Source organism: Elaeis guineensis, chromosome 2, assembly GCF_000442705.2.
Source record: "Elaeis guineensis isolate ETL-2024a chromosome 2, EG11, whole genome shotgun sequence".
NCBI classification, from domain to species: Eukaryota; Viridiplantae; Streptophyta; class Magnoliopsida; order Arecales; family Arecaceae; genus Elaeis; species Elaeis guineensis.
Genome location: NC_025994.2, coordinates 121,636,358 through 121,708,080, shown reverse-complemented (window position 1 = coordinate 121,708,080; position 71,723 = coordinate 121,636,358). Strand labels below are relative to the sequence as shown.

The window sequence follows — 71,723 nt, the reverse complement described above, 5'->3', positions numbered from 1 at the left end:
CATATGGATCACTATTGTTATATATGATAGTTATCTCTATTCCATTACTCCTATATTTTGAGTAGTTATACCACTCTTTCCATATTCTTGATACTGGTAAGACAGATATAACTACTGTACTCCTCCTATGCATGGGTAGCAGTGATTATTAGCCAATTATCATCTTTCAACTTCACTCAATCTAGATCTTGTCTTAGACCAGTAACTCTTACTCTTTTGAGTGTAAATCCAAGTTACTCAATTTGCACATTTTATATATTAGTTTGCACTTTTCTTGATGTATCAGTCTTTAGATCACAATTGTCGTTCTAGATACAATGTAAACAACTTCAAAAGCCTAAAATATATTAATTTCATATGTTTTATATACTTATTGTATGCATGCATAGATGGGTGTTTGTGTTATATGCATGCATGCATGTACATTCATACATACAAACATACGTACGTACCTTTGTATGTGCATAGGGTATGCGTATTTGCATTGGTTATATATATCTTTTAAGTATATATCTGCAGAATTGACCTTCAAATTACTCGTCCATCTTATTATTTCGCATCTTAGTTCTACTATTATTGATTTAATACATAAAAACCATGATCTTTGGTTAGTTTTAGTCTCTTAACATATCAATTGGACTATGTTAGTAAAATCTTTCAAGTTTGAATTTAAATGAGGAATAAAAGACACCAATTCAATCAAAGTTTCAGTTGGTTTCAAGACAGAGGCAAAACAAGCTGCTCACCCAATTTGAGCTTAACCGAAGTTAACATCAAATAGAAAATATAAAAATTTCGCACTATCCCTATGCATGATAATCAATGTCTACAGCAAATATAAAAACTCCCAAATAAAGAAAACTAAACATATGTCTATAACTAATGGTAAAAAAGGAATTTTTAAGATTGTATTTGGTGAAATGAATATATAATCAGCAATTTTCCTCATAACATAATCAGCTAATCTAACACAGCATTGCACATTTTGGTGTTATGATTCCCGACACCAATGTGACAGCAAAATATTCAAGAACACTAGTATATTTCCCACAATGAAGAATCTAGCCAACACGATTCAAAGTTGATTCACCAGGTCACCATGGTAAGAAAGTAGGGCGCAAGTTTCCATTTAAAACTCCTAAATAGAAAGTGGACAGATATCACTACATTTTTTGCGTGCTTCATACCTGTTGGCGTATCACAATGACCAAACGTAAGAATACATAGAGAGGAAGGATATAATCGAACACATCTCACATGATGACATATTGGCAATCCGCGTGAGACTCCCTGGGGAGAGAGAGTTCTTTACAATTTATTCGTCCCATTTGCTCCAATAGCACTATTGGAATCCAGCAAATCGACGCGATGCACGCATCATGACAGGCCCGGGACCATCCCATCTCTCTTCTTTTGTGCCATGCTTGGGTGGGCAAGAGCATAACTGCCAACCAGCCGCCTAAAAGGCGGCACTCTCCCATCTCTGATCCGTGGGCCAAGCCTGTACCAGTGGGCCTTTGGGTCTCGGCTCTGGTGTCCGTACTTCCTGCCCTCGCTGTACTGGCTTTCGTGTCACGGAACCTAAAACTAACCGAATTCTCCCGAGTCCGAACCAGGTAGCAGCCGCGAGACTTTTACAAGGCTAACATGGGGACCAAAAAAAGGCTCTCTTCCATTATTACTGTGATCGTGCAGGTGGACCTATTAGTGTTGAAATTATTCTTCTGCTGTTTGTTTGGTGGGCTCTGACTAGCCTCCGGTGGGTTTGTACGGTTTAGGCCCATTAGTGGAGACTTTATTATTTTTTTAGGCCCACTAGTGGAGACTTTTTTTTTTGATAAAATAGATGATTCATGCATATTAGTACATTCAATAAAATTAAAAAATAAAATAAATCTAAACTGAAAAAAAATAATAATAAAATTTATTTATAAAATATTATTAGACTAATTCGTAACATACGATACCATCCAATCTACCGCTCTATATACCCCATTATAAATATCGGATGCTTGAAATAAAGTGCACCTCCCAATCAACGTCCAAGTATCCAAGATGAGTAGATGTTTGCTAATCTGATGCAGAATATTTTAAAATCCATCCAACCACTGTAGAATCACCTTAAAAAAAAAAAAGAGATACGGTTAGCTCTTACAATGAGAATAATATATCTGATCCTCTCCCCCAAGCCGTCCTCAACTCTGGCTCTAGAATAAAAATATCCAAAAAGCTGTCTTTAGCCTGCCGTAACAAATGATGCTTATTTGCATCATTCACCAACTTTAAATCTCAAGTTCCAAGGAAGCGCTACAACGTGTACCTCAATGCAAACCTAGTTTAGTGCCAAGCAAGTTTGATGCCCCATACACGGATCGGAATTGGGGCTGTATGTTTTGTGCGATAAAATGATTGTTCTCCTTTCATGATATCAACCGTGGATTGTATTTTATACAACTCTCAAAGCAGATGCACAGCTTTCAAATAAAGATAATATCTTTCTTTTCTAGATTCCTCCATCTGCATCGATCTCAAAAAAGCTATTGCACCATCCAATAGTTCACGTCGCGAACGTGAATCATCCTTTCGTGCGAAAGATATAATCTGAAACCCACGGATGGGTGGTTGAAACAGGGCTTTAATGTCCATCTCACGCCTGGTGGTTCATCAAACACCCGGCTGGTATGCGCGGGGTACACTGAGCATTAGTTATTGTAAGGCGTGCCAGGGTGGATGGTGGACTGAAGCTGCGATCGCTGTTGCCTAGTGGAGATAACTCATGGCCGAGTGGTTCATTTCGCAAGTTGACAAGTGGAGGCCTCGATGACAGTGAGGGCCTGGTCCAGTTGAGTTGGCCCGACTTTAATGGATTGTTTTGGGTTTGGATTATAAATGGAAATTGGACTGCAATAGGGTAGAGGTTTTTTTTATTGGTATTTGTTCTAGTAATTGGAAGCAATACCGAACATGGAATCTGAGGTTGAGATCCAATGTCAGTCGCAGTGCTAGATGTCGGATATTACCCAGCACAGACAGCATTTGTTATCGAATAATATAGATTGCTACATTTGCAGGTATTGCCAAAAAATATTATTCGTGGACCAATACATTTGTTGGCATTTGTTATGAACTTGTTATGAAATTGCCGACATTAGCTGATTTATATTGGGTTGAACTAACTTCATCTTTTGAGCAATACCCAAGTGCTTATGCCTTGTGTAACCTCTATTGATTATTCAGATTGTAACTTGTAAGTCATGATGTTGCATGCTGACCAATTCTATCTACAAAGATGTTTCACAAATTTCGTTTACCACGTATGCACACGCATACATAGACTATTGCGTGCATGTGTGTTTATGTAGGTATATCACTTAGCTTAGTGGAAAATCGGGCAAATCATTTCATTTGTATGGTAATGTAATTGCTTGTTTCCTATAAGCAATCATGTAAGTCCATAAATAGTTTTCTCATTAAAAATAAATAAATAAATAAATAAAATTCTTCGGAGAAACTTCTCACCCAAAACATATCACAACCGGTTATTCAAAAATATAAATAAAAGATACGAGGACTAAAAAAATATACTCCTTTTATGGTGTAATTCTTTGGAGACTCCTGCCAGTTAAATTACTAAAATACCACTTTTTTTTTTGCACTCTGCAACAATGACAACCATAAGACCATCAATCATCTCATAGAAACAGTACTCTTGCCTGTCATGCCTTTTCCAGGTTCCATTTTTATAAACTAATAATTAATAAACCCTGCTCCTTTCCTGTCCAGAAAAAAAAACCTGTCCATTCTCAAGAACAGAGCAGCCATTTAACCTGAACAAACTTTGTTTATCACCCTTTTAGAATCCAGTTTATACCGCGTGGAATCTGTTGACACGGTTTGAACTGCTTTTGTTGGCCACGTCACGAGGCACCGGTTCAGCCGGTGGCAAGGCACGGCGGCAGATCTGGCCGGAAAAACTCTCCTCCACCCTTCCTGCCTCAAGCCACCACTGCCTCCATACAACCATAACCCAAAAATGGCAGGAAAAAAAAAAAGAATAGGAGGAGGAGGACCACATCCATAGGTCCAAGTCCCCTTGAATTCAAAGATGGGATAGGCGGCGAAGGAATAGGATGGAACGCTAGGCGATCGGGATTCTCTCTAGCAGCATTAAGTTTTCGAGCATCATTGGAACCAATCTGGTCATGAGCACGTAATTTCGCGCTCGCCGGCTCGCTGCTTCAGAGCTCTAATTGGACAGATCGGCGCAACATAAGTTTGACTTCTGAAAACATTATTTGGCGGCTATAATTAATAACCCAGCAGCATACAAACAATCTTTTTGTCCACTCTAAACTCGAAATAAAAGACCATTTTCTTCCAAATAACATCGATGACAACAGATAATTCCACTTAATTACAATTAAAGCTAAACAAGATTGATTTCAATGACAGCTAATCAAATGTTAGATCTCACCAATCATCACCTATATTACAAGGCGTCTCTAGATACCCTAATACCAACAAAATAAATAAAAGAAGGAGAGAGGAGAGAAAGCGTGCACTATTAGTTCTCTTATCCTCATCGGTGAGCCGTCACGAGGGTCTCAATAAACCGCAATCCATCGAATCTCGGAGCAAATCTATCCGCCGCCGGAGACGACCGCCGCTGTTCCTCCGGCTCGCTGGGCTGGAAGAATAAATACCAAATCAGACGACGCTTTCTTTGATCTTAACCAGAGAGAGGGAGAGGAAACTATAAAAACAAAAGCTTTGGAAATCAGATTAATCCAGTGAGAATTAGCAAATAATTACCTGGCTAGGACACTGGGACTTGGGATCGGCGAAGGAATCGGAGAGCGCGGCGGAGTAGGAGGCGGCGACGATGAGGGCGGCGGCGGAGGATGCGACGGCAACCGTCGCCCCAGATTTCTTCATGATCTAAGGGGCGGGATGTTTGATTTAATTTAGAAAACAGGGAGGGAGAATATATAGCGGAGGGAGAGAAGGGACCCGGCGGTAAAATCGTAGTCACGCGGGCAACAAGGTGGAGTGCCCTTCGAGAAGTGGCAGCGGGATTTTTTTTAGTTTCTTCAATTGCCCCCATCCTGTGCGAGGAGCGTCGGCAGTTAAAGGGGCAAAAGAGGGAAATTGGGGGCAAAGGAAACAGGAGATGAGGAGGTTTCTTGATCGTTCCGTGCCACTACGGGTTTGAGAGGCTGGCATCGTGACTCGTGTATGGATGTTTTAAAGGCGCGCTGGCCTCCAGATTATCTCACGCGAGGTTGTTTTAGTTGTGGCTGCACGCGAGGGTAAAATTTGTGGCTGGAGTTGAAAATTCGAGGGAGAAAGGTATCGACGTTTCTTGCACAAATCTGCCCTTTTCCTTCTCTTAATTTACTATTGGGCCATTCATTCATTTATTTAGTCATCTGGGAATGGGGCTGGACCGGGAACCCGGGGCTGGACGGTGGGGAGCGAATGCGAGCGTAAAAAATAATTTAATAAGTCGATACACGTGATCTTTCGCGCGGTCATGATGTACGACTTTTTAAGGACGAAATGGTGTCGTGAAGCTGCTGTGGGACTAGGAATTGGTTCGTCACGACCGACGTATAGCCGTATATGATGAGATGAAGCAGTATTTATCCGCCATGTACTCGTCGGGGACGCCTGAAGACACTACGACGGCACGTACTTCGTCAAATAATACATTGGGTCCAATAACGTGAACTAAAGAGGTGAGCCAAACCAACCTAAACGCTGCTACGTCTTTTTGTGCTGTCGCATGGCTCATTGGTTTTGGGTTCGCTTATGTTCCAGTTTGGCTGGATTCATTGCGTTAACTTCACATCCAATAGAACCAATAGAATCAAATCAAAAGAGCACGAGTAGCAAAATATTGTTAACAGTCGAACAGTAGAAAACAATTGAAAGCCGCTTTTTGGTTTCTGCTGTTTGGTGAATACAAGGACACCGGCATCTTGTTATCTCTACCAAGTAGCGTGTAGAAGAACCTCTACAACCTTGTTATAAAAGAAATTCCATATTCGCTGTATGTAGGAAATTGTCATTAGCTGATGGTTGATGGTTGAATCCAAACAGAATATCACCAACGTTTCTTTGACCTATCAACACCTCTCATGTGAACAATTCGCAGATAATTTTGGCACATCAAATCTGCCATATGGACAATTTGCAACAACAAGTTGGCTTTGTAGAAAACTCGCCTGCAAGTTGCCACTAAGAGTATGACGACCCGAGAGATAGGTTTAATTTTCGCTGTCATTATATCATCAGATCTCATAATCCCAATCTGGGCCCCACTATTACTGCTCATCATGACTGATAGCTACCCAGTTCACATCATTCTTTCTTCTCTATACTGTAAAAAAATTAACAAGAAACCAAGCTTACTGATTACTGTTTCTTTAGATTCCTTTGGGAGTGCCTGGCAATTAGTCCTATAGACTAAATAGGCTCCGCTCGAAGCTGCAGCTGAAAGATCCTTTACAGAAGGTTCCTATCAATTCAACCCAAAATTTCTGCAGAATTTGCGGGAAGTTGCCTCTTGCTACAGAGGCACTCGTGTGGCTTTTACTTGATCTTTATCACAGATACATGCTTCAAGTCCGAGTACAAGTACTCAGGCTGGCTCAGCCTTGCCCACTCTAGCGAGCACCTTTAACTTCCATCTTGTAAACTACCATAAAAGGAAATAAACCTTGTACATTAGACCGTAAGCTACAAAACAAGTTCACTCAAGAAGGCTTTAAATAAATTTCATTGTTGGAAGAGCTGGATTCCATATGCTTTTGAGGTTTTTGGAGGTCAATGATTTAGCATTTTAAACCAGCTCCAAAACGACGCACCACCAGTCTTTTAAGTCAGTTTTCTTACAAGGTATGCGATCCCATGTACCTCAGTAATAATCTCAAGTTTCATCAAGTCCATCTAAGGGTTGCCAAACAGAAAATTAGATTCAAACATGAAGTTACCGGTTTAACGGTAGAAATACTGGAGGAAACACCTTGAGAAAAGACTACCTAAATGAAGAACAGCGACAGAAAAAAACCAACCTTTGTGATGAACGGAACATCTCAAAAGAAAAAAACATTCTTTCTGTCTCTTTTCACCCATCAACTTTCTTCTTTCATTGACACTAGCTATTTCTCTCTAAATTGTCTTCAGAAGTAGGGTATAACATAAATAACCCTGTGTCACGGTCAATCCCTATTGCGCCTAGTTCTGACAAAGAGCAACATGTAAAAAAAGTCTACAAATCGGAATTGTATCCGACGAAAATCCTCCAATGCTTAAGTTAGTAGGAAGTAATAAACAGCAGATAGAATATTCAAAGTGGCAGAGTCTCAGTCCAGAAGCGTCTTACCAATACTGTTCATTTACCCCCTTTTTATAAACGAGTTGTTGGTAACAATTTGTAACGGTTAGGCATGTGAATCCCGCTTATTTCGGAATTATGTGATCGTGGGATGGATAGTTGTGCCCACTGATAATCGTGTATATAGCCGTTATGCGTTCCATGCTCGTAGTTTTCAATATGCCGATTATATGTCGGTACATATGGTATATCGGCTGATCGTCAGTTGGTTATTCTGGCATATCGACTAGTCAGCAGTCATCATAGTTGACTTGATTCTGGATGAAAGTTAATCGAAAATCTCCGACTGTGTCAGTATAACTGATTGATAGTCGGACGTTCTACTTGTTACACTGATTGAAAATCGGGTGATATGTTAAAATCGATCCAGAACTCATTCTGCGGTGTGGCTTTGATGGTCTATTACCAGTCGCCGACATATGGTTGGTTGGCCGATTGTGAATTGAATTTGCCGACTATGAATCGGAGGGAGTAGATTCAATTACCCCAACAGATGCCCCTACTCCCATCCAAGGTGGCCTGACACGTCGATTGACACATGGCTTGACATATTGGACGAAGGAAGTTGTCACATATTATCTCGAGCTCCGATTCAGCTGCAGGTATTAATGATTTCTTTGAAAATCGAAAGGTTTACAGCCATTTTGTCGTTTCGATGGTCGTGCGACCATCATTGGAATGTCGATTCGAGAAGATGGTTAGACGATCGAACAATATGATCGATTTGATTCTGACTAGTCGATTGCTTCCACATATCCAGTCGTTATTGGCTCTTAACTGCTTATGCGGATGAGATAACGTGGCACGATCAGACGGTAGGTGCGTTGAACCGTCCGACCAATGGTCGATTTTGATGTAGCAACGTGTCAAAATATGAGAAAATCTTGATTTGAATAAATCCATCCCGACCGTTGACGGGTTCTATATATATAATGTCACTTTTATTTAGATTTTCTATTTCTTTGCTTGTCATTTTTCTGCAATCGAGGGCTTTTCTTTAGGTGTCAAGAGCTTCAAGGGTCTAGGAGTCTTCTTCCCTATGTCTTCGTGGTCTCCAGGGCATCCATTAGCTTCAGATTAGGTTTTTCTTTTTCCTTTTCCTTTTCTAGTCCTCTTTAATCTCTTTTTCTACCATTTTCGATGGCCAATAGTAGTAGGAAGGATAAAGAAAAGGTTAGAGTAGATGAGCCCCCTCGGGATAGTCGATCAGATGATCCAATTGACAATTCTCCTTCAGATCCGGATGTGAAAGTTTCTTCCTTATCTGGATCCAATGTTGATCGGCTCCAAAAACAATATCATATCCCAAAGCAATTTCAGCTCTTTGCATCTGGTCCAGACGGTCGGATGAGTTCTCCTCCTCCGAGCCAAGTGGTAGTTTATGTAAAAGATCTTCGGATTGGTCTTCATTTTTTGATTTCGAAGTTGGTCTGGAATCTCCTTGATTATTACGGTCCTTGTCCGGGAACTTCATTTGGTTAATTATCAATTTTGCTTTATTATACCATATGATCCCGATCAATCCTCGGCCTTCTCTTTTTTGTGCTATTTTCATTCTTCGTCCTCATCCAAAAGTCAAGGATTGGTGGTTCATCAATCTAAGGAAAGGTTTATCCTTCATTTCTGGCCTTCTTTCATCTATCCATGGGTGGAAGAACCAATTTTTTTATTTCTTCTTCTCTACCTTGGGGCTTTCCTTCCTCCCAGAAAAATCCAAGAACAAGCCCTAATGAGCATAGTCGGATCGAAGTCATCGATCAGAAAGATTTTCTCCGACTGAAAGATATAGAAGTCCCTGCACAACGGGAGCTATTGACAGAGCAAGCTCTCTATGACATCGGACTTAATTCGGTGACTTTCCTAGGTATAACTTAGTCGGTCTTTCATTTTTATTTTTCATCTGACTTCGAACTTTGTAAATGAGCCATTTTGTCTTTTGATTGCAACTATGCGACCAGCGGCACGAGTCTCAGTAGCTAATGTTCGACAATTTGCCGCCAAAAAGAGAGCTACAGCTGGTGCAGGGCCATCCTGAGTATCGAAGAAGAGTCAGATCGACACACAGTCGGCGATGACGAGGGAGACCGACACTCTGTCGGTAGTCATTTCGAAAATCGAACCCATCATTGTGCGGTCGGCTCTGATAGTACTTTCATCAATCGAAGTGCCTCTACCTGTCGTGGTTATTGAACTACCACTAGCCAGAACAATGCTGGCCAGTGTAGAGCTGATGGAGTCTCAAAAAATTTCTGCACCTAAACCAGGACCGGCCACCATGGTGCCGATGGTAACTCGGGCACCCTCAACAGGGCCGACACTATCTCGGGCACCCTCAACGTCTGAATGGATGGTGGCTTCAAGCGAGCAGTCATCCACTGAAGAGCAGGGAAAGACACCAGCTTTGTCGGCTAATGATAGATCGTCGATGGGCTTCACAGTGCTCTTCGACGTCCGGATTGCTGTGGATGAGTCGGCTTTGCCGAATCCAAAATTAGCCAAGTGACTCATTGAAACTGTACTTCTTCTGACTGACAGAGAGAGCGGGAAGGATTGGACGATATCCGAGATATTTTTATCTTTTTATCCAATGATGCTCAGCGTAAGTCAATATATTGTTTTTGATTGTTTTTCTTTCGTTTGCTTTATCTGACTTGTCTTCTTTTCTTTTCAGCTAGCGCATGATATGCATGCAAGCATTGAAGAGTGGATATTAAAAAATTATCGACTTTCACCGAATATGGATGGACAAAGTTACGGCCACCAATGTTGAGAAAGCTGCAGCTACTGAATGGCTCCAGACGGTGAATGAGCGAGAGAAGAAGTATCAAAAGGAAAACTCTCACATGAAGGTGGAACTGGAGTTGGTAAGAGCCAAGCTAGAGTCGGCAAGGGGCGAGTGACAGTTAGCCCGCATCGAGTTGGAATTGACACAGTAGACCGTCAAGTCCCAGGAGTCCCGGACTAAAAAGAAGAAACATGAAATTAATCGGCTCCGTAAAGAACATGATAGCTGCACCAAAGAATTATAGGAAGAATGGAAGAAGAATCGGACCACTGAAGCAAGGTTGGCACTGGCTGATGCAGAGTTGGCCTCTGCTAAGGAAAAAGCTCAATCGGCTAAAGAAGCTCTCAGTCGGATGTGGGAGCAGGCCATCGAGGATTATATGGAGTCCAAAGACTTCAAAAATAAAATCCTCAAGAGTGGCAGCACATCTTATTGGGTCGGTTATGAAGAAGGAAGAGATGCGGTTGGGAAGCTTTATCCTGATCTAGATCTGAGTAACATAACCATTCCAACTGGTGTGCTAGGAGAGGAGCCAACCGATGATATAACGGCTCCAATTGAAGAAGTTGCACCGATTGTTATAGAGTCGACCTCAACTGTAACCGTACTAGAGTCGGTCAGAGTAGAATCGGCTACTATCGCAGGTCACGAAATTGGAGTTGCGGCGGCTACCAACACAGCTGAGGAAGGAACCGACTGGTGACCGATGTAGATATTTTTTTTTCTTGTAATCAGACGATAGTCCAACTCATCTTTTGTAATCGGACTTGGGGTCCAATTTTGTAATCCTTTTCTCATGAATCAAAAGAAAAAATTTTTAAATGTTGAAAATTTTCTAAGTATCGAACTTCTTGTATGTCACCTTTTTGAATGTGATGTTCATTATTGTTGATATAGTCGAATATCAGTCGGATAACCGAATACCAATCAAACAGCCGAATATCAATCGGAGTGCTGAATGATGATTGATAATTGAAGTCGTAAAATTTGCCTGTTAGTCAGATACTAATTAACTGAACTTTAGGTGTAAATTTTTTTAAGTATAGTCGAGTATCAATCAACTAAATTTTAGAAATAGATTTTGTCTAAATATTTGATAGATGGGAGTTATTCAAATATCCTTTGACCGAAGTTGAGTCGATTTATTATTCTATTCAACCATGGTCGAATCAGCATATTATTCCGCTTAGCCGTAGCTTAGTCGGTATGTGTAGTCATTTGATTTGAGTCAGCATTTACAGTCGTCTGATTGAAATTGAGTCGGTATGCATTAGCCGATTATTCATCGGTTTGATATCATTTTTGTAGATAGTCGAATATTGAAGAAAAGTCAAAATCCGATCATTCCATTTCAAGGTGTTGTATATGTGAACAACTTTACTGATAATATATTTTTAGATTATTGACATTTCAATTTTGAGGAACAGTTGTTCCGTTAAGAGTCTCTAGCCGGTATGCATCCAGACGAAGTATCTCGATCATCTTGTAGGGTCTTTCTCAGTTTGAAGATATTTTTTTTTGGTTTAAAGATTTTGAAACTTCTGCCTTCCTCATGACCAAGTCTCCTGGATAGATGATCTTCGATTTGACCTTTGCGTTATAATATCGGACTACTCTTTGTCGGTATGTGGCCATCCGAATTTGAGCTTGCTATCGAACCTTTGGGAGCAAGTCTAAATCAACTCTTCGATATTCAGAGTTACTTAGCTTTACATACTATTTGACTCTCATTGATGACAATCCGATCTCTACTGGGATCACTGCTTCCATTCCATAGGCCAAGTTGAATGACGATTCTCCTGTCGGAATGCGAGGAGTTATCTGATATGCCTATAAGATCGGATATAATTTTTCCATCCAGAGATCTTTGACTTCATTCAGTCTGATCTTGAGATCATATAGAATTATCTGATTTGTCACCTCCACCTCACTGTTAGACTGTAGATAGCCGACTGAAGTGAGTTTGTGCATAATATATAGCTTTACACAAAACTCTTTAAAATTCTGATCATCAAATTATCGACCATTATCGATGATGATGGTATGTGGCAATCCGAATCTACATATGGTTGACTTCTAAATGAAGTTTTTCATCTTATTTTCAGTGATCTACGCCAGAAGTTTGGCTTCCACTCATTTGATGAAATAATTTATGGCGACCATCAAAAATTTTTTTTGATCAGACACCGGAGGAAAAAGATCGAGTATGTCGATTCTTCATTGTGCAAATGGCCATGGTACAATGATCGATGTCTACTGGCTAGACAGTTGATGCTGTATGTTGGCATATTTCTAATATGGTTTGCACCTCTGATCAAGCTCAATTGTGTCTTTCTTCATGGTGGACCAGTAATATTTCTGTCATAGAACTTTATAAGCCAATGATTTGCCCTCTAAGTGATTTTCGTAAATCTTTTCATGGACTTCTTGGAGAGCATAGTCGGTATCTGTAGGCCTCAAACATTTTAGCAGTAGAAGAGAGAACGATCTTTTGTAGAATTGTCTATTTATCAAGACATATTGTGAGACCGTCCACCTTAGTCGTTTGGCTTTCGAAGGATCTTCGGATAAAGTTCCGTCAGTCAAATATTGAATTATCGGATCTATCCAACTTGGTTCATCATTTATTTGTAGCATTTCGTTGATCTTTTCGATACTCGACTGTTTGAGATATACGATGAACGTTCAACCGAGTAAGTTGGATGAAATAGTTGCGAGTCGAGAAAGTGCATCGATCCAGGCATTCTCCATTCTCAGAATGTGAGAGTTCTCAAAATATTTGAAGGCTGGTGTAAGATTTTTACCTTCTGAAGGTACTTTATCATAGTCGGATCTCGGGCTTCAAATTCATCCTTGACTTATCTGGTGATTAGTTATGAATCGATGAAGATCTTCAAGTTGTCTATGTCGAGCTCTTTGATAATTTTTAAGCTAGCTAAGAGGGCTTCACATTCGACTTGATTATTTGATGCTTTGAAATTAAATCGAAGGACATATTCAGTCACGGTCTTTTTAAAATTAATGAAGATGAGGCCGACTTCACTTTCTTGAGCGTTGGAAGCTCCATCAACATGTAGCACCTATACCAATGCAAATTTGGCTTAAGAACTCTCAACTTGTCTCGACTTGTCGTCAGATTTGTACTTAAGTTTATCATCGGGCATGTGTACTCGACGATAAAGTCGATTAAAACTTGTATCTTTATTGATGATCGTGGGTGATATTGAATATCGAACTTGCTGAGTTTAATTACTCACTTCACCATCCGATCGAAGATATCAGGTCGGTATAGAAGCACCTTCAAGGGCTGGTCTGTCAAAATGACTATTGAATGTGCCTAGAAGTATGGTCGAAGTCATTGCATCGATATGATCAAAGCGTAGATCATTTTCTTCGCTCTTGAATATCGTATTTTGATATTGTGAAGTACTTTGCTGGTGTAGTAAATTGGCCACTGAATCTAGTTTTCATCCTCTCGAACAAGCATCGAACTGATTGCCTCTGCAGAAGTCATCAAGTAGAGATACAGTGTTTCTCCCATCTTCGATTTTGTGAGTAGTGAGAAAGATGTCGGGTATTTTTTTAGATCTTCGAAGGATTGTCAGCATTCATCCGACCATGAGAAGTCCTTCATTTGCTGCAAGGTCTTGAAGAAAGATAGACATCTTTCTGCCGACTTTAAGATGAATCGGCTAAGTACGACAATCCTTCCATTGAGTCATTGTATCTCTTTCTTGGAGCTGGGATGCTTCATATTGATGATGGCCTTTATCTTTTTCAGATTAGTCTCGATTTTTTATTACGACACAAGAAATTCAAAAAAAAATTCGACAATCACTTCAAATGCACACTTGATCGGATTTAGCTTCATTCGATGTCGTCGAAGTGTGTCGAAGGCTTCTTCTAAATCTCAAACATGATAAAAAATTTTGACACTTTTTACCAACATATCATCAACATAGACTTTTATGTTACGTCCAATTTATGTCTTGAACACCTTATTGACCAACCGTTGGTAAATCACTCTAGCATTCTTTAAACCAACGGTATCACTTTGTAGCAGTAGATGCCTTTATCGGTTGTGAAGACAATATGCTCCTAGTCTTCAGATACCATCTGAATTTGATTGTAGCCCATGAAGGTATCCATGAAACTCAGAAGTCGATGTCCCGATGTCGCATCGACTAATTGGTCTATTTTTGACAAAGAAAAACTATCTTTTGGACAAGCCTCGTTCATATTAGTATAGTATTCATCATTTTTTATTGACTTTTCTCACCATCACGATATTGACGAACCAATCGGGATAGTTGGCCTCTCTTATGAAGTCAGCTACGAGGAGCTTATTAACTTCTTCATCAATGATCTTCTGCCTTTCAGAGGCAAAAGTTCTATTCTTTTCACTCATCGATTTAACTTTGGGGTTGTTGTTTAACTGATGAGTTATCACTTTCGGAGGAATCTTTGGCATATTGATCGCCGACTAAGAAAAAATATCGGCGTTTGCTCTTGGTAAGTCCACGAGCTATTTTTGCTCTGAATCAGATAATTGCGATCTAATTTAAACTATTTTTGTAGGGTCATCTTCTCTTAACGGGATCGAAATCAGTTACTCAGCTGGCTCACCCCTTTCTTCATTTTCTCTCTGATTCAGTTTGTCAATCGATAGAGGATCTTCAAGCTTACTGCTTTTGATAGAAACCATAAAGCAGCATCGGACTAGTTGTTGATCCCCACGTATTTTTTCGACTTCACTTTTTGTCGAAAATCAGACCAGTAGATGATATGTTAACATCACCGCTCTCATGCATTAAGTCTCGATCATCCGAGTATGACATTATAAGCCGAAGAAACTTAGACAACTATGAATGTCAAGAAGATGGTACTTTGTTGTGGATCTGTTCCAGCAGTTAGTGGGAGAGTAATTTTTTCTTCCACACTAACTGTATCTCCAGTAAAACCGACTTACTACATCGAGACTATTCGGAGTTGGTAATTGTATTCGAGAGAAAATCGAGTCAAACAAAATATCATTTGAACTTCTATTATCTACCAAGATTTTTTTTACATCATAGTTTGCTATCATTGCCGAGACGACGACAGCATCATCATGAAAAATCTGTATTCTCCGAACATCATCCTCTGAAAAAGAAATTACATTATTATCAAGTTATTGCTTCTTTGCAGACTCTTCTTCGGAAGTTGCCCCTCAGTTTTTTGATCACTCAAAAATCATGTTGATAACTTCCGATGTTAGTCGATTGTCGATCGTTTCCTCAGGTTATGATTGAGGTTGTCGGTCGGTAGAAAATTGAGTCGGACAATCTCGTCGAAACTTTTCTAGATAGCCTCATCGAATTAGGACTCTATCTTATCCCTGAGTTGAATGCATTGTTCGGTATTGTAACCATGATCATAGTGAAATCGACAGTACTTTTTCTTATTGCGACTCCTCGATGGTGCCTTCATTGATGGGGGGTGACGGAGGTACTCCTCTCTCTCAATCTCAATCAGAATCTACGCATTGAGAGTAAAAAGAGGAGTATAAGAGTCATACCTGCTGCCATAATTATTTGGCCTTAGACTTTGTCGGTAGGATGAAGCTCTTTTGTTGGTTATTGGCTGACTTGGTTCGACGAAGCTCCACTATTTTTTTTGTTTTTTTTTTCTGATATTTTTCTTCTGTTTGACGTTGGTCAGTAGCATCTTCATCCATGCGAATGTATTTGTACACGTGCTCTAGAAGTTCAGTATAAATCCGAGGGAGAGTTTTATCCAGGGAGTAAGTGAACCTGGATCCCCTCAAACCTCTCTTCAGGGTCGAGATGGTCATATCTTCGTTCAGATCCTAGACCTCAGGTGTGGCGGTATTAAATCGCACCATGAAGTCTCTCAGTGTCTCTCCTTCGTCTTGCTTGATGGTGAAGAGACTATCAGATATTCGCGGTACCTTACGGCTGGTGCTGAAGTAGGCCACAAACAATTGCTCCAACCGCTGAAAAGAATGGATGCTTTCCGATTGGAGTCCAAAATATCAGGCTCGAGCAACTTTCCGAATGATAGCCGAGAAGTCAATGCATAAGAGAGTGTCGGTTGCCCCCTGGATCATCATGAGAGGCTTATAGCTCTCCAGATGATCAATTGGATCGGTGGAGCCATCATATGGCTCTATCTGCAGCATCTTGAACCTTGATGGAATCGGCTCATTCAAAATGCATTGGGAGAAAGGCGAAACGGTGTGGATGCCAAGGTCATTGAAGACCCTCAGCCATCCACTTGAAGTCGGACGAGTTGGTGGTCAATTTCTTTAAATTTGCAGTCATAGTCATTGAGCCGCCGTTGCTGTGAGAATCCAGAGAGAGTCCTCTGAAAAACTCGAAGATCGATAAGTCGAAGGCGAGCGTGGTCTCTTCCCCTTCTTGATGCTATGTCGGCACGAAGGAGAAGAAGACCGCCACGAGTGGCGGGCAGCACAATGAGAGTGCCGGATAGGTGGTGGCTCGATGCGGTGAGAATGTCGAGATAGTCATCGTTCCGGAGATGGAGAAAGAGATTGTCGTGGAGCACGGCGGCAGTGCCTGGATGGCACTGTATGCACCGTCGGCTTCTCTGCCATCGGTTGCTGCTGCTGCTGTATCTGTTGCTGTTGGAAGCTGTGCACTATCTCTTTCAGCATTTTTATTTACTGTATTAAAGCAGCGAGTTGGATGTCTGTAGTGATAATAGGATGCGAAGAACTGGACTCTGCCATTGGAGGTGGAGGAGGGAGATCTTTCCGATGGAAAGATTGCCTAGTGGAGTCGATAGAGTTGTTTTGAGCTCTTATTTTCATCATTATTAGATTCGTTTTCTCTCCTACCTGACATGCCAATCTGTTGCAGTCAATTTTCTATTGCACCTAATTCCGATGAAGAGCAATTTACAAAAGAAGTCCACAGACCGAAATTATGTCCAGCAGGAACCCTCCGATACTTAAGTCAGTGGGGAGTAGTGAATAGCAGATAGAATATTCAAAATGATAGAATCTCAATCCAGAAGCATCTTACTAATACTGTTCATTTATTTCTCTTTTATAGACGAATTGTTGGTAACCGTTTGTAAAGATTAGGCACGTGGATCCCGCTTATTCTGAAATTATGTGATCTTAGGATGGATAATTAGTGGCCATTGATAATCGTGTATATAGCCGTTATGCATTTTTCGTGCTGGTAGTTTCCAATATGCCGATTATATGTTGGTATGTATGATATATTGGTTGATCGTCGGTTGGTTATTCTGACATACCGACTAGTCAGCTGTCATCGTAGTTGACTTGATCTTGGGTGGAAGTGGATCGAAAATCTCCGACTATATGTCGATGTAACCGATTGATAGTCGGACATTCCACTTGTTACACTGACTGAGAGTTGGGTGACATATTGTAATCGATCCGAAACTCATTCCGCAATGCAGCTTTGATGGTCCATTGCCAGTCACCGATGTATGATTGATTGGCCGACTGTGAATCAGATTTGCTGACTATAAATCTGAGAGAGAGTAGATTCAAAAGGCTACTTTATATCATTCCCAGTTGCATCAAGATCATAAACAGACAAGAAAGAGTTCTCAAACAACCAAGATGCTTGCACGAATCCCTTGGTTCATAAAAAACCAAAACCATTTTAGACTTGAGTGCACACGTGCAAGCTCACAAAACCCTAATCCTATGCCTAAGCAACTTAAAGCTGGTTGGTGTACTGTATGTGAAACATTAGCACACACGGACACCAAAGCATGCTGCACTGTAAAACATAATTTATTATGCTTTCATCTACACAAACACCTTGTTACTATGACCGATTTTCCTTGTAGAAATGCTATTTACAATCAGTATGAAGTCCAAAGAATTTCACAAAGAAGAAGAAGAAGTGCCCTCTTTTTCCCTAGCATGATCAAAATTTCCTTTGAATTTTATGGTTCCCAGCTCTTGCTATCAGTCTAATGAAAGACACCATGGTAAGCATGCAATACCTGCTCACTACAAAAGTTACAAGCTGCCTGCAGTAGGCTCACCTATTATTACAATAGCTACAGCTTAGCAGTATGAAGTCTTAAAAAGTTAGGGTTCTGTTTATGCGGAAAGTTTGCATATCAGTAAGTTCTTAATTGAAGAAAATGCTTAAAAAACAACGGAACCAAAGCTCTTTTGACAGCTAAAAAGTGAAGGAAAAATGATCTTGTGAAAATGGCTTTCCAGACAAAAACATCTGATATAAATTAATATGCAAGTGGCTCAAGGACCTTGAATGTTCTGACCCATTAAAAAGACATCCAAATGGATTAATTGTAAATAATCCTCCTACTTCAAACAAACCAAGAGCAAATATAGGGGAATTAAAGAGTCAACTCCCTCTTTATTATCCAACATGTCTTCCCCGTTGCAGGTAGAGCCACAGTCCCAAATTATCGCTGCTCAGATGGTGTCAAGGAAATTGTCAAACAATCCAAATCAGTCACTTAACAGAGTCAAACATCCATCATAATATCAAAGTTTGTTGGAACGTACAACCGCTGGATGGAGCATGCACTCCAGCACTTAGGCATGCAATGCTAGTGATTGCATAACAAACAGGTAAACATGTACATCATCATCTCAAACATACAAATAAGCCATAATCAAACTCAGCTAATAAGAACAAAGGTTTTCATGATTTAATAGTCTTACAAGCTCGGACTATGTCAACTCCCTCTTTATTATCCAACATGTCTTCCCCGTTGCAGGTAGAGCCACAGTCCCAATTTATGGCTGCTCAGATGGTGTCAAGGAAATTGTCAAACAATCCAAATCAGTCACTTAACAGAGTCAAACATCCATCATAATATAAAAGTTTGTTGGAACGTACAACCGCTGGATAGAGCATGCACTCCAGCACTTAGGCATGCAATGCTAGTGATTGCATAACAAACAGGTAAACATGTACATCATCATCTCAAACATACAAATAAGCCATAATCAAACTCAGCTAATAAGAACAAAGGTTTTCATGATTTAATAGTCTTACAAGCTCGGACTATATCAAAGAACAAACCAACATATCAAATATATAATAAATTATCATAAATGTTATAATCCTCCAATGCACACCATACTGGTGCCAACTGGTACACCCCATACCCAGTGTCCATATGGTACATACGTTGGAATGGACTCTTGATATTGGGAGTGCACAGAGTCTTGATACCTTACCAGTATGGTAGGTACGCCCAATAGCAGGTGATACGAACCAAGATTGCAAATCTTGTAATCCTTTGAACAATCAATAACTCCCTCACTTATCTGATAACAGTAACAATAATAGAATCCCTATGTCCTTGAGAATTAGATGGTGCTAAACCTCAAAGGGGGAATCCAGGGGAAGACAGAATGGAAAAATACATTCCTGATTTTCATCACTTTATCACATCAAGAAACACATCAAGCCCCCTTTTTTCCAAGACATGCAGCAGGCCCCATACAGCCATACGTATTATTTATACATAGGCATGTACGTATATATATATGCATGCATAAACCTAGATTCAAGATAACCTGGATCAATTGGATCTTTCACCAAACAGCAATTCAAAGCATGCAAGAGAAAAAATGTATACTATACAGATGATAAAGCTTCTTCCTTTTACCAACCCCTGTGCAAAAAGATGGCCAAGGTATGAGAAAGCACTAGAGGAAGCCAACTACCCATTATCAAGCCTAGAAATACAGGAAATTTTAGATTTGGAAAAAACGTAGAAGTAAGAGCACATGATTTGATGGGTAAGAGGTAAAGGAGAGAAAAAAGGAGAGAATGAAAGATAACAATTGAAGCATAATCAAGTAACATCATGCGACAATTTCCAGTTGGATTGTAGATAATTCAGTTGTTGCCTAACCCTAAACTATGCAATGTAAGAAACAAATGGGCATGACAAAGTGGTTTTTGTGACTAGACCTGATCATGGGCCGGACTTGGGCCAGAAAATATCAAACTTTACATAGGCCCGGCCTGAAGCCCAATTTTAAAATGAATAAAGTTTAGGCCCGAGGCCCGGCCCATGATCAGCTCTATTTGTGACCAACAAGGCAACAACCATCCTTCTGAATCTTTCGTATTAAAGGTTTTTAAGAAACATAAAAAATGAGATGACTTTCCCACCTTCTCCACTAAAAAGCGCACAAGTTGTTCGCATTCATTTTGCTTCCAAGAGTGTTATTATTGTATTTATCCTAAGACGACAGCTCATTAAAAAAAAAAGCACAATTAAAAAAAGTAATTTTCTCTATATCTTATGGAAAAATGAACCATGATGTCTGAATCTGCATTGCTCCAACTTCATTTCTTGCACAAGGCTCAATTCTATTTTTAATAACTGTAACACATTCTAAAGACCAGACAATCTTTAATCAAAGTTCAAGGCTTTTCTAATGAAATGATATTCAACAAAACATACATCTTGCATATAATTTCAGAAGTCCTAAGAAAATAAAGATAAAAGATATAGATTCTGAATTATTATAAAACATAATATCAGAAACCATATTAGCATTCAATAGTGAAAGAAGATTGATATTCAATTCTTAGTTTTAGAATAGCTTTTTAAAAAAAAAAAAAAAAAAAAGAAAGTAGAGAAGTTGCAAAAAACTGACAAATATAAAATTGGATGTGAACTGAAAATTAATACCAAAAAGCTGAATATAAGAATCAAACAGTCTACAGAAGTATTAAACATGAAATTTCATTCTAAACACATAAAGTGAGAGAAAGCTATGGAGATGATCCAACCCAAAAGCCAAGAAGAGGACTGCTACATTCAGCACTTAAATATCAAGATAAACTATGATCCACTTTGTAGATCATGGACTAAAAATTATACCCATAAATTTGAGGGTTTGCTACATGGATCTTGCCATCAGTTCCTGTTGACCCTTTTTATTTCTAAATAAAAGATATTCAAGATCATCTCATTAGATTAGCTCAAACTTGTGAAATCAAATGAAGTGAAACTCTCAGAGCCAGATTTTTATGTGCGCAGAAAACTAACAGAACGCGTGTAAAAGAAAATGTTCTGTCCTTCTTAAACAGAAGATGGTATCACACGAAACTGTGGAATACAGCCCTGTGTACCTAAATGCTTATAAAAAGAATACTGAACCCATATACTCATCTCCAAATGATAATTACCCAAAAAAAACACCCATGATTCCTCCTTTAATCAGCCAATAGAATCAAAAGCTGAATTCCAATTCCATTGCACAATGCGAGATGTTTATTCAAAATGCAAACTCTCGAAACCCAATGAATAAAAACACAACAAAGTTTTTAAATTAAACACACACATAACAAAGTTTCAATTTTTATGCATATATCAGCATCAGAACTTCATTTCACTGTCGATTATAATGATACTAAGAATTTCACCAAAAAAAACCCGAAGCATTTGAATCAAATAAGGAGAAGAAAAGGAACGACGATAGAAGAAAAGGAACGATGAGACAGCAGAATCTACAAAAACCTCCTTTGAATTTTTTTCGGCTTCACGAAGAACTAACAGAGGTTCCAGATGCAAGCCCACTCCACAGCAACATCTCAATATCCTTCCCGAGTAAATCAACCTCCAGGTTCACCTCATCCCCCACCTTGAAGAGGTATCATAATCTTCTGCCGGGTATAGCCCGCCAGCATAAAATCAGAGCATTTCTCCTCAGCGTAAACATCGACGACCGTTAGGCTGGTCCCGTCCACCTCGATAAAACCTTGGGCACCACGAGCTAAAGCAGCTCCGGCGGCGCCCTTACCTTCACCCAGAACGAGTCCCCCTCGGACTCCAGCGACAAGATCTGGCCGGTCTCCTCGACGTGGACCTCGACGAAGTGCCCGCCCATCCTTGAGGTCGGATGGAAGGACCGCTCCAGATTGACCGGCGAGCCGGGGATGAGATCATCGAGATTGGTCCAACGGAGGGTCTCCGGCGAGACGCGACGGTTAAGTTGGAGGCAGCCAGATCGAAGTCGGAGACTGTGAGGTAGGTTCCATTGACGGCGATGGTGTCGCCGAGATGGACGCCGCGGAGGACGGTTTTTGCGGCGATTCTCTCAAAGCCACCGTCATGGAAGGGCCCTAGGTGCTCAAACTGACCCGTCTCTTCGACGATGCCGGTGAAGAGGGACTTGATGGCTCCGCCGGCGGCGGCGGATTTTGGGGGTCTGGAGGTCCTGACGAAGGGGCAGAGATAGGATTTGCGAGGGAAAGGATCGAATACAAGTTGGGTTTAAGGGAGACTTAGAGGAAGTGGGAGACGGAGGTGGGGTCGGAGAAAGTCTTGGAGATGCTGGGAGGAGAGACTATGAGGATTTTGTGGAGAGAAAGGAGATGGTGGTGCAAACCGTTGCCATTCTTCAGCGTGTTGGACGACGGCGTGTTCCCAGTTCCCATCCCTCTCAGGAATTTTAACGAACGGATGGCAGACGACTGAGACCGCCGTCACGAGGACTTCGCTGATGACTCGTATGTCTCGGAGAAGTCTGCATGTTGCCTAGCTTTTGTAACCAATTTTAAAAATTGAGGGTTGTGCTTTCTAGACGGCAAATACGAATGAAGAAGCCATTATTGTTATCATTTATGTCTCAATTTATTTACAATCCATTCACACTGCGCATTGTGTTTTTTTTTGTGAAGCCATGTGTCCATATCGTCAGCATTAAGAATTCGACCCAAATGTGGTGGGATGGGAGCCTGGGAGTCGAGATGAAGGTGCACCCATGCGGGCCAAATCCGCAGCTTGATTGGTTTGCCAAAAGAAATGCATGGCTTGAAAAAGGCGAGTTTGTTTCCATTGAATTATCACTCTACATTATATTTGTTTTCATATTATTCACTTACATCTCCGTATTTTGTTCCTCTCTTTTATTTGCCCCTTCAAGTTTTTTGGTATTGTTAGTGTATAGTTTATACATATAAAATATTTGGTTGAAAGGAGTTGGGATCTGAAATCAGAATGGGAATGAATCACTCTTGTTGTAGTCATGGGTGAAGGGGTCAAATGGCTGAGATGGTTGATTTATACCTCCACCTCTGCATATGTGAGGTATTGCCCGCTTTAACTCATGATCATCTTTAGGCTTCAGTGAACCTTTAGGCTTCTATGGGTCTTGATCATGTAGAGCATCACGGTTTTGCCTGCTTTAACTCATGATCATCTTTAAGCTTCAGTGAGCCTTTAAGCTTCAATGGACCTTGATCATTTAGAGCATCACTATTTTGTCCTTTAAAAGGGGCCTCACATTGGGAGAGAATGTTCCAATTTATATAAGCCATATTCCCTCTTGACTCATAACTGATGAGGGTCGAATGGCTCAGATGGTTGGCTTATGACGGAGCCATATTCCCTCTTGACTCATAACTGATGAGGGTCGAATGGCTCAGATGGTTGGCTTATGTCTCCGTCTTCGCATACGTGAGGTATTGTCCGCTTTGACTCATGACCATCTTTAGGCTTCAGTGGACCGTGATCATTTAGAGCCTCACAGTTTTATCCTTTAAAAGGCGCTCTTCTCTGCACCACAACACAGCCCACCAGTCAAGAGGGAGTATATGGTCATGGGTCAAGGGGTCGAATGGCTCAGATGGTTGGCTTATATCTCCGCCTCCGCATACATGAGGTATTGTCCGCTTTGACTCATGACCATCTTTAGGCTTCAGTAAATCTTTAGGCTTCAATGGATCTTGATCATTTAGAGCCTCACAGTTTTGTCCTTTAAAAGACGCCTCACATTGGGAGAAAATATTCCAATCTATATAAGCCACATTTTCTTTTGACTCATAATCGATGTGGGACTAAAAAAGCTCTCTCTATATCACAACAACTCTCATTCTAATTATTTGATTCGAAAGAATTCTGTTTCGATTCTAATTTTGGGATAGAATAGGAGTGGCTAATCTATCTAAAACTTAATCTCTAGTCTCCGATAAAGATTCAAATTTTCATTCTAATTTTAATTCTGATCACGAACCAAATACTGAAGGATTTGACAATTCTGATTTTGATTGTAATCTATTTTGATTCCTATTCAGATTGTAAACCAAGCATGCCCTTGCATCTAAAGAGATATGTATAGCTCCCAGTCTACTTAACTTTTTTTTTAGTGATGTCAGTTAAAATTATTTTACTAAGTGCTAAAAGTGATATAAGTAATACATGCTACTCAAAATTGTACATTATAGTTTGTATATGTCATCTTCTATGGAGGTGAAAAAATATTTCGACAAATTTAATTCTACAATCCTAGTCCTATTGGTTGTTAACAAGGTTTGTTGTATTTTTATTTACTTAAGCATTCATGATGAATGCTTCCATTTTGACCATTTGAGAGGCCAACTAAAGAGCATAGCTTGTTAACCATTGGGAAAATAATGAAATATCTAAAACCTAATATTCAAGAAGAATGATTCATTGTGACAAGTTGATGAACATCCGAGATAAATATTAACAAAAAAAAAAAAGTTATCAAAGATTCCACATGCCGAAATTTACAACTAACGCCTTCCGATTGCAAACCAACTTTAGATTCTAATATTTATTTATTAATTATCTAAAATAAGGAATTTAAATTCCAAAATTTTTTAGATCACGGCACGACAAATTATTATCAAAGGTTCCATGATGCTTTCAAGCATCCAAAATAAAAATGTCTCAAGGTTCCTTGATATTAAAAATGTAAAACGATGGAAAATTGTAAAATGACGGCTTACTCCTCTCATCCATTCTTTAAGCTGCTCGATGAAACAAAATAAGAGCTGTTAAACAGCAGATAACATAAGCACTAGCAGGTCAATATTAAAAATTATCAAAATTGTCAAGATGGAAACAGAAAAATAGATTTTGGTATGGTGCTCTTCTATAATAAAATATTATAAAAACTATTTCAAGTATTACATATTATCAATTTTTCAAACACCATCGATTGCTCCTCCCACTACAAGAAAAAAGATTATTAACGATAGCTTAATAACCGGATCACCATCGCTAATGCTATTAGCGATGGCTTTCTATTGCTAAAAGTCCGTCGGAAATAATGTAGTCGCTAATTGCTATTATTGATGATGGTAAAAATTCTGCCACTAATAATACTAATTAGTGACGATATTAGCAATGAAAAATACTATCATTAATATTTTTTATTTTATTTTTTATTAATTAAAATTTTAAAAAATTATTAGCGATGGTATTTTTCGTCGTTAATACGGTCGTTAATAATTTTTTATTTTTTTAAAAAAAATTGAAATTAAATTTTAATTCTAATTCTGATACCATCGGACCAGAGCTGGTCCGACAGTGGTCTGATCTCAAATCTCTGTCGTCATCCTCCTCATCCTTCTCTTACTTCCGTCGTCCTCTCCAGTATAGCATCACCTCCATTACCCACCTGGAAGACTTAGGACAAAAAGAAGAATAAGAAAGAGAATATAGCCAATCTTGAAAAAGAAATTTAAAAGCGAACCTGAGGAAAAGATCCCTCCCGCATTGTCTTCTTCTCTTTTCCATCTAACGATAGCTGCATACCGATTATCTACGGAACAATAGACCTTCCAAAGCTGCCTTGCCTTATCGATAGACGAGGAGAAGGCCTATACAAAGAAGAGGAGAAGAAGGGGCGTGAGCTAGAGAACCGAGAGGGGATGCAGCGCAGGGAATCTGAAAGGCAGACATCCAAATTTTAGTAAAAACGAGCTTCTAGATCTAAAACCTACTAACGAGAGAGAAATTCAAAGAAGCAATAGGTAAAAATCAAAATCGAACAAAACATAGAGCCGAAATGACCATCAAGCAGTGAGCATGGGAATGGATTCGGCAAGAGAATGATGGTGTGGAGACTCCGGCAGCACGGGGACCGTAAAGGGAGAGGTGGCGGCACGTGGATGGGGAGGGCATGAGTTGAGGAACCAGGAGGGGACGCGGCGTAGGAAATTTGATAAGTGGATGGCAGCAATGGATAAGCGGTCACTACAAGAAAAGAGAGTTTTTGCGATGAATTTATTTACGACGAAAATATTTTCATCGACAATAAGACTATTTATGATGAAAAATTAAATTCATCGTTAATAATAAAATATTTACGATGAAAATTATTTTTCACTGCAAATAGCTTTATATTTACGATGAAATTTTTTTTTTCGTAAATACTTATTATTTGCGATGATTATTTTCATCGTAAATAATAAAATATTTATTTTAATTTTAAATTTTTAAATATTCATGATGAAAATAGTTTCATCGTAAATAACATAAGTATTTATAATGAAAACTCATTTTTCATCATAAATATCAATTATTTACGATGAAAAATTTTTATCACTAATATTTAAAAAAAATAAAAGATTTTAAAAATTTAAAAATTATAAATTATTTGTGATGAAAATATTACATCGTAAATAATAAAGTATTTATGATGAAAACTAAAATTCTATCGTAAATACTTTATTATTCATGATAAAAATTTTTCATTGCTAATATTTGAAAAAATAAAAAATTTTAAAAATTCAAAAATTATATATTATTTACGATAAAAATATTATATCATAAATAATTGAGTATTGATGATGTAAAGTCATTTTTCATCATAAATAATAATTATTTACGATAAAATTTTTCATCGCTAATATTTAAAAAAATAAAAAAATTTAAAAATTATAGATTATTTATGATAAAAATATTACATCATAAATAATAAAGTATTTATGATGAAAACTAATTTTTCATCATAAATACTATATGATTTATGATAAAAAAATAAAAATTTAAAAAATTTAAAAATTATAGATTATTTGTGATAAAAATATTACATCATAAATAATTGAGTATTGGTGATGCAACATCTTTTTTCATGGTAAATAGTCATTATTTATGATGAAAAATTTTTATCACTAATATTTAAAAAAAATAAAAAATTTAAAAATTACAGATTATTTACGATAAAAATATTACATCATAAATAATGAAGTATTTACGATGAAAACTAACTTTCCATTGCAAATACTGTATTATTTATAATAAAAATTTTTCATCATTAATATTTAAAAAAAATTAAAAATTATAGATTATTTATGATGAAAATATTATATCATAAATAATTGAGTATTGATGATGCAACATCTTTTTTCGTAGTAAATAGTCATTATTTACGATGAAAAATTTTTGTTGCTAATATTTGAAAAAAAATAAAAATTTTAAAAATTACAGATTATTTGTGATAAAAATATTATGTCATAAATAATGAAATATTTACGATGAAAACTAACCTTCCATCGTAAATATTATATTATTTATGATAAAAATTTTTCATCGCTAATATTTGAAAAAAATAAAAAATTTTAAAAATTTAAAAATTATAGATTATTTATGATAAAAATATTTCATCATAAATAATTGGGTATTGATGGCATAAATTCTTTTTCTATCACAAATAGTCATTATTTACGATGAAAAATTTTCATCGCTAATATTTAAAAAAATAAAAAATTTTAAAATTTTAAAAATTATGGATTATTTATAATAAAAATATTACATCGTAAATAATTGAATATTTACGATGAAAATAAGATATCTGTCGAAACATAAGAATACGATCAAAATTTAATTCATGTGTAACAAAGATTGTTAGTTAACATCTGCAATGTATCAGCAGAAAAATGATTCTCATCCAACAGTATATGATAATGTATTGATCTGTTGGTCTCCTGAATAAAAATAATATATAGATAAATTGATAAAAAATTATTTTAAAAATTAGATAAAATTAGATTATGTAAATACTTAAAATTATAGATTATTTATGATAAAATTTTCGTCATCAATAAATTTTTTTACAAAGACCTTGTACCTGTCTAAGAATATAGAAAGGAGAGATACAGGATCTTTATACGTTAAAACATGATCTACAAAAAGGTTATTCACATGATGGCATGATAAGGTTAGTTTACTCTTAAGGCTTAGACACTGTTTTTGAATTTGAGTTTAAATGCTCCCCCTTTCCTCTTATTTTACATGAAATTATTGCTTTCTTTTTATAGATCAGTGAAACAAAAGCCCGAGAGAACAATAATCTACAGATTTTAATTTACAGTATCAATATATCTTTCAAGAAAAATAAAAAAATTATAATTTAAAAAATATAAAAATTATAAATTATTTGTTTGATTTATTATAACTATTCTATCGTTTCTGTTTTTATTTTTTATTGCTCCTTTTGCATTTATATAGGTCAAAATGTATGTGGATGGTCTTTACTGGGTCCTTCAATATTATTTTTCAAGAGTGCATTCATGGTCTTGATATGAGATGATTGTTTATTGCAGATACTCTCTAACTAGTTGAACTCTTATAATTACTATCCAGTTCAAAATTTATCTTGAGATTGACATACTCTTGAGCAAGATTATCCTTTCTAGTATGCTCCTTTTGTGTCAGATCTCAAGGGTCTTAGCTGCTTGTACATTAAATTTGACTTCGGATGTCCATTCAAATCTTTTGATCAACTCATGACAGTGTTGCCATCAAAAAAGTAAAGCTAATTAGTTAGATTTTTTTAATTATAAATTATATTTGATTGGAGCAGAATATCAGAGAACTTGTCTTATTTTTATGATCAAGGAGAATCAAATTGATCCATATCATGGTTGTCTCATATTCATCTTATTCTTCTACACAGATCTGCAATCTTCATAAATTTTTCATTACAAATAATTTTATATTAGTAATAAATTTTTTTTTATCATAAATAATAAAATATTTATTTTAATTTTAAATTTTTAAATATTTGTGATGAAAATATTTACGACGAAAATATTACGTCGTAAATAATTGAGCATTTATGATGAAAAGCTATTTCCATCGTAAATACCTAATTATTTACGATGTTATCTTTTCGTCGCTAATATTTGGATAAAAATAAAAAATTTTAAAAAATTAAAAAATTACAGATTATTTATGATGAAAATATTATATCGTAAATAACACTTATTTATGATGAAAATCAGCTTTCCATCATAAATACTCAATTATTTACGACATAAAATTTTCATCACTAATATTTAAAAAAATAAAAAATTTTAAAAATTTAAAAATTAAAGACTATTTATGATAAAAATATTACATCATAAATAATTATTATTTATGATAAAAAGATACTTTTCATCATAAATACTCAATTATTTACGACGTAACATTTTCGTCGCTAATATTTGTAAAAAAATAAAAAATTTAAAAAAAAATTAAAAATTATAGATTATTAACGATGAAAATATTATGTCATAAATAACTTTTATTTACAATGAAAAGTCATTTTCCATCACAAATATGAGTTATTTACGATGTAATATTTTTATCATTAATATTTAAAAAAAATAAAAAAATTATAAATTATAAATTATTTGAGATGAAAATATTACATCATAAATAATGCATCTTTATGACGAAAATCATGTTCTATCGTAAATACTCAATTATTTATGATAAAAACTTTCATCGCTAATACATAAAAAAATAAAAAATTTTAAAAATTTTAAAATTATAGATTATTTATGATAAAAAAATTATTTTTCATCATAAATAGTAAATTATTTACGATGAAATCATATTTTCCATCATAAATAGTCCTAAAAATTGGTCCAAATAAGATATCTGTCAAAATATAAGAACATGATCAAATATAAGAAAATATAAAAATTATAGATTATTTGTTTGATTTGTTATAATCATTCTATCATTTCTGTTTTTATTGTTTAATGCTCTTTTTGTATTTATATAGGTCGAAAAGTATGTGGAAGGTCTTTGCTGGGTCTTTCAGTATTATTTTTCAAAAGTGCATTAATGGTCTTAGTATGAGATTATTGTTTGTCGCAGATACTTTCTAACTTGCTGAACTCTTATGATTGCTATCTAGTTCAAAATTTATCCTGAGATTGACATATTTCTGAGCAGGTATTATCGTTTCTACTACGCTCGTTTTTCGTCAATCTCAAGGATCTTAACTGCTCATAGATTAAATTTGAGTTCGGATTTCTATTCAAACCTTTCGATCAACTCATAGCAGTGTTGCCATCAAATAAATAAATTTAATTGATTAAATTTTTTTAATTATAAATTATGTTTGATTGGAGCAAAATATCAGAGAACTTGTCTTATTTTCGTGATCAAAGAGAATCAAAATAATTGATCCATATTATGGTTGTCTCATATTCATCTCATTCTTCTACACAGATCTGCAATCTTCATAAATCATGATTGGCATGAACATATCCCAAGACTGCTTGAACTCATAAATTTTTAGCAAAATTTTTTTTATTTTTTTGGTAGAATTATTAATGATGAAATTTTAATTTTCGTTGCTAATAGCTTTATTGATGATGAATTTTTTTCATCGTAAATATTTTTTTTTATTTTTTTGAAAGAATTATTAGCAATAAAATTTATTTTTCATTGTTAATAAGATAATTAATGATGAAAGATTTCATTTTTGTCACAAATAATTTATTTAGCAAAAAAATGGAGGAAGTTTTTTTATTTTGATAGGAATTATTAGTGACAAAAATTATTTTTTCGTCGCTAATAACGTAATTAATGATGAAAATTTTTTTCATCGCAAATAATTTTTGTGGTAAAAAAATTTTTTTAGTGAATTTTTTTTCAAAATTATTAGCGATGAAAATTTACGTCGCTAATAGTTCTGCTTTCAATGAGTCAAATCGACGTCACTTCGCACGAAACCCTTTTTTCGCCCTCCCCCTCTCGCCTTTCCCTCATCTCTCTCCCTCTCCCTGAGCTCACCTCTCTCCCTCTCCCCTCTGCCTCTTCCCATCCGTGCGGCCCGCCATCCACCGTCCATCGGAGGTAAGGTTTTTAACCCTCTTTTTTTTTTATGTTGATCGAGCCATCAGGCGGTGGAGTCGTCTGTGGGGGGGGTGCCGTGGGCGGTCGGCAGCGCCATGGGGCCGGGGAGGGGTCGGCTGGTGGGGAGGTATGGTCGGCCGGCGGGGAGGGGGTGGGATGGAAACGGGGGTGGGGTGGGATGGGGCTGGAGGAGGGGATGGGGCCGAAGAGGGGAAGGCCGACGGTGTTGGAGACGGGGCCGAGGAGGGTGTCGGCCGGCGAGGAGGTTGTCGGCCGGTGGGGAGGTGTCTGGGTCTGGAGATGGGCTGGATGGGGTCTGGAGGGGATGGGGCCAGGGAGGGGGCGGCAGGTGGCGACGGAGATGGGGCCGGGGAGGGGACGGTCAGGGGAGATGGGGTCGGGGAGGGGGCGGCGGCACGGAGGGAGGAAGGGAAGTGAGAAAGGAGGGGGAAAAAAGAAAAAATAAAAAAAATAAAAAAAATAAAAAATAAAATAAAATATTAATAAAATTATTTAATTAATAAAAATAAAATCTGGATCACGATCCAAATTGGATCGAGATCGAAATCCGGATCTAGATCCCGATTCGGATTGGGGTCAAGATCTGGATCTGATCAGGATCTGAGTTGGGATCTGGGTCGCGAGGGGTTGGAGACGGTGGTGGTGCCGTGGGGGGTGTGTGACAGCACTGACGCCATGGGAGTGGGAGTTGCGGGGGTCAAGTCCGGGTGGTGTGGGGTGTGTGACGATGCTGGCGTAGTGGGAGTGGGGATCGCGGGGGTTGAGTCTAGACGGCACGGGGTATGTGACTACGCTGACGTCGTGGGAGTGGGGGCCGAATCCGGGCGGCACAAGGTGTGTGATGGCACCGACGCCGTAAGAGCGGGGGCCGTAGGAGGTCGAGTCTGGAGCTCGTTTAGGAGAAAAAATATTTAAAAAAAATATTTTTAGATAGTAAATATTTAAAAAATAAAAAATTATTTATTATTTTTAGATAAAAAATAATTATGAAAAAAATAAAAAATTATCGACTCCTCGAGATTAGATTTTGTTGTTATTATTTTACGTTAATATTATTTTGCATGCTCAACTGTTTATATTTTATTTTATATTTGTTGTATAAATTTTTCAGTATTACTGCTGAAATTTATAAATAATTTTTTGTTCCACTAGCACAATGCATATTTCTTTGTTCAATTTTTTTTTGCAATAATGGTATGCAATATAATTCTATTTATTAGAATATAATTTATTTTTTATTATTATTATTTAATATTATATTCATTTATATGTCAAAAATTACAGATATGATATCAGAAGACAGACGATGACATTCGTGTTCACAGTTTACCCTGAAGGCTAAGATGCTTTCTTCGATTTTCACTGCCGCACCAGCTCCATCGCTAGAGGATCCTGCACTGGCAGGTCCTAGTGAGGTGGATCCGAGTGGTATTATTATATTTTTTATATAATAAAATTTAAATTTTTTTATTTGGATAGCTATCAAACTAATGATTTATTTATTATTATTTAGACCAGTCTTCATCAACAGTGAGGTGAGGACGAGGTCCATCGAAGAACCTCGCTCTAAAGTATTGGAGACGCGAGCACCTGAGACAGCATCTCCATATCGAGATACCATCCGACTACACCAGGCCCATTAGAGGATGGTGCGAGCTGTGGCAGACCGAGCTGGGCATCATATGCTGCAGCTATGCCCCCGTAATATTTTTCAATTGGCGTCACGTTGTACCGGTTCAGAGAGAGATTTTCTACATCCACTTGTAGGTAAAATAAATTATATTGTGAATATTTAATTAGTATGATATTATTCTAATATTTGTTATTTGCAGGGTATTTTTGATATTATTGATTTTGAGGAGGATCATGTGCGGTGAGCCATGGATGCTCATTTATCTTTGCATTTCAAAGATTATAGCCACCGCATCTATCAATATTGGTACCATATGATACAGGATCATGGGGAGGAGAAAGCGACAGCGGTCTGGATGATTGGACTGTCATATGCCGATATTACGAAGATCCGACATATCAGGTTACACATCCAAACTTTTTTTTTTATTTAGAGTTTAATGATTGAATCATTTATTCTTAAATTAAATTTATTATCTACTAATTTGATTGGTAATTATACAGAGAAGATATGTCCAAAACACCATGAATTGGACGAGACAGACCGTACCGTATTGTAGGGGTTCGAGGTCATTCGCTCGTCACATGGAGAAGATGATAAGTAATTTTTAATAATTATATAATTTTTTAACTATTTAAAAATTTTTAATTAATTATTCTCAAATTATAAAAAAATACTGAGAGTGGCGAGCTTTCTGGTAGGATCGATATCTAACAGCGAACCCACCAGTGACGGTCAGGAGAGTAGATGATGGAGAGTCAGGAGCTCTTTGTAAATTTTTTTAAATTATTTTTTTCATTCACAGTCTAATTTTTATTATAAATTAAAATAGCTATAACTTTATTGTTCAAGACCGTATGATAGAGATGAGATCCCAATCTACCTCTGAGGGCTCGATCGTACCCACAGATGATGAGATCTATGATCAGATGCTTGGTATAAGATCTTGTTATATTATGAGTCTAGAGTATGGGTCACTACTCCCTCATCCTCATTCTCGTCTCGGGCTGATATCTATGCTGCCTGCGATGCTCGACTGACGGAGATATAGAGATAGGCTACTGAGGATCTCCAGCAAGCTTATAAGTTTGTTGCACGTGTTGACGAGCATCAATAATTTTAAATCCAGATAATGAAGCAGATGACGCAGATGGAGCAGACGATATAGCTGATGAGGTAGCAGCAGATCGGTCCGAGCTCTTTCGAGCGCTCTTCTTCTCCAGCTCGTTCTCCTTCTGCAGATGCCGACACTTGACGACATCTTTATATAATTTTTTATTTTTATTTTAAATTTTTTATAATTTTAATTTAATATAATAAAATAATAAAATTTATTAATGAGTTTATTATGTAAATTTTTTATTTTTATTTTTTTATTTTTAATTTATAAAAAATATTATAAATATAAATTAAAAATATATATTATAAATTATTTTTTTTTAAAAAAATATGTATAAATTATTAGCGATGAAATTATTTTTGATAAAATATTGATCGCTAAAAATATTTTACTATGATGAAAATTAGTTATAAATAAAATTTTTAATAAATTTTAAAATATTAAAATATTATATAAAATTAATAGTGATGAAAATATTTTTATCATAAATAATTGATATTTATTACTGATAAAAATTTATGTCAAAAATTACTATATTTATGATGTAACTTTACATCGCTAATATTGTTTAAATTTGATTTTTAAAAAAAATATTATTAAATTATTAGCAATGAAAATAATTTTCATCACTAATAATTACATTTGCGATGAAAAAATTACATCGCTAATATTTTGTAAATTAACGATGAAAAATTTTTGTTGTAAAAAATCATATTTGCGATGAAAATTTTTCATCATTAAAAATTTTTAAAAATTTGATTTTCATAAAAATTTAATTTTCATAAAAATTAGATTTTCGTCGCTATTAATCTATTATCTATAATGACGTTAAATTTTATCGCAAATATTCTTTTTTATGACTAAAATTTTTTATCATAAATAGTTTTCAAAAAAATAAATTTTTTAACGATAAAAATTTTTCATCATAAATAATCGATTATTAGCGATGAAATTTTTTTTTCTGTCATAAAATATTATCGACGATGCGATTATTTACGAAGAAATATTAGCGATGAAAATTTTATCGCTAATAACTATTAGCGACGAAAATAGATTATTAGCGATAAAAAATTTTCATCGCTAATAACTTGTTTTGTTGTAGTGGGTGTAGGGGTGCCGATGAGGATAGTGGTGCACATAAGCTGGAGAATCGAAAGAGGGGAAGAGGGGAGTCAGTCAATGGTCGTCAGTCACTGATGGGGGAGATTAAAATCGAGGGCCGGGGAGGGGGATGCAAGTGGAGAATGAGAGGGTAAGGAGGAAAGAGGGGAACCGGAGGCAGCTGGGGGGGAGGCGGCTAGGGCTCGAGAAGGCGGCTGGGGCTCGAGGAGGCGATTGGGTTTCAAGGAGGCGGAAGGCAGTTGAGGGGCTCAGGATTCGATGGACGGGGCCTCAAGGAGCCTATCGAGGGGAGGCAGGTCGGGGGCTCGGGAAGGCGATCGGTGGATCGAGGCTCTGGGAGGCAACAGAGGGCTCGAGGAAGCCCGATCTGATAGCGGGTGAAGTGGGGGACCGGAGGCGACCGAGAGGAGGCGGTTCGGGGGCTCAAGGAGATGGCCGAGGGGCTCAAGAATTAGTAGATGGGATCCGATAGTTGGGAGCTTGGAGAGGCGGTCGATGGCTCGGGGCAGTGGGACCCGATGATGGGAGAAAGAGGGAGATCGGAGGTGAGGGAAAGAGGGGGTCGGTCGCTGGTGGGGGAGCCAACCCAGAAATCGAGAGGGGGTAGGGGAAAATGAGCGCGTGCAGGGAACCGAGAGGGGGGTGGGGGGAAATGAGGGGCAGGACGGAAAAATCGAGGGAAGAAAAAATTTAAGAAAAAATTTAAGGACATCGCACATAATCCTACAACTAAATTAAAAAAAATAAAATTACTTTTTATTAGCGACATAACTTGCCATCGCTAAAAGCCAAAAATTTCATCACTAATAAATTTTTTTTACGATGGAATAAATATTGATCACCATTTACTATCGGTAAAAAATGTTATTAGCGATGACAATTTTGCCGTCGCTAATATTGTCGTCACTAATAGCCATTGCTAAAGTTCTTTTTTCTTGTATTGTCCGTGGCACCACCTCCTTCCTTATGCCCGTGGAGACCATCTCCCCAGTGCTTTGGCTCCTTTGCACGCCACCGTACCCCCTCCCCTGCGCCCATGGAGAACACCCCTCCCTCCCTCCCCTATGCCTTTTGGAGAACACTCCCTCGAGAGCCACTACTGCCTCCCCTCTCAATCACGCCCCCTGCCCCTCCCACCATCCAACACCGCAGCTTCGATCTTGAATGCCCCAGGCTCGTATTTGGGGAGCTCGTCCTCCTTCTCACACCCCATCATCATCTCTAATGCCTCCCCATTGTCCGTCATCGAGATCCTCCCTAGGTCCATCCTTACTTTGCCCCCTTATAGATGGAGCTTGTGCAGGTCTTGCTATAGTAGCACCGGAACCACCCCTCGCTATCAACGAAGGAAGAGGAGCAGAGGAGGTCGATCTGATGGGAGAAGTCATGGTCGAAGTAGGCCTCACAGGAGTGGGTTGGCAGCAGGGTGGGGGGGAGGGGAGGACTAGGGGAGAAAAGAAAGGAGGGAGGGCAGAGCTTGAGAGAGGGGAAGGAGGGAGGGGATAGGGTTAGGATTTTAGGAGAAAAGGGACGGGGATGGAGGAGGAAATAGAGGGCGAGGAAAATAGAGTTGAGGGCGAAGAGCAAGAGGATGGTGCGGAGGAGAAGGCCATGGCTTCTCCGTATCGCCACCAACCCCTTGCACAACTTCTTTATGGTCCTCTCCCCTCTCACTCTGACGTCCCTCCGGGCGAGCATACCCCTTATGCATGCTTCCTCTGTCTTCGATGGCTCATGGAGAATAGTTTTTAAAAAAATTAATTAAATTTTAGTATGAATAAATCTTATTTTTTGAAATATTTACTATACCAATCATGTACATTAATACTCACCGAGTCGAAATCCAAGTGATACATATTTATTCTGACGATCAGAAATGGATACAAAATGAAAATACTATAATGCTCTTTGGAGCACCATACAGAATTTATTAGTGCATGGCTCGATTTGCATACTTTTAGCTCTTCTTTTCATCCTCATACCGTTTGGGCGCAGGGTGATTCTTTAACTGTCATTTTTTGGATCACTTGTAAGACAACGATTAAGACACATTGTTCCCCTTAGCTACTAGATATCAATGTACGGCTCTCTTGTTTCTCAAATATAACTGTTTCATATATTCTAAGGGAGGCTAACCAAGCGGCTGACTGGTTAGCAACTCGCGCATTGGCAGGGGACTTCTTCTTTTCTAGTGCCACTTCTTTACCATCTGATTTGGTCCGTATCTTCGCTGCAGATGCGTATCAATTATCCTTTCCAAGACATGGCTCATAGTCATGTTTTTGCTTTCATGTTTCTTGTTCCACTTATGCTTGAAATGTTGAGGACGAAGTTCACTGCTCAGGTTATTTTTTATATTTTCCATTGAACAATGATGGCTTGGGGCTTATTAATTCCCTTGGGTGCTTGGTTGAATGTCTTCCGGCCTCAATTGGCTCTATGCATGTTACCAACTTAGAAGGGAGTGCTTCTCTTATTCATGCTGATCCCGGCCCCAAACCAAAGTTCAATGCTTTAAGATTCTTTCTCACAAGAAATCTAGTGATATGTTTCTATCATAAACATCTTACATTTGGCTGCAGCATGTTGTGCCATATTCAGGGACGGTACAGCAATATCACTTGTTGCTATATTTGTTCAAGGTTGTGCAACAATGTCAGCATATCTCTGCAGCGTGTTATTCTATGGAATTTTCTGTATGCAGACCTTATATTGCTTAGTGCTTCTACCCTATGGGCTAGCTTTATCTACAGCTATTATGGGACCAGCTTCTCACTACATTGTCCTTACTGGCTCCATCTCCCAATCAGCTACAGACTTCAAACTTTATCTCCTACTATGTTTGGGATAGTTAACGTCTTTCATTCTGTAATTTGTTTTTCTCAGAAATTACAAGAAGATGAGCTAATACAGCTCTATCCTATGTTGATGTATTTGCGTTCTGCCTCTTTTACATTATTAGAGAGCTTCCTATCTACTCTACTGCATATTCACTCTCCTTCGTTGTCAGCGGACAGCTTGAGGAGCTAGCATCCATCCACAAGGACTAGCTGCTGCTTGCAGGAAGGCTTATGAGTGCGTTTGTCTAACTCAAGGGCCAAGACCTTTTTCACTTCTTCACCATTCTCACAGGTCACAACCTTTTCTTCACTTGTCTGGGTTAGCTCAATGTCATCTTCTTCAAACTAAGGTGGATTGGTCTCCAATTTGCTGCTGTGAGGCTCCTACACAAAGCTGTCGTCGTTCATTCCATAGCAAGTGCCTTATTTCTCAACTATGGGTTGGTTTCTTCAAGTGCGCCATGTAGGGGATAAAGGATAAAGATGGGATTTATTTTCAGACATTTTCTGCTTCATGCCTACTTACTCTGCCACATAATATCTGCTGCTATGGGCTAATCAGTTACATAGAAGCGGGATCCTTGTTCCTTTATGCATATAAATTGTCACTCTATCAAGGAAGTAGAAAGGGTTATATCATGCTCAGTCTCTGTTGGAAGATAAATATGAATTTATTATTTTTATAAATTACATTGAACTATATGAGTGAGATTATTCATGCATATCTAGGTACAAGAGATATATTAAATATGGATACATGAACTTATATCTAGAAATGTATTTATAGCTTTTAGAAATATGTGTGAGAAGTTTAGGAATATGTGTCTCTTAAAGAAGTATGTGGGATACTGTATCGTGGAGATCAAAGAGTCATATAAGTCTAGTAATTAGTGTGTTTTAAGTAGTATAAATAGAAGTGGTTTCCTTAGTGTGTAGTAGGAGTTGGATATGAAATAAATAAAAATTATGATATTGTTCCTCTTCTCTCTCAAGCATTTCTTATTATATGTGATTGAGTACTCATCTCCTCCTCTATCTACCTTAACAAAGTAGTATCAGAGCATAAGCATAAGAAGTACTCATAATCAAATTCCAACAAAGTGGTATCAAAGCCAAATTCGATCCTACGGTAATAGTCAGAGCCAGTTCGATTCTAAAGCAACAGTCAAAACAAGGTACAATCTAAAGAGGTGTGAAAGGTGGAAGAATATTTTTTCATAGTTGAAGCAGAAAACTTTGGACTAGAAGACCTATTGAGTGAGCAGTTTGTAACTTGTGTGATACTCTGAATTCAAGATAAAAAATAGATATCCATTGAGAGTGTGAGTCGAAAAGAGTGACTCCACAAGAGAAGAAGACATGAAGTCTTTCGTAGAAGAGACGAAGAAAATCTCTGAAGAAATGCAACTACTAAGAGAATTATGAGTTTTGGTAAAATACAATGGAGAACAATGTATCCGATGAGGTAATGTTAACTGTTGTGATAATCTCATTTAAAACAGTACTCAAAGATTTGCTTGAGAAATTAAATTTGCCACAATCTCATTTTTATGTGAAAAGTATGGATCAGACCATGATCCTACTTTTATGGCTTATACTAATCTTAATGATGGATCTGGGAGATATGTGATTTATGAAAGTAAAGCTAGTACAAAGAAAGAAGCGGAGCAAGAAGTAGCATTAAAAGCAATCAGGCATCTTAGGACTATGTATGACTTTGAAGTAAGAAACGTGAACTACAAAGAACTATATGATTTGAAATATAACCATCAAGAATTGTCTGAGATGTACAAAAAAAATGATAGAGGAATGTGATGTACTGAAAGAAAAGCTGGCGACATTAGATAATAGTGCAAAGGAATTCGACAGCAATTATTAGAAGAAGAAAGAATATTTATCCCGAAGATATATTTCAGCCGTCATAGATTTTTCTTTCGGATATGAACCAATTATGAGAAGTTGAAGAAGAAGAGTTAAACAAAAATTCATGTTTAAGAGGGGGTGTTGGAAGATAAACATGAATTTATTGCTTTCATAAATTACATTGAACTATGTGAGTGAAATTATTCATGCATGTCTAGGTACAAGAGATGTATTAAATATGGGTACATGAACTTGTATCTAGAAATGTGTTTGTGACTTTTAAAAATATGTGTGAGAAGCTTAGAAATATGTGTCTCTTAGAAAAGTATGTGGGATATTAATTAATGTATTGTAAAGATCAAAGAGTCGTATAACTCTAGTAATTAACGTGTTTGTGAGTAGTATAAATTGAAGTGGTTTCCTTAATGTGTAGTAGGAGTTGGATATGAAATGAATAGAAATTATGATATTATTCTTCTTCTCTTTCAAGCATTTTTTGTCATATATGATTGAGTATTCCACTCAATTTTTATCCACCTTAATAAAATGGTATCAGAGCATAAGCATAAGAAGTACCCATAACCAAATTCCAACAATTTCTCTGCTGTCTTTTGTTTGGCTGACCACCATACTAATGTATGCTGTGTGTTTGTTGGAGGCCAATCTTATTGTCATTTCTCCCAAGCCTGTTTTACCTACCGAAGGCTTTTTTATGCTTGCTGGGAATCATATACTATTGGGATATCCAACATAATGAAATAAGTTGTGGGGTTCTACATACTTTATCTATGATGGGATCTATGGTTTCTCAGTTGTATACTTTTGGGATGGGCTCCTGCTCTAGATTATCGAGATGTTTAGTTTTGTTTCAAAGGTCGTGCCTCATGTAGTGGTTTGTTATTTGTTCACTTCCTCTGGAACGAACGTTTGTAAACATATTTTATATGAATTAACAGGCCTTCGGGCAATCTTCGACCAAAAAAAACTCGGGAAAAAACTGATAGCTGCTGAGCAGTCCTAGAGGGACGAGAACGTGATTTTATGACAGCTTGCATGGGCAAATCCGGCACCAAAACCTCTTCAGATGATTGGCCTGCCGCCATAGCACGTGAGCAGAGCTCCATGCCGAAGGTAATGATGCCTGCGGCGATTCTTCCGTTAAGAATTATTACAGTAATTTTATTTTCTTTTATTTTTTTATTCCCCTTATATATACCCCTCCCCCCCTCCCCTGGCGTTTGTTAGAAAGAAGGTTCCAATCTCTCTCCCTCTCTCTTCTCCACCCCCTTCTCTCCCCTCTCCCCAACAGTCTTCACCAGCTCAATACCTCGACCCTCCTCTTCAACTCCTCTTCTCCGAGACTGCAAGGAGAGGGAAAAAAAGGAGGGGGGAGGAACGCAAGGAGAGAGCTTTGATTGCACCAACCCCAGATCCATCGAGAGCTCCCAAGATCTCCTCTTTTACCGGTAATTTCTCGTCTTTCTTTCCAGAGAAGAGCTAGGGTTTTCTCTACTACCTTTCTTGCTTTCTTGAATTTCGTTATCGCCTATACTTTTGTAGTTTTTCCTCTTTCTGAGATCAATCTCCAGCTGATCCTTGGAGATGTGCTTCTTTTTCTTGCAAGCTTTGGATCGGATCCCATGGACAGAGGCGCGCCGACCTGAGAAAAGGTATCTCGTATGCGATTAATTGCTTTTTCTCCTTTTGGTTTTGAGCTAGTCCTGCATTCCCAGCCTTTCTTTCCGACCGATCCATACTTATTCTTCTTCTCGCTTTTGAGGAGTCCAAGCTCCGATCGGGCAGTTTTTTTGGAAGTTGAAGCAAATCTCACCGTCTGAAACTCTCAGATCTTTCTCCACTGCAGTTGTTTTGTCCTCATGTCTTTTTCTTTCCCGATCCGTGAAACAACTTTTGATCCATTTTTTATCACAGCTTGGTTAACTAAAGAAAGGAAAACAACCAGTTTTATGCGGATTTTAGAGTTTTTTATTAAAAAAACTAAGCCCTGATAGTATAATAAAGACCTTTGTCTGCTTCTTTTCTTCTCTTTGCTCCTTTTCGTTTTCTATCTTAGAAGTATCACGGGTTCTGACCCTCTCTAAAACTCTCTCTTCTTCTTGGATATTATACGCGAGCTTTCACAACAATTTCCTTTTGTATCACTCGCAGATAGTGAAAGATCGCTGCTTCTCTGCTGGAAACCCAAGAAAAGAGTGGCAAATGGAAGCAAGCAGCACCGCAGCTGGTTCTGGTCTGCCTGCCATGGCCGCCGTGACCAGTACGGTATTCCCTTTTTCCCTTAAGCAGAAAAAACTACCCAAAAATCCAGAATTTCTCCTTCAATTCTTTTCTTCTTCTTCTTTTTCCTTTACTTTGTTCTTTTAAATCAAGAGATAATGTCGCCACCCGATCAAGATCAGGCGGCCACAAGAGTAGTTCATTTATCACACAATGATCTTGACCGGACGGGCTACATCTAATCAACTAGTGAATCGTATTGATGGGAAGAGCTATGCTATTTATTTATTTATTTGGCCCTTTTTTTGTTTCCGGGGAAAGGGAGGGTGTAAAAGCAAGATCTTGGAATCATCGGCGATTATTTGTGGCGAGGATTTGGGATTCTTGAGTCGGTTATGGTGGAGGGCGCTTGGGTCGTTATCAGGGGAAAATCGGATATTCTATTTTGTCTCGCGAGAGGGTGGAAACCGGAGGGAGCCGGGCGTGGGGGCGCTACTCGTTGTGATGATGACGGGACGAGTGGCTTGTCTTCTTTTTTTTTTCTTTTCCTGTTTCCATCTTGTATTCTTGTGGTGGGTTATTCTGTTCTAGTTTATTAAAAGCAAGTATTTGGGCCGCAGGTGAAGTACTACTACTCGAAAAGGAATGACTCCAGCACGGACTTGAGAAGGCGAACTTTGGGGAGACAGATGCTGCCGAATTCTGTTTTTGGCCTTGCACCTCCCTGCAACGGTACTGCTCCCCACTACCTTTGATTCCCATCTGATCCCATACTCTATATCCCTCTTTATTTTTATTCCTGCAATACCCTCATAGTTTAATGCAACAGTCATATTTACGCGGGCATATTGGGAAGTTACATGAGATATGATCACATAGCTCAGATTAGACTTACTCATTTGTCCATGGAATTTTAAATAATTTTAGGACAATTCGAAATAGGCGCGTTTTACGAAATCGATCACGAAAAGCTTCCGCCGAAGTCTCCGATCCAGCTGAAAGCCATTCGGGTCGTAAAGGTTTAAGTCTTTCTTTTTTTTTTTTGGTCCGACCCTTTCTTTTTCTGCTGTTTCTTTTTGGTTGTATATATTGTTGGAGAAACTGAGTTTTTCAACGAATGCTAGGTAACGGAGACTTCGAAGTTGGACGTGACAGTGAGCTTCCCGAGCACCCTTTCGCTGCGGAACTACTTCTCCTTTTACCCCACCGACGGGCACGAGCCCGAGCTGGACGAGAGGTTCGTCATGAGCTTGAAACAAGCGGTGAGGATCCTCAGGAGACTGGTACCCTCGTCCACCTGGGAGGAGGAGAAACACATGGAGAGCTTCTGGCTTGTGGCTCCCAGGGCATACGACTGCCAACCTCTAGCCTTGTTGCCAGCCACGGCCACAAAAGAAGCTGCGGAGGAAGACGAGAGGACGCCAACACCGATGGGTTCCTGCCTCTTAGCCCTCAAGAGCGCCGGGATTTTGGGTTGGGGGATCCGACGGAAGGTTAAGTACATCGGAAGGCACAGGGAGTTGCCGATGCCTGAGAAGAAGGAAGAAGAGGAGGAGGAACGAGCGGAAATGGAGGAGAAAGTGGTGGTGGAGGAGCAGCAGCTTGGACAGAAGAGGACTCGTGAGGCTTGCAAGAGGGAGAAGGAAGAGAATAAGAAAAGGAAGAAGAAGAAAGAAGACCAGAGGGAAAGGAAGAAGCCGCGGCATGGGAAGGAGAAGAATAGAAAGTGCGAGCAGGAAAGCCGGGTGAAGGCGTCCAAGGACCGGTGGTCGTCGGAGAGGTATGAGGCGGCGGAGATGAAGCTACTGGAGATCATGAGGGAGAAGGGGGCGGAGCTGGGGAACCCCATCATGCGTCAGGCGCTACGGGAGGAGGCGAGAAAACACATCGGGGACACTGGCCTTCTGGACCACCTCCTGAAACACATGGATGGTAAAACCGTGGCCGGAGGCACCGAGCGTTTCCGGCGGCGGCATAATGCCGAGGGCGCCATGGAGTACTGGTTGGAACCGGCGGAGCTAGTGGAGATACGGAGGAAGGCCGGGGTGATGGACCCCTTCTGGGTCCCTCCGCCGGGGTGGAAGCCCGGAGATGCCGTGTCGCCGTGCCCGTGTGGCACGGAATGCAAAAGGGAGGTTAGTGAGCTCCGAGAGGAGATCGCTGTTCTGAAGAGGTCTCTCTTTCTCTCTCTCTCTAATAGGCTTCGTAGTTCCTTCCCTCGTAGGTATATGTTTTTGTTTTTTAAAAAAAAAACTTTGGTTTTTTTTTTTTTTTTGGTGATATGTATGGGAGAACAGGAACATGGAGCAATTGAGTTCACTGAAGAACCTGGAGAAGATAGCTAAAGAATTTCGCTCGGAAGATGATAATGGTTCTGGCACCTGGCAGGTGGGATTTTTTGTTGCTTCTTGTTCCCTCTCATTTTCTTCCGTTCTTTATATGTTTAGGACTAAATTTTACCTGCAGAACAAGTACGCTAACATGTACTTGTTTTGTGGCGTATTAATTGTGACACTTTAATGACAGCAAATACGTAAGGAACACGTGAGATTGGTTTTCGCTAGGGTTTTACATTTAATATCTATGCAATAATTTGTATCCTTGTTCGCTAGCACGTTGTGAGACTTTAGTGGCAGTAAATGAGTGTCAAACACGTGAAGTTTGTCGTGTACAGGAATTCATGGTTCCACGGTAACATTTGCATGCGATTCGCCATTTAATGGGAGTCCCTTGCTTTTTTTTTTCCCTGGTAGAGGGTCTCTTGCTTTTTACACTTCATATGTGTAGCATTTAATAAGCAATCGCGTGGTGATTGCAGGAGAGATACCAGAGCTTGGTGGAATCGAACAGCAAGATGGAAAAAAAGATGGCAGCTTTATCCAGTCATTTGCTGGAGCTGGAGGTACACAGTACATAATGCAGCAAGCTTCTTATAATATAGAGTCGGGATCCTTTGCAAATCAGCTTGTTCGTTAATTGTAGCTTTTATAACGATTTTGTCCATCTAATCATAATGCTTCGCGTGGTGGTTGGGGTTTGATACAGGAAGAGATCCGCTTACTCAAGGACGAGAAGGACAAAAAAACGGAGATGGCGACGAAAGACAAGGGCTGGCTGGATGGAGGTGATGGCGATAAGGAGGGAGAGGAGAGGGGCAAAGAGCAGGAGTCCAAAAACACCATGAGCACCAAAAGTAGCACGAACAACGACAGCAGCAGCAGCAGGATCACTGATCTTCCTACGACCATCGCCAATGCTAACAACAACAACAGCGATGGCAGTGGTGGAGGTGGAGGTGGGAAAAGGACGGTGAGGAGCGGGTTCAGGATATGCAAACCCCAGGGGACGTTCCTGTGGCCCAACACCGCCGCGCTCATCAGCACCAGCGGCAGGAGGAACCCGGGGGATGTGGTGGCCGTGTCGTCATCGCCACGCGCCCAGGGGCTGATGGTCCCCGCAGCAACCACCGCCACCACCACGACGCTGGAGGATCAGCTCATGTTTTTCGGGGGCATCCCCACCCCACCTTCGGCTTCGTCCGCCACGTCAGCGCCCAATCTCCTGCTGCCGCCTCCGACATCCCCCAAACTGCCACGCGTCTCCGACTCTGCCGCGGCAGAGGTCGTGGTGGTCCCCTCCGCCCACCAGCAGCTGCAGGAGAGAACGGCCAGCTCCGAGAACCTCTGCCCTTCCGTGTACCGCCAGGACGTCCACACGGCACGCGTACGTAACAGCTGCTGCCTTCATTTATTATTACTCTTTCCTGAGAGGACTTCATTTATATATTATTATTATTATTACTCAAATGTCCCTTTCTAATTCTTTGGGGTAGAAAGTTTCTTTTTATAATAATCAAGAACCAGGGGAAGAGGAGATCAGAAAAGCGAGACGTTATCTTCTTCTTCATCATCATCCAGGTTAATATATAACAAACATTCTATGTTTTGTTTTGGGGGTGCAGGGGACTTCGTCTCCGTTGGGAGAGAATAACAAGAAAGAGGCGTTGTGGGAGCCGGCAGAGGGGGGAGGGTGGAGCAACATCACCACGGATCTGGCCCTGGCTACGCCTTCCTCCTACCGCTGATGAGTCATTTTTCAGGATCCGCTGGTGAATCACAGATCTCCATCTCCTATTAAGATCAGTAATGATGCTGTTATGTAACAAAAGGTCCTTCAGCTCCGTCTAACTTTACCGCAAGTTCCCCCCCGTTTTTTTTGGTTGCTGCCACGTTGCTTAGTTACTTTTTAGCCTCAGTTTCCATGATAATTAGACTACGACTAGAAAGCAAGCGGGAGGGTCGGGATCTTATTTGTATTATAAAAATTAAATGACAACCATGCTCCTTCCCGTCCGTGTTTCCGAACATGGATATATCTGTATAGGGCTCCGGAAACCGAGCTTTTACGTTTAATGGAAAATAATTCTTCTTGTTATGATTTTTTGCGATTTTAAATAGAAATCTGCTTATGCAGTGTCGGGTCATTGGATAGGATGGGAAAGTGAGAGAGATGAACGAATGCTCGCAGTAAGCTGCCAGCACGCTCAGCTGGGTCAGACGTGCAGAATGCACAGCTTGATCAGGTGGCGTATTGCCTCCTGAAATGTGCCAGTTGTCCAGGGCGGTGGGGGCACAGTGAGATATTGCAGGTTGTAGCTATAAATTTGTATGCAGTATGCACTCGGGCGAGCGGTGACAACTCAGAACATATCACCGGGCAAAACAATTTCAGGAAAAAATTGTTCGTTGCAACGTGATGCCACATCAAATCTATAATAAATTAATAAAAATTTTATATTTTATCAATTGTCATATATTTCATCAATTCTCATAAATTATACTTCACGGTGTGTTCCTACAGTTCACTTATTTCTGATTTTTGATTGATTTATTACAACGATGACATGGTATCATGGTTTCTACGAAAATTTATTCCAATTTCAAAGTTCATGCAAAATCAATTGGTTTGAAAGCCCAAATATTTTCAGTGACATATTCGGTTGACATATTTACTTATTTTGCCATCAAAATTTTAGAATAATATGCACTGCAGTGCTCCTGTTATTAAGGATACAAATGAATTGAGCTGCTGTGAGTTACTCGAGATTGATTCTACTTGATTATTATCGATATGAATAGCTCAAATAAATTTTTGACTCGAGCTCAAATAATTGGATATTCGATTCAAAAGCTCGCGGATCTACTCAAATGTATATATATTTTTATAATATTATTTTTATTTATAATATATATTAATATATTTATTATTAATAGGCTAAGACTCAATTTTCAATTTGAATATGATTCGATTGATATTTGAGTCGAATCGAGTTCATCTGAATTTGTGTTTAATTTTTATCTAGTCGAACTCGAGCATGGAATATTAAGATTTGATTGGTCTCAAACCAAATTTTGAATTTAAATATTTTGAATTTGATTGTCATCTTTTTCATTGGCTTCTTATCTGCCTGATAAAAACTTCCCAACAAGAAAAAACTGATGACAAGGGAGAGTGTGAAAGGGATCGAAACTCCGGGTAGGCAAAATAAATCATGTGTGTTAAGAATATTTTTTTTCTCCAAATGATCTAATTTATATTATGAATTAGTTGTGTCATGCCGCTTCTTTTGGTGGTAATTTTAAAGTCAAAATATCACAGGACAGTGTTGGAAAAATTGAATCGGTTGATAATCTCTTCCATGTCGAAGTAAAATTTAATATTTGCTGCATTGAGCACAAGTTATTCTAGAGTAATCTAATCAAGCATCCAAATGAGCTAATTAATGTGGGCAATGTTTTAAATTCATTAGGCCAAGCTGTGTCCTAACTATCTGGTTTGATTTTGATAAAAAAATAAAATTAAAATGAAATCGAAATTCTGAAACCTATCTATATAAAAAGAATGAAAAAAAATGAATGAAAAAATAAAAAAAAAAAGAAGAAAGGATTGAGAAGCAAAAAAATTAAAGGAAAAAAAGAAATAAGTGAATGAAAAAGAAATAGAAGGGGAAAAAAAAAAAGGAAAAGGAAGAAAGAAATATAGGAAAAAAAGAAACAGCAAAAAATAAAAAAAATAAAATAAAATAAAATAAATTAAAAATAAATTAAAAAAAAGAATACTATTTAGTAAGATGCATATTTGAGACAACCTTCGTGATGGAGCAGGACAATGGAACATCCCATTTTTTGTTGAAAATCAGGACATCCTCGTTCCATGAAAATTTAAACCTTGAATGTGGGGTAATAATTTTATTTTCATAATTCGTGTCTGACCTTTATGAGACTCTGTAAGAAGCGACTGATCCCGGGAACAACAGAGCGAGAACCAAGTAGTTGCATATGCTGCTTTTGGACGGATGAGGTTTCGGTACTGCCTGCGCGACAACACGTTAGTACCCAATGCGAAGTGAATTCAGTTGTCCTTGGGAAAGTATCAATCTCAAGAGCTTCTCTCAACTCAGCAAACCGGAATTCCAGAACACACATCTATGATCAAAGCCAAACAAGAATACTTACCTAGTGATTTAAGAAAGAAGCTAGCTTGGAATGCTAAAAAAGGTACATCAGACCAGGCCCCATTTTAGAAGCGATAATTATTCCATGACCAGTGCTGAGCATGTAAAATACATGTGAGACAAAACAGAGGTTTTATGAGCAGACAAAACATGGGCGGCAAATTACAGCAGAGGCGCACTGATGACTTTGATACATGCACTCTTATGTGATCCACTCCTTTTTGAACATAAAAAATTTTTAAAAAATGTGGGAAGAGAAAAGAGTATGTCTTGAATTTGTTCTTGAAATCCCACTTGATAAACATTCATTGAAGATCAGAAGATTACACAGGATAGATTCCTAATGTGTTCACATCAAGCAGCACATGATATTATCAGCTACATAATTTATATGAAGACACAAAATTTCATGAGTCCCAACTTCCAAGCACATTTAGCAGCCTGGTAATCCATGTTAAGACACTTGCATGGTATTCCGCGCCAGGGACAGCATCTCTCTGGTGATTGAGGAGATTTGCCAGCCAATTTGAGCGAGGAGTGGTAACAGCATTGCTCTGTCACTTATAAACTGTACAGATTACATGAGCCCACATATCAGACAAAATGGTGTCTAACTACCAATAGAATTGATAATTCAGTAAACAATTTGATTATCATTTTTCAAGGTAAATAATCCTATCAAGCCATTGTTTGATGAAAATGTTATCAATCCCTTTAGTAGACAATAGATACCAGATTGAAAGAACTATGCAGTAACATGTTCTATTGAACAGGACTTTGAGGTGGGGGGAGTTGGCCTTGCTGCACTGAGACCGGAGGCCGAATATTGTGTGCCTGTAAAAGATGCATGAGAACATGAGTTTTTTTCTTGAATTACAGATCAAAATTTTCATTTTCCATGACAGGCGGATTAATGAAGTAAGCATGCATGCATGCATGCAGACATACATACATTCAATCATGCATACATGTATACATACATAAGTACATCCATGCACGCAGGCATGCATACACACATCATGCACGCATAAAATACATCCATTCATCCATATGTACATATACAGACATGCACATATACACATAAAAACATCATATATAAATACATGTATACATACATACATATGATCATGAAAACAAAATTTTAAGATTATGAGAGTAATGGTTTTTATTAGCAGCCAGATCAAAACAAAATAATGGTTGGCAAAGTTATACTTGCGAGACAACTAATTGGGTTTTAAGGTATTCTTTAACAAATATAATACATCCCTGCTTTAAATTTCATGCATGCAAATATAATTAACTGAAAATCAAAGCACACGAGTTGGCCTGATACATCACTTATGTATACATGCAGTTTCACCAAAACAAATGACAATTATTGTAAATCTACAATCTGGTACCGTAACAGAAAAACAAAGAGATACACTACCTTAGTTATTATTTGAGAATTTATCTACAGCCTCAATTACACCTTAACTTCCTGGAAGATGATACCAAAATCAAGGTACTCTGAACTCTCATATTTTCCACAATGGCTTATGAATCATTATTTAAGGTTAACATTACGAATCCTCATTCGCCAAACATTCCTCACAAGGTTTGATTGTGATGCCATTGTAAGTTTTTATATCAAATTAGGGTTCATTTCATAGTTTGATGTACCTTTTACAATTGGTAGTAAACCTATTATCAACCCTCTAGTTCCGCCACCTTTTTCTTCTAGGCATGAGGCCAGCATTAATTCAACAAAGGCAACAAACACAAAATAAGGAATTTGGAATAGAGGAAAATATGGCTATCAATGCCTATTCTACATATCTTATGAAGCACAATGGCATTTTTTCTCACAGAAAAAGCACAGAAAATCTTGTCCACAAAATCAGCCACTGTCTGATCATCTTTCAACTGCATATCATGAGGGATCCATCCAAACAAGTGTCACTGTGACAAACCTCTTTCATCTTCATATTTTGTTCAGGTATCCATTAAATTGCCTAGAATATCTCGGGATTCTTTTTTTCCCCATCTCTTAAGTGGTGGCTTTATGGTTCTTTGTTTGCCAACCATTTGTTCCAAATGTTGACTACTCCATCAAGTCAAGCCATTCCAAAAGTTCTCTCTTCTTTCTCCATTCATCAGCACAAATCTGAGCACCCGGCTCGCAGAGCTTTCTTAAGGCTTCAATGCATATTTATTCATATAAAGAACCTTAGTTATAAAGGAGTTTTACTTTTTAGAAGATGAATAAAGAAATTTCTTTAGTTAATATGAAAATATATGGATCCAGTACATGCAAAAACTATTTGCAATGAGATAATCAATGCATGTGAATAGATTCTGGCATCTTCTACTATTCCGATGCTAAAACAAGCAAACGTATCCCTATACAAAGAAAGTAATATATGTAATCTGAATTGATAAATTACTTACCCCAATTGCAGTCACAAAACTACAAGAAGAACATCTAACAGATGGAGCTCCATAAGGGTACATCAGTAACATACAACATTTCCCACACTTCACATTACCAACCTGATGAGCTATAGAAAAAATATCATCCATGAGCCAAAGAAATTATGTAAAAATAAAATTCAGTGAATATATCTATCATTTTTAAATGATTTCAACATCATATTATCAGCAGGTTCATTGTGTGATATATATATATACTAAGAAGAAAAATTAGAAATGACACTGAGTTATTTGCGTGAGAAAATTTGCCAAAATTAAAAACTTGTAGCAAAAAGATTCAAAAGTACGATATTGAGTGTGTTCATCAAATGGTTTAATGTTAATATAATCTTAGTGCCACAATTCCAAACAACAACATAGCAAGCTTGAGCAGTAAGGTCAAATGCATGTTTAGGTGAGCTGGCAGAGTTCCTCTGGTTAAATAGGAAGCATAGAGGCTGACATGCCATAAAATGCATGAATTCAAATATTATAATTGAAAATTTGAAATAGTATCAGAACACTCAATTGACTAGCTTTATGCCTTAATCTTCCCATTGCACCCCATATATGGAATGACAGAACCATGAGATACCTTGCACCCCATACACTGAATGACAGAACCAACAGAGACCCATTGCCATAGTAGATCTCATGTTTCACCCATATACATCCAGCATCAAGAATGATATTATTAATTCTTTCAAGACAATCCTGTGAAGCTTGCCTACAGTCATATATGGCAAGATAAAGAAAAGTAGGTAGTGGATGGAAAGCCCATGTAGCTGAATGCAGAATTTGACAGAAGTACTATGGACCTTGACAGAAGTGCTAAAGATCAAATAAATGCTAAAGCAAACCTAGATACTAAAGTAAGTTCCAACTGAGGGGGAAAATCTTATGTAGCAGAGCAGGCATTCTTACGGCTGACTAAAATCTGGTAAAGTTGTGTGCGCATAAAGAAAAATAATTAAGCATCGCTATCATGAGATCATGCCATCAACATGAAATACAAACAAAGGTGCAAGATTTTTTTAATAAAAATATCACTTAATCATGACCTTGTCAAAGAGCCTAGATAATCAGAACATTTATAGCAAATCTCTCAAAAAAATTTCTGCCAAATTAAGAGCATTTGGAGCAAAAATGAAAACATCACAGGGAAGAGCATTTTATCTGGAGCAGTATAGAAAGACAACCATCAGATGTGGCTGTTGCTTGAGAAGGAAAATCTGAGATAGCTGCACAAGCATGAATCATTAACATCTACCGCAATGCAAGAGGCCCACATCCCATGCTTCTGTATGCATTCAGAAGCAATAAAGTGAACCTTGTATACGTTGTACCAGTCAAGAAACCCACAACAGTTTTTCACACAATTAGACCTTGTGATAGAACCATATCCTCCAAAGAAACTAGTCACCAACAGGGAAAGCACACAGGAGAGCTTGTTCAGTCATTTGCCCTAAACCAGCTTATGGTGAACAAGATAAATGACTTTTCACTAAGGCCACCACCAATAATAACAGAGACCAAAAAAATCAGAACTAGAAGTCCCGGGTGGCTGTGGTGAGACCACTGTAAGTTAAAATGAGTCAGCTTATATAGGAAATATCAATGATAGACAGCACATGATTCTATGATGAAGCTGACCTTCAAGTATCCCAAGGTAATTAATTCTGAAAGAGTATTTAAAAAGGCAGCTAACATGACAAGAAATAGATGGAAGTTTGTTAAAATGTAAATGGACCTAACATTGCACAAGAAGAAAAAGATTTTCCCCTTCTTTTCCCCTCAATAACATCTTTGAAGATTATTATTGTCTTAAAAAAAAAAAAAAAATAGAAGGATCACGACATCTGGCAGAAGATAAGCTGATCAAATAGGGAGAAGAATAAAAATACAAAGAAAATCTTGCTAGTCATCAAAGGGAGACAAACACAAGGATTAGAAAGAATTTTTGAGAAGTTAAGCAAACAATCCCTATAAAGTGCTTTTGCTTCCTCCAAACAAATGTTATGAGAAGATAATTGCATGAAGACTACACTAGCAGCAGAACAAATAGCTAAATACTGATGCAGAAGGAAGAAAGAGCAAACAATCCTATAAAGTGCTCTTGTGCTTCCTATAAACAATACAGAGTAACTATAAAATTTAGTACAAATTGAACTTGGTCCAACTAAACTTTGAGGTGCAACATAGTGAAGTCATATTTTGTTTTAAGTTATTCAAATTATTGAACAATAATAATATATAATATTTGACAGAAAGAAGGTTTAAAAAGAAAAAAAGACAAATGGAAATGAAATGAAATCTTAACTAAATCATATGAAAAGTAGAAGAAAGAATAGAGATGCATCGGACATAAGTAAAGAAAAGTAAAATATGAAGATAATCAAAGAAAATATGTGAAGAAATGTTCCTGATTGGGAACATATGTACATGTTCCAACGGTATGAATGAACAAATCAATATCAGAGCAGGAAAGATAACCAGAAGCATGAAAAATTGCCCAGGTATTTTGGCAATTGTAAGTACATAACAGGTTGATCCATTGATGCGTTCCCCAGATCAACTATCACTAAATAAGCTAGTGGAACTAGGCATTTTCTTTGGAAAAAAAAATATAAAGAAAAACAATTGTCAATAGTAGAAATTGTCGAGAATTTGGCGGATCTTGTCACTATGTTTTGGAGGCTGCACTGCTATTTCTGTGTCACATGACAATAAATGTATTGTTTGTGTGCAAAAAGATACCACAGGACATACACATTTAGTTAGAACTTTGTTAAATACAAGTTGATGGCCTGGCATGCATATAAATGTTCCTTCCCACAATAACAAAAAAGAAGGAATCTTTCAGGAAGCTAAAAAGACTAATTAAGTACAAAAATCTGGAAATAACATAGAAGTAAAATACAAATGACCCACTGGTAAATATTGAATTTATGCTGTTATAAAAAAAAAAAAAAAAGCAGATTTATATTTGTCTATAACAAGGCTTGTGGTTTTCCTATTGAAAAATGCAAGATGTCACAACTGCAATAAAATGTATAATATCACAGTTTAAAAATATAATGAATACAGATCTGCGAATAGTAGATGAATCAACATAAAGTTTTTTTAAAAAAAAAAAAAAAAAATCAGAATCAGATGACAGAAAAAAACAAATATATGGTTGGTTGTGCACAACAGAATGGCTCAGTGAAAACAGAACAGCAAAGATATCAAAGTTGCGCTCAATTTAAGCTAGCATTTGCTGCCAGAATAAAAATTTGAAAACAAACCTTCTAACACAAAGTTTACTGTCTTACAGCATGGGCACTGAACATAAACCGCGCTTCTTGGATATGAAAGTAGTTCACGACAACTGCCGCAGACCATTTGGCCCATTTCTGCATCAAGTTATAACAGCAGCCAAAGTTGATAAACAACTAAAAGAAGTAAGAAACTGGAAATTACCATGAAAGAACGAGATAGCATTTTCCACATACAATGTCCCATACAAACCTGCACAAAATTATGGAATAATTGTATTTTAAGAAAATTTTGTCAACTCAATATCCAGAAGGTACCGGGACCCAGGTCAGTTATCATGAAGATCTCTAATCAGACATGGAAGGGTTGGAATAATAACATAAATTTAAAGCACAATCGTACAATATAACAAAATATGCATGAGAGTCACCACAAAATCCACCAGCAAGCCATCTTGAGTACAATAACAACATGGCAGAGGGTTTCCCCCTATGTTATCCATGATATATAATAATGTTAGGGGCAAGAAGTGAAGAAAGTAAGTCCTTTGGCTAGTTAAAAGCATTGCCGCATTAGACGTACTCCATAAAATCAAAACTCAAAATATAAGGATTGTGCTCCAATTAGGGTTCTTGACTGATAAATCGTGCCAGAAAGATGAAAGCAGTCCCTATAAACCAACCCTTTTGCTCCTTCTTCAACTAGTTGATGTCACCTCGACCATGAAGCGGACAATGACTTGTAAACAGTTGACGCTCTATCGATAGCCAGTTGTAGAACATTCCCAAGAGAGGGTTTTTTCCCTTCTCATATTCCTATAATATGTCGAATTTCCTATTACGTGTTTTCAAGAATGTCAATTCAATGGTAATGAACCAAATAAACCAAGCCATCAGAAGCGTGGATATGACCACAATATCCTAGAAGCACTTTACATGGCCGTGTTCATATCGATTACCTACTCTACTTTCAATTTCTCTCAGAGATTTCGTCGAGCATCATTGAGGTTCTTCAAGTGAATCGAATATTGAGCATAGTAAAACTGAATTATCACAGCATGCATATGTAGTCGCACGCGAGAACGCAAAATCAATAGTCAGAAATTCTCGACCATGGCAAGAACGGGCGATCATCATCTTGGCATCCTCTCGGAATGATCAAAAAGAGATTTTACATACTGTTTTGGAGGAAGGATATAGAATTGGGGCCCGGGGGGGGCGGAGCTAACCTGGAGAAGGAGGCGGAGGAGGGGCAGAGGACACGGGCGGTGGCGGGGGGCCGAGATTTTCCCACCCAGGGGGAACGGCTTCCGGGGAGCTGCCCATAGTTGGTACGATTTTGTTAGGGCGGAGACGGAGAAGGGAACGCGCTTTAGTTTGTCCCGCCGCTGGTATAACCCCAATGTTGGCCACCAGCAAGACACGTGAGGGAGTACAAGAAGACCCACCAGCAAGACACGTGACGTTTAGAGCATAGGTATTGCATAATTAGTACGAAATTATTGCGCTGATCAAATATATTTACATCACAAAAATTGTTTAAATCAATTAATTGAGACATCCCAATCATCATAGCTCTTTTCTTAACAATCGAACTTGAATTTTGGATGATGCGTCCCTAAAGTTTTAAGCTTGATTAATTATGGTATGGATGCATCTCTCTTTCCATCTCTTAAGAAAAAAGTAGCTATGAATATTTAAAAAGAAGATATCAAAATCGGTTTAAGATATAAAATTATTATAGATGTCTATCTCATTTTTTAATGAATAAAAATATCTTCAATCAAACATTCAAAAAATGATTGTTCTATTTCAATTTTTCTTTATTACAAATTGAGCATACTTTTCATATTTTATAGCAGAATGAATTGTAAGAATGGAAAAGTCAAACTAAACGTATTGTTATTTGCAGCACTATTGCGCTATCTCTAGAATCTATATCAATTGTGATCAAAGAATTTATACTAATGCAATATTAATGAGAACAATCTTCATTTATTATTATTATTTTTTTAAAGGAGATAGATATTGTAGGAGTTTGTTAAGAATTTTGGTAGGGCTTTACCATCTAAAATAAAGAAATGGATGAGAGCTCATCCAAGAGGTAATCTTAGAAGTTTGAAGGTGTAGGGATGACCATACGATGATTATAACAACTAAAAAGGTATATGGCTAGGATTTGTTTCATTGAAATAAGGAATAAGGTTAAGATGGTGAGTATTTATTAAGTTCTCACGGATGTAAGGTTAAGGTTAAAGCTTTTACTAATAGAATAAGAGTGCGTATTAAAAAAAAAAAAAAAAAAGCTTAAATGAAGAGTCAGACGTTATGTCAATGGTTTGAATAGAGATGGGTGCGAAAATGGATAAATGAGTGTTGGTTAAAATTAAATAGAAAAAAGCTTATGGGTGTAAGACTGGCACATGAAGATTTTTTATATGAATTGCTCTTCATTTGGGCTAGTGGACTGAGTTTTCTATATGGGTCGGATAAGGTTGCTTAAGCTTAGGTTGACCATGGTTTAGGCTTGGGTTGGCTACGGCTTGGGCTAGGTTGGCTACAAGTTGGGCTTGAGTTTCTAGGCTTCGGGGTGGCTTGGACCGGCTGTAGCTAGGCTTGGTTGGCTATGGGTTGAATCGGTTCCCTCACTTTTCGCACCGCGCCGTCCCTTCCCTCCGTTGCCCGCTTCCTCCACACCCTCGCCTTCAAAAACCCGTTATAGCCCTCATCTACAGCCTGGCCCAAAACCGGCGTCAAATCCAACGACCTGACCTACTCTTGTCGTCCGCATCTGCAGCACCGCTACACTTCTGGACCTTGGCTGCCAAGTCTGCTCCTACTGCCTCAAGTCCGGCTCAATGCCTTGGCAGCTCCTCAACTCTTCCTACTAGAAATGAAGCCTCGACAATCCCTACCAGCTTCCTGATGAAATGCCCAAAAGAAAAGTCGGTGGAATACTATTCTGATCACCTTCGCCCAGCATGGCGTACCCATGCTGCCTTCGATCACTTCCATCAAATGGGAACCGCCGCCTTCCAGCCCGACTAAACCTTTCTCTGCCTCCTCAGTGCTTGCACCAAATAAAAACCTTATTTACATCATTTTTGAGAAAGAATAGCCATGGGGCATCTTGAGCTGTTTCCATTATTCAAATTATCTTTTAGATTTATTTTTTTTTCTACAAATTAAATACAATTTTTATGAAATTATTATCAATATTTTTTATTTTAATGTATATTTATTTTTATTGTAATAATAAATTTAGATTGAAGATATATGTAGACGTGGGGTCCTTTGTACCCCACTAAAACGGTGTCAGCACTTCTTTTAAATATTCCGACAAAATAGGTTCTAAATGAATGCAAATTCCCAGGCAATTCGTTCCAAACAAAAGAAGTGACGATGCATCGTAGTCGAACAGTGCAATTCCAAATACACGCAACATCTTCTATTGCAGCCAGTTTAAATGAAAGGAACCAAACGATCTCTAACTTTATGAACCCAAAACGTAGAAACTGACACTATCACAAGTACATTGTCGAAAACTGTCCACCACACTTCTTTGTACTCATGATGGGAACCTCAATAAATTTAGATTTGCATCCATTTCCAATAGAAGTACTCTAACCCAGATAAATTACGATTTAAACTTGTAATGTCGGCCATTAATATTTGCATTCTTTACCCAAAAAAATATTTGCATTCTCTATCGTGCCAGATCAACCGCCATAGCACGAGCAACGTACCGTGTACGACCCACACCAAAAAAGATCCACAGAAAGGACGCGCATCTCTCCATCGGAGATCTCATACCCCACCACCGCCGGTCCAAACCCTTGTGCCTCAGATGGCGTCACTGCGTGCCGTCCACGACCCTCCTCCACTTCCCCACACGCCTTTCCGTCGCCTCTAGGCGATCCGCCCCTCCTTCCGGAGCACAACACGGCAACTTCTAGAAACCTTGTCCCGCCACGTAAACCAAATAGGTGGCCTGATAAAAACTCCATAAAGATGCACTCCAATCAACGGTAGATCCCCAGTTTCGTAGAAGCTTATGTCCACCCGATCTTAGAGAGAGAAAGCGGCGCTGGTATAAATTGGTGCTCTTCTTTATCGCGCACTGCTTCAACCTGCCCTCCCCTCCATCTCTCTATCGAATCCCAATTATTCTTAAAGATCTTTTCTGGGTTGCTCAGTTTCTCTCCCAGATCTCTCATCTAGGGTTTGCTTTAGTCTCCATCCTCCGATCAGCCGTTGCCGAGCCTCAGATCCTTATTTCTTTGATGAATGGCTTCTGGGCCTCCGGTGGGCGGTGCCGGCGGAGGCGAAGGTTCCTGGGAGAAGCACCGGTGGGCGGTGGATAGCAAGGTCTACACCCGCAAGTCCCACAACAAGAACCACCCCAAGCCTTCCGGCGGCGGCGCCGCCCATGACCCCCCGCCTCCTGACCCCTCCTCCAAGCAAACCCTCGCCACTACCACCGACGACGTGCATTCTTCCCTCCAGCAGCACCCTCCGGTGCCCCACCACCACCGTCCCCGCCCCGCCACTTCGGACGAGGACGCTTGCAGCCTCAACCACCGCCCTCCGCCGGACCCCTCCAAGAACCACTCCAGCTGCCGCTCCCCCAATGGCCAGCACCGAGTCGTCACCATCAGCGTCGCCTCCCGGCCTCGCCATGAAGTCCGCGAGCTCCGACGGCGGCTCATCGCGGAGCTCGAGCAGGTTCGCTCCGTCGTCAAGAGGCTCGAGGCCCACGAATCCCAGCCTTCCACCACCGCCGCCCCGGCCTCCCAGCTCTCTGTCAACGAAGTCATTACACCTCTCTCTTCCAAGAGAGCTGCCGCGAATTCGGAGGCAGCATCCACCACCGCGGCCCCGCTCCGCCGCCAGCTCGGCGTATCGGTGCCAGAAAATAGCGTCGATGAGCTTTTGGAGAAAGAGAAGCGGACGCCCAAGGCCAACCAGCTGTACCGGAACTCCGATTTCGTCCTTGGAAAGGAGAAGTTCCCGGCGCCGGGGCTTCATGGTCACAAGAAATCAAAGGCCAATGGAAGCAAGAAGCACTCGACGGGAGAGATGAACCGCGGTGCTCAAATGCTCGACAAGAAGCTCGACGCCCATGCCTTCAAGAGCTGCAGCGCTCTGCTCCAGAAGCTGATGAAGCATAAGTATGGGTGGGTGTTCAACACGCCAGTTGACGTGAAGGGCCTCGGCCTAAATGATTACTACAGCATCATCAAGCACCCAATGGACCTCGGCACCGTGAAGTCCCGGCTATCCAAGAACTGGTACGGGACCCCCTCAGAGTTCGCTGAGGACGTCAGACTGACCTTCCACAATGCCGTGACCTACAATCCCAAGGGGCAGGATGCCCACTTCATGGCTGAGCAGCTCTCCCAAATCTTCGAGCAACAGTGGCTTACTATTGAGGCTGAGTACACCTATCTCTCGCATCCCCCGCGTCCGACCATCACCACCACCAAGAAGGCTCAGCAGGTTGACATGAGAACGACCCTCGAGAAGTTGGACTCCACTGTCCGCCCAATGGTGGTCGATTTGAAGCCGCACCAGGTGAATTATACCCGACATGTTGGTCGGCCTCCAGCCTTGAAGAAGCCAAAGGCTAAGGACCCAAACAAGAGGGATATGACATTTGACGAGAAGCAGCGGCTGAGCCATCGTCTGCAGAGCCTGCCATCAGAGAAGCTGGATAACGTCGTTCAGATTATCGAGAAGAGAAACTCCTCTCTGAGCCAGCATGATGATGAAATTGAGGTGGATATTGACAGTGTGGATGCAGACACTCTTTGGGAGCTTGATAGATTTGTGACCAATTACAAAAAGAGTCTGAGTAAGAACAAGAGGAAGGCTGAGCTTGCCAATCTAGCCAGAGCAGAGGCCGAGCACCAAACCCTGGAAAGAATAGAGGAAAAGGTATGGGTTAGACTTTAGAGAATCTCAGGCTCATAGCTATCTATTTGCTTGAATTTACCTATTAACCTTTTGTCTATAATTTCTTCTAGATTCCTGATGCTGTTGTCGTGGAAGTGCCCAAGGAAAGGAAGACAGGCAAATATATTGATTGCATTTGCTTTTGGTTATTCTATTTGTTTCTTCATGAGTTATATTCTGATTGTGCAAATATTGTAAAACCATCAGCGGATGACAAGAATGCAGCATTTATATCTCCGGTTGGAGAGGAAAAAAAGAGGGCCAGTAGATCAAGTAGCTCAAGCAGCTCTAGTAGTGACTCAGGATCCTCCTCTAGTGGTAATATATTCATTGAAATGACACTTTATTAGTTTTAGAAAGCTAAATGGGGATATTCTAGTACATTGACCTGCGTCCATGTGACTTCCAACCCAGCCAACTGTTCTCTTGTTTTCACTGCCATCCCTTGACAAGAAAGGATTCTTATCGTTTTCTTTTTAAAAAAACCAAATACTGCTTATAAGCTTATAGGATCACCAGGAGTATCCTTTTGTATGCAGCAATTCTTGTGAGTTTGATTTACTTAATATTTGATTGATATATGCACTTATAGCTAAGAGGATTTGCAGATTCTGATAGTGAAAGTTCCTTGGGATACGGATCTGAAGCAGCGCATTCACCTAGGACATGTATGGTTAAAAGCAGGTAGGTTTTTTTTTTTTTTTTTAAATTTTTTTTGGGTTAGGATTTAGTACTTTAGTCCATGTTTAGTTGGAGAATAAGAAAAAAATGGGAACAGTGGAAGTAATGCCTGTTGGCATAGTTCTTCCACTAGTTATAACATTTTTTGTCTGGCTAGAAATTTTTAGTCCTATCTGGCATAACGAATGGTGTTGTTTGGGTGCGGTATGATGAAAAAGCTTGCTTTCGGCATAAGATGGATATATAGCATATTTTACTCTTATCATATGTCAGTGACTTGTATATCTTTCTAGGTATTTCTAAAATGGCAATTATCTGACCACAATCCCAAATAAAATTAGTAACATGTTTATATGATAAGATGGATAAATGATATGCTCACCTTTGTCCGTTTCTTCTTTTTCTTTCCTCAAATTTACAAGATAAGATTTTTGGTTTTTTTTTTTGGGGGTGGGGGGGAGGGGGGGGAGGGAACCCAATAAGATTCACCTTTCTTACAAGAAAATGTTCCGAATTAAAAAAAAAAAATCACCTTTGTGATAAAATTTTCTTCCGCATTCCAAGCAACTTGTAATAATCCACTCAGACATACCTGCATTTATGAAGGAGAGGAGCGAAGGGTAGTTTTGGCCATTGAAAAAAAAAAAGGTTGGCATAGATTGAAGCATTTGTGATAAGAATAGCTTATGATAGGGTTCTCTTGGAATGATTATGCCTGTCATAAGGAGCTTTGACTGGCATTACTAGTCCTCATTTATGCCAGGTTTCTTAAGGCTGCCTGGCAGTTATAAGCCTTAGTCTAGGCCTTACGCCTGCTTTAAGCCCCACAGAAATGGGGCCTTAAGTTCTTTATTAGGTGTTGATGACTAAAGATAATTCTACCATTTGTAGCATATCAAGATCAACTCAACAATTATTTTGAATCATATTTTCAGTTTGAAAATGAATGACAGAGTATGATTCCCTTTTTTCTCTCAAAACAATACTAAGCATATTTTAACACTTATGCATTTAGGATATGTCTCTGTGTGAAGATAATGCTGACAAAATAAAACTTTTTAACTTGGGCACAAGAATAGAATTGGTTCTCTTTACAATGATATGCATTTTATGTTTTACTTTTTAATATAATTTGTTGGAAGAATGATTGTTATTTAGTTGAGTTCTAGATTTACACGAGCATGCAGATAATTTCATGCATCCATATTCATGCAATGGCCCCACCATCCCTCTGTTGGTCCAACCAATGAGCTCCCTCTGTGTGTGTGTGTGTGTGTGTGTGTGTCGAGAGGGGGGAGGAGAAGGAGGGTCTCCATGTAATGAGCTGTGTGTGTGTGTGTGTGTGTGTTTGTGTGTGTGTGATTTCATTGACATGCATGTACATAGCATTCCAAAGTTGAAAGGTATAGCATCTTTGATGTGCTTATTTCCTTGAAAAATCCACTCATGAGTTAAACATGTACTGCGACTGGTACTTCGAGAAAGAGTAAGGTGAATGATTATCTTAGTCAAAAGACTAAAGAGGCCTATAGTTTCTCGCACCTATTATATTTATAAGTAACATCCTTGCAGTCCTGAACTGAACTTTTTATGGTGGATAACTACATCAAGTAATTGTTACCATTTGGAGTGATAGTGCAATAGAACTAAAAATGGTAATTTTGCAAAACAATAAAATTAGTAAATTTGAATAGGCAAGAAGGTATGCACATAGGAAGTTATCAGGATATCAAGTTTCCATGTCTATTTTTGTTGGAAAGCAACTTTGGAATGTCTGAGTTATAATGGAAGACTGGCTCTTAACTTTGAAGGGTGTAAGAAAGTGGTTTGCGAGGAATATTTTACTAATAATATGTTTTTCGTTGAAGGATCATGTTTTGAATCAGCTAGCACTAGATTCCTTTAGAGGTCCCATATGATTAGTGGACTTATTTGATAACCTAATTTGTTTCGGTTGTACAACTTTTAAGTGCTGGGAGCGATCTATGTTTTAGAAAACCAAGTAGGGAGAGATTATAACTTATAAGCAAGGGCACAATCTCATTTAAGTGAAGACTTATGTGGTGGTGCAATAATCCAAAATCATTTCTGAACTAGTTCTTAATGTAACTAATCATAACCTTGTTAAGAAGAGTGGCCAACACTTCTTATACTAATTATAACAACTTTTGCTAACAAAACTTATTATAGCTTACCAATGGCTTCAAAAACTAAGATTATAAGCTTACATCCATGTTTGGAGTTCATTATTTATGTGTGTATGCACAAGTTTTTACTCAACAGCTCCTAGCAACCTATCATAGTTCAAACATACAAATAAAATCTTATTGTCATTTCAGTAATCCTTAGCCACTATCAGTTTGAGGGTGTATGGTGTATCACATCTTTTAGCCAGGAACCATTGTTACAAAGCCTTTCTTTGGGGAAGATATGCTGGGTTACAAAACCTAGGTTGGAGGATGAAGGGCATGGAGTGCTGGAGATGGATTGTTAGGGAGGAGAGTAGCGGGGTTTCACTACTTTTTGGCATTGTACGATGCTTATTTTGTGTCCTTGCTTTTGGTTTCTGACATAAGGTTGATTTGATTTCATTTTCAAACTCTAATTTTTAGGCCTTTGCTATGCACATGTTTATAAGGGAAGTCAACTAAACAATCAATTATAAAGCCATGTTTATTTAGTTAATGCCAAATTGTATTGTCTAAAAACTGCCTGAAATTAGGCATGCCATAATTTGTTTTTATAGGAAAAAAGTTGAAAAAACTTAGGTTAGAGGAGGGGTTTGTTATACGGGGGATTGAGTGGATTTGGAGATGGTGTGCAGAGATGCAGAAGGAGAGGATTCAGATGAGAGGTGTTGGGGCACCTTTTTTTCTTTTTTCCTTTCGCATGTGGGTTGGGGGTATAATGAGTGGGGTGTTTGAAATAATCTGGCTGGTGATAGGCATGGCTTGGAATGAGGCTTGTTGGCTTGTGTCTTAGTTGTAACAGATGTGAGCAGTACAAGTTTGGGCATCAGGTTGGACTGGACTTCGTTTGGAGGCCTAAAATCAATGCTGGCCAGCTATGAGCTACCCTTGGCTTGATGCTGGCATAACTTGAAGCCTAAACATTAAGTTATTTCCATTGTACAGTATGATAGCTAACTATCATGCCAGATGCATACTGTGATAACCTACATCCACAACCTGCAATTAGATGTGTTTGTCATTGTGTTGTTAATTCGTTGTAGCTTGTGGAGTGCTTTAGAAATCCTGTTGTTGGTAAAGGAGCATATTATCTTAAGGAGAGTCAATTTTTTTTCAATATCTAGAAGTCAACTACTTCCTACTCCGTCTGCCAAGACTGATCATGTTCTAATTACCATTGCTTTGCCTGGTGGCTATCATCTTCAGATCATGACCTAGGGACTCCTTTTTTTATTTTTTGGTTATCATATGTGAGTGTTTGGAATATTTAGGTGACATCACTCTTTCTAGCAATATGCTGCACTTTGTTGAAAATGGAGGAAGCTTTCTTGATAGTTCTCTATCTTTAGCCCAAGGAATTGCATGACTCAAATATTTTTCCAGCCAGGAGGGGTGGGTGAAATGCTGAAGTTGAACAGGTATTTACTTTCAGAAAAGAGAGGCCTTTAAATTTTTTTCAAGTAGTACTGTTTTGTTGTATAACTGATTTACCATGCATTGTTTCCAAGAGATTATTTTAGTAGTTTTGTCAGATTGGGATCTGTAATTTCAAATCAGGAAACTTGCACGTATACATTTCTCCCATATTGAGGTGCAATAGCAAGGCTTCCTAGGCAGCAAAGGCAGTGGTTAGTTTTTCATAATTGGACAATGTAATGGAAATTAATGCCTGCTGGGGTACTCTGGCACCTGCTCTGGCTATTAAGTTGATATTTTGAAGAACTACAGACTGTACTAGCTCGTAGTTTTAACTCCGGCAATTTCATATTGCTTGTCTTGGTATACTTTCAGGCAAATTAGTAAACATTCTGGATTCTTTTGTGGGTAAAAAACTGCATCAAGCAGTTCGATACTTATTTCTTATCTAGAATGAAACAGAGCTGTGGTTTAAAATTTGGTCTGAAGTTTATTGCATGTAAAAACTAATATCATTAGAGGTATACTGTTTATTAAATGCATGAGCCTACCATGTTGCTAAGGTGCTTGAAATAATATAAAGTTGAATGGGAAGTAGGAAACAGAAAGTTTGACCCCAATAATAAGCCTCTAGTTCTCTTAACATATATGATCATATCTAAATGTTCAATAAAGCATATTATTTGCATTATTTTATTGAAATTATTATGCTGCAGATGGTTTAGCGATTCTTTCTTGTTTATAAACGCCAACATTTTTCATCATGAGGTTGTTCAATTATTTTCCATTTTTCATTGTATTAACTTCTGGTTGTATGAATATGACATTTTATTCTTATTTCCGATTGCAGATATTATTACATGCTAAGCTGACAATCTGCATTGCTGATAGAGTTTTGACATGATTTTGCCCCAAAAGGGAGTGACCTGTAATATTGGAATTCAACTTCCCCGTGATACTGCTCTTTTATTTTCTTCTCTATGCTTGTTTGATAGTTGCAGGAAAATTCTGATTGTAACCTTGCGGTCATTGGGGAAGCGAGGATGCTGGTCTTGTCAAAAGTTCCTATATCATGCAAATATGTAATGTATGATTTGTAATTTATAGATTCTGGAAGCTGGGTTTCTTTCCTGTCTCTGTTCTATTCTCATCAGTGTGGCTGCTTGACAGCATGGAAATACCAGCAGCCTCTTAATTCAGTCAAATGATGGGACGATGGCACGGTGGGTTTTTTTGGTATCTGATGTATCTCAAATTCTAATAGGATTCATAGGATCTCTTTAGTAAAACACGATAGAGCTTGGGATTTGCCTCTCAGGTATCTCTAAATCCGATTACATATATAGGTATCTAGTCTATCTCAAATCCTAATAGGATTCGCCGGATCTCTTTAGCGAAACCCTATAGGGTTTGGGATTTGCCACTCGGGATAAATTCGATTACATATATAAGTATCTGGTCTATCTCAAATCTTAATAGGATTCACAGGATCTCTTTAGCAAAATCCTATAGGGTTTGGGATTTGCCACTTCGGAATCCCTAAACTCGATTACACATGTATGTATGTATCCACACACACACACACACACTCACACACATATATATATATATATATATATATATACACACACACACATATGCATATGTATATATACACACACACATATATCCATATGTATATATATATATATATATATATATATATATGCGCGCATACATACATACATACATGCATTCATGCGCGCGCGCGCGCATGCATGAATCAGATGGGTTTGGGTATCTGATGGATTACCCTTTTTTGATGGGATGGATTGCATGCATGCATGCATCCATACATGCATGCATGCATGCATGAATCAGATGGGTTTGGGTATCTGATGGATTACCCTTTTTTGATGGGATGGATTTGGGATTTTTAGGCAAGTTTTTAATGAAATCTGGGGCCATTCGGATGGTAGGATTTTAAATGGATTTACTGTTTTCAGATGCTCTAACAGAATATGTTGGATGTAAAATTGGGAGTCTGAAGTATCTTTATCAAGTTGCAAGTTCATGCATCCCACAAGAGGGAGATGGAGTTTTTCTTCAATGCCCAGAATGAACAACCTTTAATCTCAGCAATGATTGTGTATCCTTTTGGTGTATGTTTTCTTCTTTTCAGCAGGTAGATGCTGCTGGCTGGTAGGTTCACTTGATGTTAGCTTATTAACTCCAAATATCAAATTCTTCCTTAATTTTCTTCTGATAGGGTAATGGTAAGCATATTGATTAGTTTGGCATCACTTTTGGACATTCCTCACTTTTTCTTGGTATATAAAGGAAATTCGTTGTGTTTTTGATGTTAGTAGCGTATTTCAACCATTCAAAATCTTTTTGTTGCAGGTTGTATTCTAAAACCTCAGGTCGATTCTTAAACTAAGTGTTTGGATGGACTGATTTGCATGTCCTGGTAGCTGATCGAATAGCCAATCGAAAAATTGCTGGCGGGGGTTGAGAAATGGAGAGGACAGAAATGAAAAATGAGAAGAGAACCTTGTATATGAGCCAGGCTTCGGGGACAGTTTTTAAACTAATCTGGTTTCCTGTATCATGCTTCCCAAAACAAAGAATTTATATGGCTGGATATAAATTTACGAAAGACTGCAATCAATGGTTGCTAAATTGAGTCTTGAATATGGACTAAGCTATATGCTTTGACGCAGGGTAGGTAAGCATCAAGTGGAAATTGGATTTGGAATATGAAAAAGGAGAGTGGTCGGAACCAGATTTTGGTACAAATATCATGTTCCTTGTGAGGGTCTTGTTTACCATAAACTGATAAACTGTTGACCTTCATGTTGGTTATGATTTCCATGTGCAAATTTGGATGCTAGAAAGTCTAGAAAGATGGTCGTCTCAGATGTATTGCTTGGAAATAATTCTTGCATTCTGTTAGGTGCTCGGTCGGAGGGCAGAAATTTACATCTTTATAATTTGATATTCCCGACTCCTGAGGTATCAGTGGACTGTTAGGACTGTAAGCTTCGTACATGTTAATTTTGGAACCCCAATGAAGCTATTGTGATATTTAGATCTTTGAGTGACGTTGAACATTCGTGCTAGTGATGTTTCTCTTTGCCATGAAATGAATTAGGTCCAGGGGATCGCTGGTGATGAAATTAAGGAAAATCTCAATACGGTGCTGAAGTTTATCTGGTGGTATATCTTATTTGGGTGACTCTGGACCACTGGTCCAGCATGGAAGCATGAACGGCTGATATGAGTTTGACTGCAGAAAATATCGAGTAAATTTTTCTGGCGCATGTCTATGTCCAAGTGCTCCACTTCACGTTGTCTGCCAATAGAAATGTCACGATAGATGGTTGGTGGCCTGAGCGAAGATTGGTTGTCACAAGAATTTGGGTCATTGAATATTTTAAGACTCTAACTTTCTTGCAAGTAACAGTTAACATCATGTGCGCCAGAGTATGTTCCAAGTAATGCCTATGGAGGCATGGAGAGTCATCGTTCCCGTAGTGCCTATCGTTCCCATAGTGCCTAGGCTAGTGTTTTTTTCTAACATAAACATCATGGAAGTTTGTAGTTAGTATTTATTTATTTATTTTATTTGGTATAAAAGGATGGTCACATCAATATAATACGAGAGCGGTTCAAAAGATCAAGATACACAAAATCTCGTAGAACCAGTGGGTAGTCATCATTCTGTCTCTACAATTAATCGTCGGAGTGCTTAGCAACAAAAGCCGCCATTCAATTTGCTGCAGTATTTGTCTCCCGATAGACATGTCGGACTCGCATCGCAGCAGCGTGGTGAAGAGAGTTCCAGACATCTTGAGGATGACTCTCGAGCTGTCTGACTTCTTCATGAATCCAAGAAATAATAGTAATAAAGTCACCTTCTAGAAAAATTCTCTATGTATGAAGCTGATGCCTGACAAAGGTGACATCTGTCTAGATGGCATGAAGTTCTGCCACCGAAATCGAAGACTTAGAAAGGTGAGACCCACTAGCCATCAAAAGTCTTCCATCAGAGCTGCGGATGACAAAGTCCGCTCCGCCCTTCTCGCCTCTGACACTGCCATTAAAGTTAACTTTGACAAACTTTGGGGCAAGGGGCTTCCAAGAAATGGATAGAACCCTACGGGTTGCTGTCGGGGCAGTTAGGGAGCTCCAAAGGTCGGAGATGTCAAGGGACGATATAGCTGTGTCAAACTGGCAGTACTTCTGAGTCAAACAGACTGCTCTCTCTAGCATTCGATGAGCAAGAATGACCTCATCGTCAGAGATAAAACTGTTCTTAGACAGTCAAATCTAGTAAGCAATATAAATAATCCGCCCACCAACCATAGGCATCCTGTTAGTCACATTCTAATGGATGAAGTCAAGGAAGGATACCAACCATGGATCAGTGCTCATCTCTCATGGGTAACCGTCCGCCTGTCTCCAAATGATTCTCGTCTTAGGGCACTATAGGATTACGCGCTCTGCAAACTCATGTCTATGCCACAGATTGGACACAAGGTCAGAATCTCCATACCCCTCTCTTTGAGAAGTGTCCATGTAGGGAGGCGGTTTCAGGCAAACTTTCAGAGAAAAATCTGTACCTTAGGATGAGCTGCAACTCTCCAAATCTAGACAGCCTCAATTCGTCTAAAAGGCATCGGCCTGTACAAACGAGAGAGATCTCTCAAAGGAACCTTCAGGTAGCAGAAACGTCTTCAGATCCTCACATCTTGAGAAATAAAGGAATGCTCGAAACCCAGGCATCCTGGATCACCTCCATCGAATGACCATCACCAATCAAGCATCTGATCTGATCCATCATATTAGGCCCACGAGCACAAATCTTCCTCCAGATGAAAGAGCAGCCTCGAGTAGTCTGGATGGGAGTCCCATGGCCCCACCCACCATAGCGAACTCTCATCACCGTGCTCCACAAACAATCTAGTTGGATCAGAAATCTGACCGTATGCCTAGCGATCAAAGCCTCCCACCTCGTCAATAAAGAATAGATCCTCAAGCCACTATCCCACATAGGCTGACACACTACCTCCTAGGAGAGTAGATGGAATCGATGACGATCACCACTAGAACTCCATAAGAAATTGCAAAGATGCTGCTCCATCTCTTTGATACAAGCAACGGGGATAACCGTATGGGATAGAAGATAAATCGAAATAGAGTTCAGCACTGATCTCATCAGAGTGGTCCTGCCCATAAAAGAGAGGGCACTGGCCTGATCCCTGAATATACTCCTGAATCTGCTGCTTCAAGGGTCTGCACTCAGTCCATCGTAAATGATGGCTAGTGATCGAAATCTTGAGATAGGTCAACATCTCCGACTGCTCTCGAATCCCCAGGATCTTCCTGATCGCCAATCTGACCTGGGCCTTCATCCTTGGGCCAAAGATGATTGCGGACTTTTGATTATTGACCAACTACCCCGACGTCCGACAGTAGACCCTGACAATGGAGGCAAAATGCTCCACATTTCGGATGAAGGCATGCCCGATGAAAAGGCAATCGTCTACAAAAAATGGGTGCGAGAGTAGCAGGACACTAGGGGCAGGTCAATACGACTCCAGGGCCTGTCCCTGAGCCGTAGCTCTCAACATCCTGGATAAGGCACCAGCACATAAAATGAATAGGTAGGGAGAGAGAGAACAACCTTGGTGAAGGCTCATAGAAGAAAGAAAGAACTCTATCGGGGTGCCGTTGATGAGGATGGCGAAGCTCAAGCACTCGACGCAATCATGATCCAATTAATCCACCCCTCCTCAAAACCCAGCTTCTGAAGTGTCCGCCGAAGGAAAGCCCAACTCATCTAACATATGTCCGCTCCATATCCAGCTTGATGGTCATGAGATTACGGCGACATGGAGCTCTCTGGAGGTCGTGCATGAACTTCTGGAAAAGCAAAACATTATCGATGATAGACCGACCCCCAACAAAGGCACTCTGTTGTGGGCTAATCAGACGAGGCATCAATGGCTTCAGTCGCTCAACTAGATCCTCGCACACACCTTGTAGAGAGTAGTATAGAGACTGATGGGTCTAAAATGCTTAGGTATCGAAATGTCCAGCCGCTTCGGAATGAAGGTTATGAGGGTCCACTTCCACGCCGCCGAAACACCTCTAGACTTGAATGCCACCTACACCGCCTCCACTACCTCCTCACAGATAATCGACCAGTACCGATGGAAGAAGAGAGGGGAAACCATCAGGCACCGAGATCTTATCCTCACTAAGAGACCAAAAGGCTCCATGCACCTCCTCAGACGACACTGCTCTAGTCAAAATCTTATTCTCCTGCATGGAGATGCGGGCAACCGACTGAGCACCTAGAATGGGACAGTATTCATCCAGCGACCTCGTCCATCGATCTCTAAAAAATGAAGGATCTTAGCACGAATCTCTCCACTATCATCCACAACACTGCCATCACTCCTCCGCAGCTGTCTAATGCGGTTGGCAGACCTCCGAATCATGATGGACTGATGGAAGAACTTGATATTCCGATCCTCCTCCCGAATCTACTGAATTTTGGACTTGTGCCTCCATAAAGTCTCCTGCTACCTCAGAAGGGAGTGGTGCTCAGAAAGCTTACCTCACAGCTCTCCCAACTCAGGATCGGATAAGCCACCTCCCCGATTCTCCCTCAGCTGCAGCTCCTCAATATTTGCCTCGACCCGCTCAATCCGTTGGAAGATGTCGCTCTCCTTCAAGCGATTTCAACTGAAGAGTCTGCATCTGGCCAGCTCCAGCCTGCAAGGCATCTTGTACTTTGCATCCTCGCGGACCGGCATCTTCCATACCTCCTGAACCAAGTCTCAGGATCTCGGATAGAAGATCCAAAACTTTTCAAACCGGAAAGAGGTCTTGAGCCGGTCCAAGCCATCTGTTGAAACAAGAATGGGGCAGTGATTTAAGGCAATCCTCGACAAGTGTTGAACAAAGTACTCCGGATAGCACTGGAGCTAGTCAGCAGATGCCAAAGCATGATCTATCCTCTCCCAGATCCGAGTAGATTCATACTGGTTGTTGCATCAGGTGAACCTCAGACAAGTAAATCCGAGATCGATCAGCCCAGTGCTGCTGATGAACTTTCTAAACTCTTTGAACTCCACACTCTCCGTCTCCTGCCTGCCACCATACTTCTCGTGGAGCCTAACAATGCAATTAAAGTCGTCAGCCACTAGAGAAGGCAAGTCCTGTATTATGAGTCTAGAAATCTCCTTCCAGAGCACCCTTCGAATCTTGTGCTCAGTGCTCGCATAGACATCAGAAAGGAGCCAGGGCTGTTCAGACTGGTCCGTGATAATAAAGATCATCTGCTGC

General features: G+C 39.0%; 4 protein-coding genes and 1 pseudogene across 15 annotated transcripts; 2 read left to right on the top strand and 3 right to left on the bottom strand.

Moving 5' to 3' along the window:
* Positions 1-4,274: 4,274 nt before the first annotated feature.
* On the bottom strand, positions 4,275-5,279 carry LOC105038370 (uncharacterized). 2 transcript variants are annotated; one of them, XM_010914165.4, is made up of 2 exons: positions 4,813-5,205; positions 4,275-4,687 (listed from the first exon to the last, which is right to left on the bottom strand). In XM_010914165.4, exons 1-2 carry the CDS (start codon positions 4,933-4,935, stop codon positions 4,580-4,582), a joined length of 231 nt encoding a protein of 76 aa, XP_010912467.1. In that variant the 5' UTR covers positions 4,936-5,205; the 3' UTR covers positions 4,275-4,579. The 2 variants fall into 2 exon arrangements, 1 of the variants encoding a protein (XP_010912467.1); XR_012139285.1 differs by having other exon boundaries at positions 4,590-4,728; positions 4,813-5,279.
* A 13,396-nt stretch (positions 5,280-18,675) lies between these two features.
* LOC140855875 (riboflavin synthase-like) lies at positions 18,676-22,975 on the bottom strand (annotated as a pseudogene).
* Positions 22,976-40,737: 17,762 nt separating this feature from the next.
* Positions 40,738-46,305, top strand: LOC105038876 (protein AMEIOTIC 1 homolog). The gene is made up of 9 exons (XM_073251279.1): positions 40,738-40,815; positions 41,854-41,967; positions 42,543-42,654; positions 42,850-42,941; positions 43,047-44,095; positions 44,220-44,310; positions 44,741-44,824; positions 44,968-45,645; positions 45,884-46,305. The coding sequence occupies exons 1-9, from the start codon at positions 40,738-40,740 to the stop codon at positions 46,004-46,006; spliced, it is 2,421 nt and encodes an 806-aa protein (XP_073107380.1). The 3' UTR covers positions 46,007-46,305.
* Positions 46,306-48,702: 2,397 nt separating this feature from the next.
* Positions 48,703-55,547, bottom strand: LOC105038388 (protein LOL5). Its single transcript, XM_010914186.3, has 5 exons — positions 55,374-55,547; positions 54,175-54,282; positions 50,867-50,976; positions 49,169-49,270; positions 48,703-49,004 (listed from the first exon to the last, which is right to left on the bottom strand). The coding sequence occupies exons 1-4, from the start codon at positions 55,468-55,470 to the stop codon at positions 49,199-49,201; spliced, it is 387 nt and encodes a 128-aa protein (XP_010912488.1). The 5' UTR covers positions 55,471-55,547; the 3' UTR covers positions 48,703-49,004; positions 49,169-49,198.
* Positions 55,548-57,979: 2,432 nt separating this feature from the next.
* On the top strand, positions 57,980-67,058 carry LOC105038396 (transcription factor GTE4). Of its 11 annotated transcripts, XR_012139280.1 has the most exons (8): positions 57,980-60,081; positions 60,171-60,216; positions 60,304-60,417; positions 60,708-60,783; positions 65,102-65,153; positions 65,236-65,472; positions 65,556-65,608; positions 66,371-67,058. XR_012139280.1 is itself a non-coding variant. In XM_073253092.1 (6 exons), exons 1-6 carry the CDS (start codon positions 58,432-58,434, stop codon positions 65,287-65,289), a joined length of 1,992 nt encoding a protein of 663 aa, XP_073109193.1. In that variant the 5' UTR covers positions 57,980-58,431; the 3' UTR covers positions 65,290-65,520. The 11 variants fall into 11 exon arrangements, 6 of the variants coding, with proteins under 6 accessions (XP_073109193.1, XP_073109196.1, XP_073109195.1 ...); XM_073253092.1 differs by lacking the exons at positions 65,556-65,608; positions 66,371-67,058 and having other exon boundaries at positions 65,236-65,520; XR_012139284.1 differs by lacking the exons at positions 65,556-65,608; positions 66,371-67,058 and having other exon boundaries at positions 57,982-60,081; positions 64,241-65,153; positions 65,236-65,520.
* Positions 67,059-71,723: the final 4,665 nt, after the last annotated feature.

Bases quoted from the DNA above. Each gene is read 5' to 3' on its own strand.
- LOC105038370 (XM_010914165.4), bottom strand. From the start codon at position 4,935: ATGAAGAAATCTGGGGCGACGGTTGCCGTCGCATCCTCCGCCGCCGCC. The intron at 4,688-4,812 runs GTAATTATTTGC...TTATTCTTCCAG, and splicing joins AGTCCCAGTGTCCTAGCCAG to CCCAGCGAGCCGGAGGAACA.
- LOC105038396 (XM_073253092.1), top strand. From the start codon at position 58,432: ATGGCTTCTGGGCCTCCGGTGGGCGGTGCCGGCGGAGGCGAAGGTTCC. The intron at 60,418-60,707 runs GTAATATATTCA...GAGGATTTGCAG, and splicing joins CTCAGGATCCTCCTCTAGTG to ATTCTGATAGTGAAAGTTCC. The intron at 65,154-65,235 runs GTTGTTCAATTA...TTCCGATTGCAG, and splicing joins CCAACATTTTTCATCATGAG to ATATTATTACATGCTAAGCT.
- LOC105038876 (XM_073251279.1), top strand. From the start codon at position 40,738: ATGGGCAAATCCGGCACCAAAACCTCTTCAGATGATTGGCCTGCCGCC. The intron at 44,096-44,219 runs GTCTCTCTTTCT...ATGGGAGAACAG, and splicing joins GAGATCGCTGTTCTGAAGAG to GAACATGGAGCAATTGAGTT. The intron at 44,311-44,740 runs GTGGGATTTTTT...TGGTGATTGCAG, and splicing joins ATGGTTCTGGCACCTGGCAG to GAGAGATACCAGAGCTTGGT.
- LOC105038388 (XM_010914186.3), bottom strand. From the start codon at position 55,470: ATGGGCAGCTCCCCGGAAGCCGTTCCCCCTGGGTGGGAAAATCTCGGC. The intron at 54,283-55,373 runs GTTAGCTCCGCC...AACTTGATGCAG, and splicing joins TCCTCCGCCTCCTTCTCCAG to AAATGGGCCAAATGGTCTGC. The intron at 50,977-54,174 runs GTTTGTTTTCAA...TTTTTTCTATAG, and splicing joins AGTAAACTTTGTGTTAGAAG to CTCATCAGGTTGGTAATGTG.